This window comes from Megachile rotundata, unplaced genomic scaffold, assembly GCF_050947335.1.
Source record: "Megachile rotundata isolate GNS110a unplaced genomic scaffold, iyMegRotu1 scaffold0057, whole genome shotgun sequence".
NCBI lineage: Eukaryota > Metazoa > Arthropoda > Insecta > Hymenoptera > Megachilidae > Megachile > Megachile rotundata.
Genome location: NW_027473354.1, coordinates 768,506 through 833,609, shown reverse-complemented (window position 1 = coordinate 833,609; position 65,104 = coordinate 768,506). Strand labels below are relative to the sequence as shown.

General features: G+C 43.3%; 3 protein-coding genes, 1 non-coding gene and 1 pseudogene across 4 annotated transcripts; 1 reads left to right on the top strand and 4 right to left on the bottom strand.

The window, feature by feature from the left end:
- Positions 1-15,798: 15,798 nt before the first annotated feature.
- LOC143266174 (U2 spliceosomal RNA) lies at positions 15,799-15,973 on the bottom strand (annotated as a pseudogene).
- Positions 15,974-22,803: 6,830 nt separating this feature from the next.
- LOC143266172 (U2 spliceosomal RNA) lies at positions 22,804-22,995 on the bottom strand. The gene has a single exon (XR_013041251.1). It is a non-coding gene; the product is annotated as a U2 spliceosomal RNA (small nuclear RNA).
- Positions 22,996-29,261: 6,266 nt separating this feature from the next.
- Positions 29,262-41,154, bottom strand: LOC143266144 (uncharacterized). The gene is made up of 2 exons (XM_076541773.1): positions 32,896-41,154; positions 29,262-29,371 (listed from the first exon to the last, which is right to left on the bottom strand). Exon 1 carries the CDS (start codon positions 41,152-41,154, stop codon positions 34,909-34,911), a length of 6,246 nt encoding a protein of 2,081 aa, XP_076397888.1. The 3' UTR covers positions 29,262-29,371; positions 32,896-34,908.
- LOC143266153 (uncharacterized) lies at positions 30,685-31,619 on the bottom strand. The gene has a single exon (XM_076541779.1). The coding sequence runs from the start codon at positions 31,505-31,507 to the stop codon at positions 30,800-30,802; it is 708 nt and encodes a 235-aa protein (XP_076397894.1). The 5' UTR covers positions 31,508-31,619; the 3' UTR covers positions 30,685-30,799.
- Positions 41,155-42,264: 1,110 nt separating the features above from the next.
- On the top strand, positions 42,265-44,908 carry LOC143266145 (uncharacterized). The gene is made up of 4 exons (XM_076541774.1): positions 42,265-43,204; positions 43,314-43,339; positions 43,542-43,760; positions 44,086-44,908. The coding sequence occupies exons 1-4, from the start codon at positions 43,086-43,088 to the stop codon at positions 44,226-44,228; spliced, it is 507 nt and encodes a 168-aa protein (XP_076397889.1). The 5' UTR covers positions 42,265-43,085; the 3' UTR covers positions 44,229-44,908.
- Positions 44,909-65,104: the final 20,196 nt, after the last annotated feature.

Below are 65,104 nucleotides of genomic sequence, written 5' to 3'. Positions count from 1 at the left end.
ATTGTATTGTTACTATTTAGGTATGCTTGATAGCTACTTTATCGTCGTTATTTGGTAATTATGGGTTTTGTGATGTGTTTTTTGTCATGGGTGGTGCCCTGATCATTAAGTTTGAAGTTTTGGATTCTCACTGACACCTAAATATTATTGACGTAGACATATATAGCAAAGATTGTAAGGAGGCAAGGACGGTGGCTCCAACGAGCCTCATAGTACTGAACGCGGATAAAATTTATACAATGCAGGACGTTAGTTTAATACTGTGTGGCAAGTGCATATGTGAATATGATTCTAGGATATTAAATTATTCTCTACGTTACTAATGTAACGGATTTAGAGAGCTTTAGTCGATATATAGATATAAATCTAGACTTAAGAAATTTTAATATCTACGCACAGGATTTATTTATATTTTTTTTCCATTACAGAGAGAGAGATATTGACAGTATAGGGCCGTGTTATAAATATTAAGACAGCAATTTTCTTGTAACACAGCGGACCCCTAGGTGGTGGGTTTACTGCGGTTGCAGGTGCAACCGGTTAGATGAAATTTTAGCCTATACGTATACTGTCAATTTTGGAGTATGGAAAGGACGTTAAACTTGGGATAATCTAGAAGGAACATTAATGTGAAAAGGAATGTTATACCCGAATTAAGGGTTTCAATGGATCAAGGTTTCCCCTTTAGTTTATTTATTTAGTTCTATATAGTAGACTCTGTGTTATAAATGTATATTATTGTAAGTAATTGTTTTGAAGGTTACCACATGGATTTTTTAAACAGGGATGAGACTAGCATAAATCTGGGATTGGAGATAAATAAGAGGACGACTCCTGACCTAAGGGAATAACAACCCTAGGAGTGGGGGAATATTTAATGGTATAGTATTGTTAGTATATAAGGATTATATTATTCGTGATGTGTAAATAAGTGAACCTGTGTTAAGTGGAGTCTACTTTGTGTAAGTCTTTTTTAAAAGTTGACAAAATAGGATAATCAGTAGTTAGTTAAGTATTAATTTATTAACTTATTAACTTACTTGACCTAAGTCCTCCTAGATACCGGGGCCGCCTGCGTACCCACAGGCGTGCGTACACTTCCTAGGGGCAACTGCCGTAGCCCGTCCCAAACCGGGTTGAGGAAAGTAGAGGGGCCTAAGCTAACCTAACCGATATCCCCATTTACCGGCCACTCTACGCCGGGGCTGGAAGAGATGCCGAAAGGCGATTGCTCCAACCCCGGGCTGAGGGATCCCAACTTGGCGGTGGTTTCGGTCCCAAGTAAGTAAGCTAAGTAGTCTACATTGACTTCTCCGGGGTCAGGGTTATTTCGCGCTTCAATGCAATCACGGTAATATTTATCTCCTACTAAAAGTACATAATCAACATCACTAGTACACCACGTACTAGGATCGAATAAATTAAATGCAACACAAGCAACTGCAGCTATGCCTGTGCATTGCTTACCGCGAGATTCGATGCTGAAGCGATCGCTAGCTTGATGGCACGTGCCTCGTAAAATAGCTACATTATGGCCTACATGCACAAATTTACTGTTTGATTCAGTACTTCTTTGTGCAACTTCAATTTCTTTTGTTACAACAGGAAGCTCCTCAATGACATGAGCTATTTCCGAAATGTTATTGACAATATTAGAAAAACATGGTGGCACATCTTTATACAAAGCATTATTTTGTAGCAGCCATCCTAAAGCTCTTCGAAGTTTACCGATGTCTATTTCAAATTGTCGCTGTCGTTCCAAATTTTCTAGGCTTTCTACGACAATTATTATACCGGTCTGGTTTAACCCAACTGGTAGTTGTTCGGCAACTTCGAATACATCACGGGCAAATAGGACTACCTGACCTTTGCACCAATTCTGACTGAAGCGATTTTGAGTTTTCATGATTTTAAGGAACGGAACTATTCTCCACAACATGTGTTTTTCGATTTCCGATAAATCTGATATCTCCTGAGGTACGTGCATTACTTTCATTTTATTCCAGAATGCCTGCGATGGAACTTTGTGCTTTTTAAGATGATGTAGGCAGCGAGAACATGTTGTTATCCTCTCTAATTCTATCAGATTTGCAGGAATTAGATGAGACAGAGGCTGTATGTGCAAAGCGTAACGTTGCTGCGGATATAAAGTTTTGCAGCACACCGCACACGGTACATCAGCGAAAATATTAATAGCCGATTTAAAACTGTCTGCCTGAAGAAGAAGTTCTTTTCTTCGGTTTCTAACACGTTCACGCATATCCTTTAAACGTGCATTTCTTGATTCGGTACGTTCTGCTAGTAACACTTCCCGCGTACAATTTTTTGTGACCATTAGACGTTGTGAACGTTGTTTCGTAGATTCGTTCTCTAATTGCCGGCGGATTAATCCGATCCGACGTGATCGTTTCTCGGCCGATTCGTTTGCTAATCGTCGGTGGATTAATCCGATCCGACGTGATCGTTCCTCGGCCGATTCGTTCTTTAAACGGTTAGAAATTCTACTTAGCCGCCTTTTTTTTCATCTGTTGTTTCGCGTGACATTTTCGAACGTTCGTATTTCCGCGCTGCGGATAATCTCGAACGGCGTTCATTAATAGTTTCTTGACGCCGTGCCTCTGCATTTCTATCACGATTCCTTGACAGACGTAATTGTTTAATTTCGTACGATTCTTTCGCTCGATTCTTTTTCATTAGGGATGCATTTTTTGTCGGTCTGCCCATAGTTGTATATATGAGACTTCTAAAGAGTGATTACTTCAAACCACAATTGCCCCGTCTTTTTTGATTCGCCGAAAGCAGAATTGGCCCGTTTTTTTTTATTCGCTCAAAACAGTATCAGTCTGTTTATTTCTTATATTTGCTGAAACAAAAATTGGTCCGTCTTTTTTCATAAACAGTATTTTTATAAACAGTAATTCTCTGTAACCTGAATGGGACCCTTTTTTATCTTACTTTAGCTTCTTAAAATAAAAAAAAAATAAAAAAAAATAGAAAAAAGGAAAAGCTATAGTTGTAATACCTATTACGCAGTCTTCAATTTTGCCTATATCGCGTTGAGCTGAAGAAAGCGTGGCGCGATACTCGTTACAACTGACTGCTGTTTGCCTTTCCTAAACGTCGGAAGAGATGCTGGTCTGCTTGGTCGTGCCCCACCATACCGCGCACGGACTTGTAGCCGTAATCTGTTACTGGACGAAGCAGTTACATCTGTTGAGGTGTGCGTAAAATAAATGAATCAATTTTTTCAAGCCTAGCGGTGTCTCGGATCAGTAACCGAAGAAAAAGAATATGTGTTACAAAAGAGAGCGAGATAGATACATTTCAAAGGCATGCCGCGAGTAAAACAAATCAGCATCTAGTATAGAACATTTCGTTTGCACTAATTTTCGTCTTACCTTGGAAAAGATAGCACCAATGGATTGTTGAGATTCTATCGATTAAAATGAGTCCAAACACGACATAAATCGGTTTAATTTTACTTTAATTGGCGATGAATGATTGACTTCATCAATTTAAATTGATTAATAACAAAACTAACCCGATTTACGTCGTGTTTGGACTTAGTTTAATCAGAAGAATCTCAGCAACCCATTGGTGCCACTTTCATTAGGGTCCATTTTCTTCCTATGGTTACATCTAAACGACCTAACTTTGTTATTTGTCATTTTCTTTAAAAAAAAATTTTACCACGATATTACTGATATTTTTCTGTTTAAAATGATAACAAACACGATGTCATTCGGAATATATTTATTTGCAAGAACTTATATCGTGGCAGTAACTGAATAAAAAACGTACACGGTACATATGGTTCGAATTATATCGTGTTTAGGCTTATTTTAATAAGAAAAGTATCACTAATTTGTCGATGAACGTTTCATCACAAAAAAAATAAAAATACAAAAGTTTCATTATTGCATTGGTATTGTTTCGCCAACGCATACCGATTTGTTTATGCTATGTCTTCTTCTTCACTCCGTCCATCTTTACGTTCAAAGCGGTCGGCAAACTTGAACGAATGTAGGAGCTGATGAAGAGTGGAACGGCTTGTCCCAAAGCGTATCGCACTCTTGTTGTGCGATATATAATTAAATTATAATTAAAATTTCAATGGAAAATTAATATAACGCATGATTCAAAAAAATGTACGTAAGATATACAGGGTGTTCAGCGATTTACTTGCCAGCGTTTTTCTCGTAAATGACTGGTACTAGAAAAAAATGAAAGAGGAAAAAGTGATAGTGTTTTTTATAATCAACATAATGAAGTATGTATTTTTTTCGTGTTTATATTATTTTTTATGATATGAAGATAATCTTCAGTTTTTTAACCGACTTCGAAAAAGGAGGAGGTTAGTCAATTCGATCTATATATTTTTCTTTTTTTAATGGAATGGTACATATTTTTTTATATCATATGAAAAAGCGTGTCGAAACGAATTCAACAATGTATTATATCATGACCTTGAAATACATTCCGAATTAAAAGTAAACGAAATATTTCAAATATTTCGTATTACCATACTTACCGGTATTTCTTACTGATATGTTTACATTTCGTGTTCAATGTGGCTTCCATTATCATAACACTATTATCATGACCTAATCGTAACATGAAATCACCAAAAGTGCTTTCTAGCTAATGGAAACCACATTGAACGCGAAATGTAAACATATCAGTAAGAAATACTGGTAAGTATAGTAATACGAAATATTTGAAATATTTCGTTTGCTTTTTACTCAGAATGGAATTCAAGGTTATGATATAATACATTGTTGAATTCGTTTCGATACGCTCTTTCATATGATATAAAAAAATATATACGATTCCATTAAAAAAGTGAAGGTTACCTTCATATCTTAAAAGACAGTATAAACACGAAAAAAATACATACTTCATTATGTTGATTATAAAAAACGCTATCACTTTTTCCTTTTTCATTTTTTTCTAGTACCAGTCATTTACGAGAAAAACGCTGGCTAGTAAATCGCTGAACACCCTGTATATTTCCCTTTTCTCTCTTTCAGAACAAGCCCTCATGACTGTGCTGCAAGAAATGCAGCTGCAACAACAGCAGCTGCAGCAGCAAATGCAAACTATGGAGGAACGAATCCGCCAGCAGCAACAAAAGGGGGAAGGCGCTAAGCCGTCGCGTGGTAAGCAACAGAGATTCTATCACACAAATGATTAACACTACAACTACCGAAGGCATCAAAATTAATTGTTTAAAGTTTCTTATTTTTAAATTATAAAACTTGTAAAATTGTTTCTTCTTCGAATATACGTTGATCCTAGTGTTGAGATAAAGAACTACGGTATGTGCAACGGTACGTTTATATTTCATCCTTTGTTTTGTTATTTTATTTCCGATTTAAAAGTCATGTACATCGAACGCTGGTAGTTTTAGTGTTAACCAATCCGTGTCGTACATAATAAAGAATTAAGTCCAAAAATGTATAACCTATGTAACAGTTCAAATTTTACATTGCAGTGAGGGGGACAGCGGTAGATACACAGCGCAAGCCGTATCGCGGCGGACGGCGCGGCGGAAGGAGAGGCGGTGGAAGGTGAGGGGGGGGGGGGGGGGGGCTAGGCGGCCCTAATTGTATTTATCAATTTTTTAATAAATAATACTAAGTTTTATAAAAATTAATAAAAAAAAATTTGAAAAACGAATATCCATGTTGTCTTTTACTTAATTATGCTCATGGCATTTACGCAGACAAAGAAAAAGCCCCGAAGAACTGTCTCACAGTATCCTATACAATTCTCCCCATTCCACTAAAAAGCGTGAAATAAAATAATTTTCAGAAAAGAAATACGCCGACTTCGAAATGCACTAAAAAGTATAAAATAATTTCTATTTTCTAATGAAGTAATTTCTATTTCATTCAATCATACAATTACGTAACAGATATGAATGAAACCTATTTACTCCTTAGGTAGTATATTAAATACATTTCAACCTTTTCGAAGGCGGCGCCAAATTAAAAGATTTTCTTGAACATGTCAACCTTTGGACATCCGAAGATAGGCAAAGCTTCTATAGCTATTTTTTTCTATATACATGTAGGATGGGAGCAAGAAGATGAGAAAAGGATTAAAGTAATAATAAAAATTTTAATAAATTGGAAGGAATACAAAATTGAAGTAATCGGTTATAGTTCACGTTTCCACGGTTCGGTCAAGACAAGACTGTCCCCTCCGACGCTGTCGCGCTTTTTTATGTATTTTCGCATTCACACTCTTTTGTTTCACACTCGTATATCACACACACTCATACCACGCAAAACTTAATTAGAAGTAGGTGTTAGTGCGTATAGAATGTAACTATGGTCTATCTAGATTCATAGAGTATGGGACGGAAAGACTCGATCGCCGCATATACTATAAAGATAGAGTCCGTCTGCCGCAAATTTGGTAATTCCCGCATCGTGGGCTCCGTTTATAGGTTCTTAGATCCATGGCTTCCACATGCGAACGAAGTCGAATCAATTTCATTTATATCAGAAACATTGCGAAATGAAAATGCAGTCGCTACATTTACGTATATTACCAGATATATCTATAATGATTCGTATTCTTTCTCAAGATTTATTAATTTCCAATACACCATACCACAATCATAGTATTGGTTATTTGCAGCAACGTATACTGAGGTATTTTTAATTTTGCGCCGCCTCCGAAAAAGTTGAAATGTATTTAATATACTACCTAACGAGTAAATAGGTTTCATTCATATCTGTTACGTAATTGCACGATTGAATGAAATAGAAATTACTTAATTAGGAAATAGAAATTATTTTATACTTTTTAGTGCATTTCGAAGTCGGCGTATTTTTTTCTTAAAATTATTTTATTTCATGCTTTTTAGTGGAATGGGGAGAATTGTATAGGATACTGTGAGACAGTTCTTCCTGGCTTTTTTTTTGTCTGCGTAAATGCATGAACATAATTAAGTAAAAGACAACATGGATATTCGTTTTCCAATTTTTTTTGCAACAGTATCCCTTTGCAACTAAAAAATGAAAAAATTTTTGGTAATGGTACCAATGGGGAGATAGACTCTACAAGATGCGAAAGGCTTTGTTCCGATCGGACCACCCGCCTAGGAAAAAACCGGCGAATATGCATAGAAAAAAAAATAAGGGACACTCTTTCAGGGACAAGTACAAACTAATTACATCATGATTGAGGGTGCTTGATGCATTTGTTTTTTGTTAACTTTCTTTGCAAAAATTTACTGCGCATGTGTATCTCTTACGGTTTAGAACTGCGCAAGGGTCAAAGTATGCGTAAAATAATAACAGATCCTGCGCAACAAATTTTCTAACAAATCAAATTGATGCATTTTTAGAACGATACGGAGACTGTGTAACGTCCCTGGGGAAACCCTTTTTCTTTCTACCGGCATTATCGCGACAATCTTCTATCCATCGATTAGAATAGTCAATTATCGACCGTAGTTGCCAATTATCGACAGTACATTAGGTATATATTACCATATCTATCAAATTCGACAGTCGGTAATCAATATATATATATATATATTTTCATTTATATTAATTAACTTATGATTTTGATTTAGAGTAGGTAATATCTTCCATAAAAGTAATTGAATATTGAGTTAGAATAATTAAAACAAGATAATATATTATTTTATTTTATTTTTCCAATAAATAGTTTTGTATACGAAATTTCCGTTACGCTATGATGTGCCTACGTGTCGCGACAATCGCCCGAAATCCTCGAGATCAGCGCTAATCCTTGTGACGGATCGGTGGGGGATAGCCCGAAGGGGGTTCCCTAGAGTGGGGGCAGTTAGGGAAAACGGCCCTCCACGCACCGATGCTCACACCCACGGCCGATTTATTTAACAGGGCGCCAGTGCTAATGCACTCGTCCGTAGTAATCGCCATTCCGGCTGCTCTGGCGGGAGCGGGAATCAGAGAGGGGATCAGAAAATACTAGTAAAAGACCCGCGAGTTCGTATCCAATAGAAAATGTTTTTATTCGGGCCTCCAAGTAGGCCACGTAAGCAGAACAGAAAAATGAATTCGCGTGGGCCCCACGCGTTACAGGCAACGGTCAAGGAAAAAGGGGTCGACTCGCCAGTTGCGAGGGAGGCTTTCGCGGCGCCGGGGCCAACGGTACGCGCGAGTATAAAGATAGAGAAAATACAAAAAGGTACAAAGACGCTGAGGTATTCGTCCGCGAAGGAACACGCCCTCTTAGGGGTCGTGGACAGTAAGGGGACATTGGTCCTAAATACCAAATACAGCGGAACAAAAGAAAAAACTTGATTAGAGGGGACGGTGTCGTGTAGACCGTCCGCGGCCTCTAGGGTCCTCGTCACTGGGGCCAGGGGTCCTATCGCCCTCGCCCACGCGCAAATGAATAACAAAAAGAAAGATAAGGAGATGACTCCTACCTTTTTGCGCTGGTGTACTCCAAAATACTCCCCACTAGGGCGGCGGCGACAAACACTCCACGCAGGCACACAGGCACACAGTACAAAGAACAAAAGAAAACTCAATAAAGAAACGGAACGCACTACTGAATTACAAAAAAGAGAGAACGGAACAGAGCCGGACGCAACGTGCAAAAGAACACAAGAAAAAAAAGAAACACTTCGGACTCAAAAACGGGGCTTTAGCGAAAAACGGCAATACAGCGCGGCTGCTCGCTAGCTTCTCGCTTCCATCCTCTTCTTTCCCGGTTCGCGGTATTCCCCCACCCCGAGGATTTCGGCGTCGGGGATGGGCCATTCCACTGCGACGTCTGGTGGCCAGGTCCTGGGGCCCTCTCGAGGTGGCAGTCGGGGGTGGCTCGTTCCCAGGCCTGGCGTTTCCCGGTGGTCGGCTGCCGGTCGCCCCCGCGGAGGGTGACGGGGTGGCACCGCGACCGGACAGCCGGGGTCTTCTTTGGTGAGCCCATCCCACGCCTCCGTCGCGACGGTACGCGACGCGACTAATCTAACGGAAACGCAACGCAAATACTTAACAAAACGCGACGCAATTATTTTAACGGAACGCAAGGCGACGAAACGCGACGAAACGCGACGAGACGCGACGAGACGCGACGAGACGCAACGGAACGCAATTATACTAAATGCAACGGAATCTAACGCACTTAAACTTATACGAGACGCGATTTAATTCTACACGCGGAACGATTCTGTATCGGCGACCGTCTAGAGAGAGAAAGCGAGAAGTTACGCGACAAACACGAAATGTCCGGTACGACAAACATGCACTGTACGTTCTAATCCCGTACCAAGAGTTCGCGAAATCGAGACGTGGGAGGGTACAGTATTGGCAAAGGCCTACTCGAGACAGTACTTTGATTGTAGCTTACGCTGCACCATTCCCCGGTACAGGTTCGGTGATCCAGCCGAGTGGCAATTCGAGAGATCGAGAAGCGATCTCTCGACGACACGAAAAAGTCCGGACGTCGGGATCCGCGACCGTCCCGGACAGGGGCCCCCGGGTTTTTACCCTTCTAACTTAAACTAATTTCCCTACGAGACAAAGCCACTTCGGTCACACTTTGCAGAACCTGCCCGTGAATGGCAAGCCAGGTGGTCTACAACCCACGATATGACGATCTCGATTTCGCGCTCTTTACAAATATATAGCGGTAATTGAGGGGGCTTACCAAGGTGTCCAGACACTGGGCGCGGAAACTCGGGATGGTCCTTTTTCTATCCTCACGGAACGATACTACACGAGCTACTTTTCTATGCTAAACCAAGCAATTGCCAGATACAGAATAGGGGTCCGCGAGCCCTTGCGCCGGTATTAGGACACCTCGTAGCCTACCCCCCACCCTCTGCCGGAGTTTCCGAATTCTGTCGAAGTCTTCTTCGGCAGGGCTTCTTCCGTCTCCGCAGCCTCTCTTCTTCTATCGTAGGGCCGGAGCGGGGAAGCGGCAGGGAATCGGCACTTCCCTTCGGCGTACGTCGGTATCTCGCTGGGTTCTCTCCTCTTACTCCGCTGCCTCTCTTCGTCTATCGGAGGATCCGAGCGGGGTAGCGGCAGAGCAGCGGCGTTTTCCCTCGACGTACGTCGCTCCTTCGTTGACAGTGACGTCATTCTCCGGCGGTACATATAAAATAGTATAGCGGCAGAATTTGTTCTTACGATATTATACGCGCTTCGTTCTCTCTCTAGACGGTATCTGACGGCGACCTATGACCCGTCCGGTCTCCCGAGGAGGCTCCTTGTGACGGGTATAAAATACCACGTCACACCCTATAGTTCTTGTCTTTCTATCTGCTAGGTCCCTACCCATTCTCCCCTGGTCATTTCCAATCCCACTTCCCTTCCTATCCCCCCTCGCACTCTGTTGTATCTGCATCCCTTCATTCATTATTAAAATTTCTTGCGTAATTGGGGTAATATCCTGCTCTTCATTACCGACGATCCCCTTATTACACCTTTGACCTGGCGTAGATGTGGCCTTAATCATTCCTACACATTCCCTCCTAATGTTATCTATTCCTCCACAATTATAGCAGACTCCATTTCGGAGCCTGCACGCCCAGGAGAGATGCGTGTTCGCACCACATTTGAAACATTTCCTACGATTGACATATTCCTTAATCCTGCATGCTGTCCATCCTATCCTTATCTTTTGTCTATTCAATAGGTCCGCAGCCACCTCCTCCTGAAGTTCCACGCAAGTATTATTGTTACCTCCCCGCGACTCCCTGAAAATAATTATCCTTAAATCCTTTATTTCATGGTCTCTCTTTAAAATCTGAACCAGCTCTTCCTTATTTATATCCGCCTCTATTGCCGTAATTAAAATCTTTTTCCTTCTTCCAATCACTGTCTCCGTTTCAAAACCTAACCTCTCTAGACTATCATTTAAATCAAAAAGCTCCCTTTCTTTCTGCATATACAGTAGCATCTCCTTGCCACCCTTCGTTTGTTTGATCCAGTTAATTACTCTGTCCCCCAAACGGATCTTGCTTTTTATTTCTTTCAGTGTTTCATTTGTGCCTGTGTCGTTTTTACATTTTATCTTAATGAAGCCTACCTGTGGTTGGTCTATTTTTTTCGTCTGAGCCCCGCCCCTGGTTTTATCTTGGATGCTATTATAATTGTCATTGTTATTACGATTAGTAGAATTACTATTAAATTCTCTTACCTCTTTGATATGATTCCTGTCCGTGTAACCTGTCACTTTTACCATTACATGTTTCATGTCCGCCTCTGCCTGTCTTCTCTTGATCGGTTGTTTAGTTTTGTCTGTAGGGGAGCTGTCACTATCTGATAACCTGTTCTCTTCCTTGCTTCCCCTCTTCCTCTTTCTCACCACCTGCAAGAAACCTCCATCCTGCTCCTCCTCCTCATCAGCTTTCCTCTCACTCTGTAGTTGTCTGTCCCCTTCTTTTTCTACTTGTTCTTCCTCTGTAATTGTCGTGTACTCACCTCCCTCCGCAATTTCTAAAACAAGGTCAGAACCCGTTTTGATAAGATCAATAACATTTTTAAGTTTGGCCATACTAAAACGTGGAGCAGCCTCTAAGATCTTAACAATCTTATTCACACTTGTCATCCATTCTTTCAAACCTTTACACAATTGTGTCTCATCTTTTTCTGCTTCCGCTGTTACTATTAGCATCATACACCACTTCATTATTTCCAGGATTTCTTGCCTCACTTCTCTTCTAAGATTCCCACTTCAACTGATAATAGTGCATATCTCCTTGCTAATCTCGCAGATATCACCTGCCGTTGTGGAAATTATCAATAGTTTGTCCTCCCCTTGTTTGCCTTCGTGGTCTGCTTGTCCCGCCTCATTACTACAACACCCCAAATTGGTTAGATCTCCCCCCATATTCATCACTGTCTTACCCTTTGGGTTCGGTTCCCCTTGCGCTTTGTACACCGTCTTAGTTACGTCCCTATTAGCAGCCTTCTCCTTTATATCAATCTGTGTTTTATTCAACCGTACCTTTTCCTCTTCACCTTTTCCTCTCCTCTCCCTTCCGTTATTTGCTCTTTTCAATATAGATGTCTCATCATCCCAGTCCGTACCTGTCCCAATTATTGGCTAATCCTCTTCTACACCCTTTTTAGCCTCCTCCGGAGCTCTCTGTGTGATCCCCTTATCTCTTTCCTCATTCCTCCCTCCTTTGTGCAATAGACTCCTAATCTCCTCCATTTCCTCCTTGCTTATCTCCTCCTTTTTAGTTATTTTTGGTTTTTTTGATAGATTTTTGTTATTAGTACTTGTAATTGTAATTGGATTTATGTTTGTGTTTGTTGTTTCTTTTTCCATGCTCGATCGCATGAGAATGGTCGGTAATAATACTACACTTCACAGAGCCGCCATGTGTAGTGAGGCCTTTATACTGCCGAGGGGCGGCAGGTACCCGGAGTTTGGCATGCTAGCTGTTGATGTTCCCATCAAGCACACATCCGCGCAAAGTCAGTCAGAGCCTGAGCTATGGGGGATGTGCACCCTCTTCGTCGCAGCCAAAACTTGGGGTTAGGGATTTTTTAGAGAGGTTATCATCCTCGCAGTCCAACCAACTAAGGTAAGACCCCCGTTCCTGCAAAACATGACCACAGGTTTACAGTATACAGGGAGCTCAGATACCTCGGGATCGGTACTTCCCATACTATAGTGTTTTTCAAGCAACTTATAGCTCTTAAGGTTTTCGCCGTTCCTCCTTAGCAAGAGTGATTTCATTGAGAGAAATCCCTGTCCCCAGCACCACCACGAGGAGGTGGAGGAATCCGACTTGCGACACTTGGAGTGCGACATTCGGTGTCGGCTTGTCTTAACCTAAGACAATCACAATTACACGAACAATTATTATTAAAACCGATAGGGCTAGTTCCCCTATCGGTTACGTCCCTGATTATTTTCGGGAGGCCCCGTCCCTTTGTCCTGACCCCACTAGCTCGTGGTGCCCGGATCAGATCCTCTTCTCCTGGTCCTCTTGCTTCAATGCGTGCTGCCTCTCCGGCGTCCTCGGTAACGGGGTCGTCGTTGGTCCCTCCACGGTGGCTTCCTGCCGTCCAGCCATTCGCCTCGTGGTCAGTGGCGTGAAGCCCCGTAATTCCTCCTCTTCTTCCTTCTTCTCCTCCTTTTCCTCCTGCTCCTGTGCCGGCGCCGCGATTACCACTGGCGACGACTCAGCTATCGCAGGAAATACCACTGCCCTTCTTCCTGAGCGCCCCAGTCCAGGGGACGCTTGGATGGAATTTGCGTTCCCTTCTTCATCTCCCCGGGTGGTCGTTGGGGGGCTCTTCCTCTCATTTTCCAGCCCGGGCAGCAATGTTCTCGCCCGGGCACTTTTCCTTGTTACGGGGCGCTCTTGTTCCTCTCTTGGGGTGGCCTCTTCTTTTGCCGTCTCTCCTGTGGAGGGCGTGCCGCCTCTCGCCCCGCGCCTAGTCCTGGGGGAGGTCCGAGGGGGCTCCGTGGCGGCTCTGGCAGCCCGCGATCTTGTGACCGGTGCGGACTCCAGGAACGTTACTTCAACTTTCTCCTTCGGTCCCCTCGGAGATGTTTTCCCTCTCCCTCCGCGCTTCGTGGTGACGGCAATTGCGGCCACCGGCCTGCTGCATACCGATGTCGTCGTCAGTGTGAGGGTCGCGGCTGTCGCAAAGGTGCACGTGGCCGCCATCGACTGAGTGGGGGGCGCTGATGGTGTTGGTGCACCCCGTTTCTCCTTATCTTCTGACACGGGCAGAAGAGACGTCGCCCGTGTCACTCTCCTCGTCGCTGTTGTTGTGGTGGCGGCCACTTGTCCTTTGGTAACTTCCGCGTACGTGACAGCCGGGGTTACCCTCCCCGCTGTTGTGATCCGTTGGGGCGGGTCGGGTTGAGGTGGCTCGGTGGAGGCCCGGGTACTCCACCGTAGCTTTACTGGGCTTTTCTTCTTGCTGGCTATTGTGGGGGAGTATTAGATGTTGTTATACCCCCCCTTGAGCCACCAATTGACGCCGACACGCCACTTGCAGCGCCGGTCTCCGTCGACTTGCCCCCGGTCCTGCCAGCTGGTTGCTCCGGTGTCGGTACGGTCGACGGTGTTACGGGGCTCGCCGCTGCCGAGGGTCGTCCATCTATCGGGCTGGACGGCGTACCGCTGCGTCTCTGTATCGCTGCCGTCGTTGTCTTGCCCGTGTTACCGACGGCCCAGCTCGTCAGTAAATTAGTTTTCCCCGTTACCGACTTCGCCGTTGTCAACTTCCCAGCAGCGCTCTTCTTTGCCGGCGCCTTCTTCCCGGCAGCCACGGTGCTCCGGGCGCCCGTCGCTGTCAATGACGTGGTACGGCGTGACGTGGTTGCTCGTGTGGCCGTCGTTGTCTGTCCTGCGGTAAGCGGGGAGGGGCCTTCCTCGTCGTTTCGGCACTTGCCTCGTCTAATCTAGAAGATCGCGTCTCGGTAGAATCCCCCCCGGCTGGGTTTCTATTTTCCATTACGCTACTATTATTATTATTGTTATTATTACTACTCTCGTCCAAATCTTTCTCATTTTCTTTTTCTTTTTCCGTTTCTTTATTTTTGCTACTGCTCGCAATCGGTGACGGGCGCGTCCCAGAGGCACGAGGAGATGTACTGCACGGGTGCGCGGCAGCGAAATGCGCCTTCACCTTCTTTATCGCATAAGCGCTATCGTCAGTGAAGGCGCATCTGCTGCACACGAATCGCCGGGCCACGCCCTGGTGTCGGAGGCGGAGGTGCTTCCCAAGATCCTCGTGCCTCTGATACGCGCCCGCCCCTTTTTGCAATGCGGCCCCTTCCCTGTAGCAAAACGGACATTTAAATAATTCTGGGAAGGGGTAAGGAACTAATACTTCATTGTTTTCTAGAACACATTCCAGCCGGGGGTTCGTCATCCTGATGTTAACAATAATAATAAATAAATAAAACAAACAAATAAATAAATAAACTCCCCTGGAAAACTAAATAAATAAATAAATTAATAAATATACAAATTTTAAATAACGCTTTCGCGAGTCAAGTGTTACTTTAATCTACTAGTTTATTAATCAGGTATCCCACAATTAGTGACGAGATTTTAAATAACTTACAAACTAATGACTAGAAAGTAACATAATTAATAAACTAGAGTCAAAAACTAAAATAAAAAACGCAACGGACGGTGTACGTACGACCGTGCGAATCGTTCCGTGCGAATCGTTCCGTGCGGCAATTTCGCGATGAAAACCACGAAATTACCACAGAGAGACCGGATACAACTGCTATCGAACTGCACGAGTTGTAAAGGGACTCGTGCACCTCGATAATTAACGGCGATATCAAAAAGTTAATTAATAAACTACTGCAGATGAGAACAATAGAATTCTCGAATTGTCTACCTGTAACGATCGAATTCGACCGGTACAGGAACTCAAAAACTACAGCAAAAACAGCGACTGGGGGACAGGGGAAGGTGAACTGCTATCGATTTGAACTAACGTTCGCACCGATAGCAGCGGACAGACAAAGAGGTAAACACCTACTCCGCGAGCAATACCGCGACCGCTGAAGGCGGTTCGCGGCGCGTGTTTCGAAAATCGAAACGTCCACCTGTAAACTCTAAGTACTACTTAGCGCCTCCAGGGGCACCACTCTACAGTACGCTACACTACTGCCCTCCACCGTCAGAACCAGTCACTCACCGTCAGTCTGTCGCAGTCCCTCCGCCAAGGCACTTCGCGAGTCGCACAGCCGTGCCGCACGTGGATGAACCAACGCGAACGCGGACGCGATAAAACTTTGAACGCAACACTATGACTAAAGAGGAGCCAGAATATTTTTGCAAGATGAATTATGTGGGCCGTGTCCTGCGGCACTGCAAGGCAGGTACGACCCGCGTCGGAGTCGGAGCAAGCCCCGGAGTCCGACCGATTGCAAAAATAAGATTAATATTCTGACTCCCCGATGGGGAGTGTATCAGATATTAAGCTGATAAGAACAGATAAATTGAGGTTTATTTAACAATTAATGTTCCCCCTGCCGAAGCTAGAGGGTGTTACATTTTCTTACAATATTCAGTTTTAATTTTAACAAGATTTTAGTATTTTTATGGTCCAGCAGCTTTACTGAAAGCCCATAGATTTAAGAAAATTATAGTATATATTAACTCTTGCCTGTATTTTTAAACTTGACTATTCCAGGCGTGTCACTGATAGTCAAGGACTTGGTTCTCTTGAGCCAGACCTTCCGCAGCTTCGGTATGCACAATAATATGGATAAATAAAAATACAAAAAATCCTAGGGAGAACACAATATACATTAATTACCTAGTTTCCATCGTGTTTTGGTATTTTCACAGTCAATATATATACTTATATTCATCTCACTATTCCTTTGAAGAGGAGATGCAGGGAGTTGTTTGCTATTCTATTATTTTTATTATTTTTAGGGCCTTGCACTCCGATTGGAGCATCTACTAGCTTTCCATCTTGCAATATTTACTCTTAACTAGTCGTTATCTATACTATGCATTCACGCATCCCTGTTCATTGCTGTTATTATTGGTGTTATTATTTGCGTTGCTGTTGTCACTATCTCTACTGTTTCGGTTATTGGACACCGAGTATTGCCGCACTCCAGTAACATGCTCTACATAAATGTCGCGCGACCATGCAATAGTTTCAGCAACCATCAATTTTCTCATCAGAGATGCGTATTTTGGTGAGACGCGGAGGAGATCGAGGACGAACTCGTTCCCCGGGTCCCAAGCGCCCAGTGCGCCCACGACGAACGCGTCGACAACGACTTTGTAGCCGCGCCGCTGCAAGCTATCGGCCAAAGGCCGATACTTGGCGATCTTGAGCACTCTCGCCTCCTCTACACCCGCGAGAGTGTTCTCGAAGGGCACGGCCACATCGACGATGACGACGGACCTCGACGGCTCATGCCTGACCACAATATCGGGTCGCAGCGTCGAGACCTCGTCGGTGACACCCTGGACGCGCTGGTTGACCCGGAGCTCCCCTGGGAGCCGGATCGCCCGTACGAGCCTCTGGACGAGGTTGTCATGCCTCCGCTGCCTGGCGGCAGAATGGGGGCCGCAGTGTCCGAGTACGTGGGGAAGGGTTTCGGCGTCATATCCGCATCGCCGGCAACGCTTATCATCGTTCCCCCATCGACGCGCCCCATTTAAGGGGAGCACGTCGAGGCGGGCCCGATGGATAAAGCGCCAATCAGCGAAACGGATAAACTCACCCGTACGCATGAAGCGATTGCTCGCTGCATGGCGGGAAGTTGCGTCGAACACCTTCCCCTGGTCCGGCTTCCTCAGAAGCGAGGACATCCAATACTCGGAAACGGCGGCCCTCATCCTGCTGATGACAGTTGCCTTGGCAGACGGAGGGATCACAACCCGGCATCCGTTCGGTGCTCTACACGCCACTGAGAGTTCAGCTCGATCAGCGCAATACTCCCATCGAAAGCCGAGACGTACGCTCGACCTGAGCGCGGCAGATCGCACCCTCGACCAGAACGACGAGCGCCCCGTCGTCGGCCTCGCCCAATCTCCCTCGAGCGAACCCGAGAGGTATTGTGCGAGATCCTCGTCCGTCGGATCCCGACGCAGCTTCTCGCGGGCAGCGATTTTCAACGCATACCTTGCAATTTCGGAGACCGTCGTGTCCTCCGCATTCAGCATTTTGAATGCGTGGGCCACGAGGGTAACCTCAGCAAGGTCTGCTACCGGGGGTACTCCACATCCTCCCCGAGAGGGGGGGATATAGAGTACCTCCGGGCTCGCGCGTTGGGGCAGGTTGAGCCACCCTTTCGCCACCCGTTTGATAGCTGCATCGAGATCCGACAAAAACGCTCGACGCATACTGGCCCCCCTCAACAGAAAATCAAGACGCGGCAGTATAAATACCGCCAACGTCTCAAGCTTCTGCCAAGGGGCTAGGAGGGAGCGGTCCACCGCGTCCAGGTCGCCCAGCACGCCACGGATCGTGGTGTACGGCGTCTGATCCAGCTGGACCCCAGTGGGGACACCTAGATGCTCGTAGGGTTCTCCTTTTCCCAGAGCTGGAACGAGTTCGCCTCCGATCTCGAACCCGGTGTCCAATACCTCGTCTCTTCCTCGTATATGTAACGTCGCGCATTTCTTCGGATTAAATGCAAGGCCCAGTCTTCGTGCGACGTCTTCAATAATTTTAAGGAGCTCCCGCATCTCCTCTTCATTTGCCGCCAGCAGCGCGACATCGTCCGCGTAGGCTAGTGCCGCAATTTTCTTCCCGGCAATTTCGTATCCGCCTCCTGATAATACGGCGGCGCGGATCATGGGCTCGATCGCAATATTGAACAGGATAGGGCTGAGGGGGCACCCCTGCTTTACCCCCGATCTTATGGGGATTCTCTCCGTAAACCCCTCAGCCGTCCTGACCCTCGTCGAGCAGTCTGTATATAGACTGCTGACGATATTCACGACCGTCGATGGAACGCCAGCGTTGGCCAGCAAACCAGTGATGGTGGAGTGGGGGACCGATCCGAACGCGTTCGAAAGGTCCAGCCACGCCACCACCAACTCCTGTTTCCTCCGCTGAGCGTCTTCAAGGCTAGCCTGCAGCACGAAGTTGTGCTCAAGACAACCTTCGTGCGGCAGGAAGCCCTTCTGGGATTCGGAAAGCCGTTTATTAGCAACGGCCCAGGAGGTTAGGCGGTCGGCCATTACAGCAGCGAAAAGCTTCGGCGTGGTGTCACCCATCGCGAGCGGGCGCCAGTTCGCCAGGTCATTCCGGTCACCTTTCTTGTATACAAGAACGGTGTTTGACTCCTTCCAACAGTCAGGAATACGCTCCATTTTGAGGCAGGTGTTGAAAAGCGCCGTGAGTAACTGCGCATCCGGGTCAACCCTCTTGAGGTCACCGTAGGTAACGCCGTCAGGCCCAGGGGATGAGTTCTTCATCCTCCCAAGTCGACGACGTACCTCGGTGATCTCAAAGGGCGAGACCAAGGAGGCAGTTCCTCGCGCTTCCTCAAAATGGATAGTCGGGAGGGGCCCCGGACAATCCCGAAGAGCATACATACCTGCAAAGTATTGCTGAACAGTGCTCAACAATACTTCGCAGTGTGGAGAGGAACCCTTGAGAACCTCTCGCACCGCACGCTTCCGGTTTGTCCGAAACAAGCGCTGTATGCGCGTCGCCTCCCGGACGTATTCCTGGCGGTTGGAAGGAGCTCCGGTCGCCGACGAACTGTCCGCGCGATGGTCACTCGCCTCCGCCCTCGCTCTGTTTGTTGGCCGGCCCTCTCGCCTCCTGGTGGCTGGATTTGCAGCCCGACCGGTTGACACGGCTCCATGCTTTTTGAAGAATTCCGCCACTTTCGTAGCGAAAGACTCCAGCCCCTGAGCATCGGAAACCCCTTCAGACAGCTCGACGAGAACTGACCGCTCGGCGCCTATCGCTTCCCGACTGCTTCGCTGAAGCAAGCCGGGTCGTTCGGCACCAGGCGCGCGCTCGACGCTCTGCCTGTCGGGGCACTCGACCTCGGGGAGCCGTGCTCGCCGGACCGGACTGCGCCCCATCCTCCTCCCGCGGCGCTCATCAGAGGACGCAGGGGTAACTGACCCCCACCCGCGCGCCCCCGACGGTCTCCGGGCCTGGACGTTGAGGGGTTGTCTCCTGTAGCCTTGTAGGGCTGGGTCGACTGCCCTTCTAGGGAATTCAAAATCGTCTACCCTCGACGCAGTTCTTCTCGTGCCGTTATTGGCACCCCCTCGGCCCCTCCTGTTCTGCCCGTTCTCATTGGATCTAAAAACAGAGCCCCGGTTTGACCCGGGGGAATTAGTCGCACTGTTGGCGGCATTGCTTATCCTAGGACAAACACAACAACAATCACAACAATTATTAAAACTGATCGGGCTAGTTCCCCGATCAGTTACGTCCCTAATGATTCTTGGGAGGCCCCGTCCCTTTGTCCTGGTCCCTGTAGCCTTCGGCGCCCGGACTAGGTCCTCTTCTCCTCCTCGTTCGCCTATTTCTTCAACCCGTGGCTGCCCTATCGGCGTCCTCGGTAACGGGGTCGTCGAGATTCCCTCCTCGGTGGCTTCCAGCCGTCCAGCCCTTCGCCTCGGAGCCAGCGGCATGAAACCCCGCATTTCCTCCTCTTCTCTCATCTCCTCCTTGTCCTCCTTCTCCTCCGGCGCCGCGATGACCGCTGGCGACGCCTCGGTTATCGCAGGCAGCAATACTCTCATTCTGGAGCGCCCGACTCCTGGGGACGCCTCGATGGTGTTGGCGTCCCCTCCTTCGCCCCCTTGGTTGGTCATTGGGGGGCTATCCTTCTTGCTATCTAGCCCGGGCGGCAAAGTCCTCGCCCGGGCACTTCTCCTTGTCTCTGGGCGCTCCTCTTCAGCCTGCTCGGTGGCCTCTTCTCTCGCCGTCTTTTCTCCTTTTGGGGGTGTGCCGCCTCCCACCCCGCGCCTGGTCCTGGGGGAGGTCCGAGGGGGTTCGGTGGCGGCTCTGGCAGCCCGCGACCTTGTTACGGGTGCGGACTCCAGGAATGCAACGTCTACTTTCTTCCTCGAACCCCTCGGAGATGTTCGCCCTCCCCCTACGCGCTCCGTCGTGACGGCGATTGCAGCCACCGGTCTGCTCCTTACCGAGGTCGTCGTCAGGGTGAGTGTCCCCGCCGTCGCGAAGGTGCAGGTGGCTGCCACTGTCGCGGTGGGGGGCGCTGTGGATGTTTTAGCGCCCCCTTTCTTCTCTTTCTCCTTCTCTTTTCCTTCTTCCGACACGGGTGGGAGGGAAAGAGCCCGTGTCATCCTCCGCGTGGTGATTGTTGTGGTGGCAGCCGTCTGACCTTTCGTCACCTCCGCATACGTGACGGCGGGGGTGGTCCTCCTCGATGAAAACGTTCGTTGGGGCGGGTCGGGTTGAGGTGGTTCCGTTGCAGCCCGGGCTCTTCTCCGTGTTATTATGCCCGGGCTTTTCCTTGTCGTAGGCGTTGTTTTTGTGGGGGGAGTACCAGATGTTGGTGTACTCCCCCGTGAACCACCCATTGACACCGACCCGCCACTTGCGGCGCCGGTCCCCGCCGGTGTAGTACTGGTCCGGCCAGTGCTGGTCCTGCCAGCCGTCAGTGCACCTGGTGTTGTGGTTACCGGCGGGGTTGCGGGGCTGGCCGCTACTGAGGGTCGTCCTTCTGTAGCTGGGCTGGACGGCGTTCCACTGCGCCTCGCTGTCGTCGACGTCGTATGTCCTGCCTTACCGACTGCCCAGCTCGTCAATAATGTAGTTCTCCCCGTTACCGACTTCGCCGCCGTCTTCGTGGTAGTGCTCTTCTTTGCCGACGCTTTCTTACCGGCAGCCACGGTAGTCCGGGCGCCCGTCGACGTTGTCGTGGAGCGGCGCGACGTTGTACTTTGTACGGTCGGTTGTCCTGCGGTAAGCGGAGACGGGACCCCCCGCGTCGTTTCGGCCGTAGCCTCGTCTACCCTATGTCGCGACTCGGCAGAATCCCCCCCGGCTGGGTTTCGATTCTCATGTATACTATTATTATTACTTTCGTCTAGTTCCTTCTCATTTTCCTTTTCTCTTTCTTTCTCCTTTTCTGTGTTCTTGCTACTACCCGCGATCGGAGACGGACGCGCCCCAGAGGCACGAGGAGATGCACTTCCCGGGTGCGCGGCAGCGAAATGCGCCTTCACCTTCTTTATCGCATATGCGCTATCGTCGGTGAAGGCGCATCTGCTGCACACGAATCGCCGGGTCACGCCTTGATGTCGGAGGCGGAGGTGCTTCCCAAGATCCTCGTGCCTCTGGTACGCGCCCGCCCCCTTTTGTAATGCGGCCCCTTCCCTGTAGCAAAACGGGCATTTAAATAATTCAGGGAAGGGGAAAGGAACTAGGACTTCGTTATTTTCTAAAACACAGTCCAGCCGGGGGTTCGTCATCCTGATGTATAAAACAATGATAAATAAATAAACAAATAAATAAATAAATAAACTCCCCTAAAAGACTAAACAAATAAATAAATTAATAAGTATACAAATATTCTTTAACGCTTTCGCGAGTCAAGTGCTACTCTAATCTACTAATTTAATAATTAGGTGTCTTACAGTTAATTGACTAGAACAAAGACTTACAAACTAATGACTAGAAACAACCCAATTATTAAATTAGAGTCAATAACTAAAATAAAAACGGACGAACGATGTACGTACGACCGTGCGAATCGCTCCGTGCGGCAATTTCGCGATGAAAACCACGAAATTACCACAGAGAGACTGGATATGACTGCTATCGAGCTGCACGAGTTGTGAAGGGACTCGTGCACCTCGATAATTAACGGCGAAAACAATTAATTAATTGATCTACTGCAAAGAGAACAATAGAGTTCTCGAATTGTCTACCTGTAACGATCGAATTCGACCGGTACAGGAGCTCAAAAACTACGAGCAAAAACAGTGACTGGGGGACAGGGGAAGGTGAGCTGCTATCGATTTGAACTAACGTTCGCACCGATAGCAGGGACAAACAATAGGTAAACACCTACTCCGCGAGCAATACCGCGACCGCTGAAGGCGGTTCGCGGCGCTTGTTTCGAAAATCGAAACGTCCACCTGTAAACTCTAAGTTCTACTTAGCGCCTCCAGGGGCACCACTCTACAGACGCTACACTACTGCCCTCCACCGCCAGAACCAGTCACTCACCGCCAGTCTGTCGCAGTCCCTCCGCCAAGGCACTTCGCGAGTCGCACAGCCGTGCCGCACGTGGACGAACCAACGCGAACGCGGACGCGATAAAACTTTTTAAAACGCAACACTATGACTAGAGGAGCCAGAATATTTTTGCAAGTAGATTATGTGGGCCGCGTCCTGCGGCACTGCAAGGCAGGTACGACCCGCGTCGGAGTCGGAGCAAGCCCCGGAGTCCGACCGATTGCAAAAATAAGATTAATATTCTGACTCCCCGATGGGGAGTGTATCAGATATTAAGCTGATAAGAACAGATACTATACTTTGATCTTAGCCATCATGGGGTAGGGGTTTTACGAGTGACTAAAGTTTATTGGTAGCATTATAACGCCTACTTCTTATAGAAAATATTATGTGTGACGTATTGTTGTAAAGCTATAATTCATCAAATTTTAATGTAATTATCCCAGTTTTGCATGTGCAAAAGTTAATAGTGCTCATAAGGTAAAGAGCGGATAATTCCTGTTCAGCGATTTGTTTCGGCTACAACTAAATCTAAAGGAATGTAAGGTTTGTGTAATATGCGGTTGAGGAGTGAAATCTACTGGTCGATACTTCTTATAATTCGGTGTTAGATGATGGGGTTGAGCAGGAGCTGATCAACTTTTTTAAAATTGGATTTTCGAGGGTGTTTCTTGACCACGGTATCCAACGAGTTTTCTCATGTTGGCTGAGTGATCAGTGGATCGCTAGTTCTCTCCTAGCAAGGAGACGGAGCACAGGCGGGTTTAGGACAAAATCACGAAAAGTTGGTAAAATAAAGAACACTCAGTTGACACGTTCACACAGTTATATAATAAATGCTTGACACTCTCGACGGACACTGGAGGACGATAACGATAATAATAAATTTGGTTAACAAAAGTCGGTTGAAACATCTGGAGGAAAAACGGCTAACGTTGTGACTTCGCAAGGTTCACACGGATAATGAAATTATAAAGTTAAACGGTTAGGGCCGCCTCCGAAAAGGTTGAAATGTATTTAATATACTTCCTAACGAGTAAATAGGTTTCATTCATATCTGTGACGTAATTGTGTGATTCAATGAAATAGAAATTACTTCATTAGGAAATAGAAATTATTTTATACTTTTTAGTGCATTTCGAAGTCGGCGTATTTTTTTTTTCTTAAAATTATTTTATTTCACACTTTTTAGTGGAATGGGGAGAATTGTATAGGGTACTGTGAGACACTTCTTCCGGGCTGTTGTTTGTCTGCGTAAATTCCATGAGCATAATTAAGTAAAAGACAACATGGATATTCGTTTTTTAATTTTTGTTTTATTAATTATTATAAAAACTGATTATTATTAATTATTAAAAAATTGATATATGTGCTTGGGGCCGCCTATCCCCCCCCCCCCCCCCCCCCCCCTCGGCCGCCACCCCTCGGCCGCCCCCCCCCCTCCACCGCCACTCCTTCCGCCGCGCCGTCTTCCGCGATACGAGTTCCGCCGCGACCCTGCGGCTACTCCTCTCGCTGCAATGTAAAATTTGAACTGTTACATAGGTTATACATTTTTGGAATTAATTCTTTATTATGTACGACACGGATTTGTTAACACTAAAACTACCAGCGTACAATGTACATATAAGAAACTTTAAACAATTAATTTTGACCCCTTCGGTAGTTGTAGTGTTAATCATTTGTGTGATAGAATCTGTTATGCTTACCACGCGACGCACAGAGGTCCCAAATCGCCAAAACGTGGCCAAAACCCCAAAAATTAATTTCTCATTTCTAAGGTTTTAACCATCGAATGGTGTAAGTAAAAGGCATGAGAATGCAAGGAAAAAACGGAAAAAGGCCATGTGTTCATACCTGGGTTTATGACTGTTCGGGACACCGGTTAACCGCTATTTCAGGTCGTCCGCGCGTTTGAAAAAACTTTCTGTTTTCATCCCTGTTTGATTACTTGACGACAAATTTAAACGACTGTGTCTCCCGAGCATATTGTTCGTCCTCTACCTCTCTGTTTCGAATACAACGTACACCGTTCTTTCGTTATACCGCGAATTCGTTACACTTCGAATACCAGCGAGCTCAGAGAGGTTATAACCACCAAACCCAACAGACGTAAAATTGATTAGTTAAGCCTACTCAGCGGGCAATTAGATTTCAAAGTATTATTAAACAATTTGGTGCGTATTTCATTGTTCTTTTGTGTTCATCTTTGGTTTTTTTTCCTTTTTTGTCTCTGTGTGAATAAACGTTCGGTGAACTTTAAACTTTGTGCAATCCGTGATATTATTCTGCGCGAGTATCCTCCTTCACCAGCGTACGAAACAATGACTCTGTACGAAATTTGCCTTTCGACGAGTCATTTGTCGCTAACGTTTCAGTACGAAATCTAACGCCAACTTGTACAGTTCATAATTCGTAGAAAAGTGAGTGAATTTTAATTTTGAAATATGGACGCTATTCCTGGAAGTAAGTAGATCATTTCTTATTACCTACATAATCATACATAATAACTTGGTATTAAATAATTTGTAGACATTGATTACTTAAACAAGAAGTAAAAATTAACATACGAACTTGAGAAAGGTTAGTAGGAAGTTACATATCACGCAATATCACGCCAAAATTTTTTTCAGGTTTGTAGTTAATACTTCTATCTATCAAATTTTGCAAAAATTGGCTGCCAAAAAGTGCCTATCGACTTGTAATGACTCTTCATGTATTGACATTTTCGCAACTTGATCGCGAACGGTGAAGTTTCTCATGCAAGTTCAAAATATGGGAGAGTTGTATATACATAAAAGTTATTTGATATTGAGGAGCATATAGTGTAACAGACAAAATTTTTGTATAGAAATTGTGAAAGAGATTTGAAGGTCAAGATAATACTTTTTCATGAGATCATTTAACTTTTAATGCATTAATCTTTCGGTATTGGCATTCTCTATAAAAAGGTATTAAATCATTTCTGTCGAAACATCAATAACGTAAACGATAATTTAATTTCAATATTAACTTTCGTGTGCTGATAGTCACTTTGGACATTCATGGTCATAAAAATTTCAGTCGCAGCCCTCCACGATTAAATAGTCGAGAGCTAAATTTTGCATTTTGTATATTATTCAATACTTTAATTGTATTAATTTGTAAAATGTATTTGTTTATGTATTATAATTGTACTTTTTCTTTTAAATCTAGGATCTTGTGATGACGAATTCCGAGTTACAAGAAAAGAAGTTTTTCTTATTATAAAGGAACATTTACACAAAGAATTCAATGTGATAATTGATATCTTGGAAAAAGAATTGTCCGAGAGGAGTGGATGTTCTATTCGGATTATTAATTCGGATATGAAAAGTGCGTTATCGAAATTATTTTACGCACTGAGGAGCAAGTGGCAGTCCGTTAAAAGAACGGAATCAATTTTTTTCACAAAATTTGAAAAGTGGCTCAATGTATCGATAGGTTTTCGTAAACCATCAACAGCACTGAGTACTTCAACAAGTAAAGGAGGTCGTCCACCGTTACAATTTGCAACTTCCAGAGAGAGATCTAAAAGAAGGAAAACCGAGAACATTCGCTCCAAATTTTCTGTCGAAACGTTAACGTATGCGACACAAATGAGTTTACGCTCATCGGGGGAATTAGACGCTGCAAAAGTTCTGGTGGATATAGCTGGCAGTCCATCGAGAGCTCAAGAATATAGGAGCTCAATATCGACAACGGAAACTATGCTATCCGGTGACGCGGCACTTTCGCTGTTAATAGAACAGAAATTATCAAAAAGGCAATATGAAGGTTTGAGAAGAATAGGTAGAGAAAATAATTGTTGCTTGTATCCGCCATACCGGACAATATTAGAATCTAAACGCCGATGTTACCCAGATACAGCAGCTATTATTATTACGGAACATAATGCTGAAGCGAAACTCCAAGAATTGTTAAATCTCACCACGGAACGCATTTTGTTGTCGCAAAGTGAAATGATAAAGGGATTAATGCCAGAGAATGTACATCATGTAAGCCTTACATGTAAATTGGGTTGCGATGGATCTTCAGGGCAAAGTTTGTACAAGCAAAAATTTTCGGATCCAACAGTCAAGTCAGATGCAGATATGTTGTGACCTGGTATTTTATACCCGCCACAAGGAGCCTCCTCGGGAGACCGGACGGGTCATAGGTCGCCGTCAGATACCGTCTAGAGAGAGAGAACGAAGCGCGTATAATATCGTAAGAACAAATTCTGCCGCTATACTATTTTATATGTACCGCCGGAGAATGACGTCACTGTCAACGAAGGAGCGACGTACGTCGATGGAAAACGCCGCTGCTCTGCCGCTACCCCGCTCGGATCCTCCGATAGACGAAGAGAGGCAGCGGAGTAAGAGGAGAGAACCCAGCGAGAAACCGACGTACGCCGAAGGAAAGTGCCGATTCCCTGCCGCTTCCCCGCTCCGGCCCTACGATAGAAGAAGAGAGGCTGCGGAGACGGAAGAAGCCCTGCCGAAGAAGACTTCGACAGAATTCGGAAACTCCTGCAGAGGGTGGGGGTAGTCTACGAGGTGTCCTAATACCGGCGCAAGGGCTCGCGGATCCCTATTCTGTATCTGGCAATTGCCGAGTGCTTTTTGTTACGTTTCTATTATCGATCCGAGAGGAGAAATCCCGAGTTTCCGCGCCCAGTGTCTGGACACCTTGGTAAGCCCCCTCAATTACCGCTATATATTTGTAAAAGAGCGCGAAATCGAGGTCGTCATATCGTGGGTTGTAGACCACCTGGCTTGCCATTCACGGGCAGGTTCTGCAAAGTGTGACCGGAGTGGCTTTGTCTCGTAGGGAAGTTAGTTTAAGTTAGAAGGGTAAAAACCCGGGGGCCCCTGTCCGGGACGGTCGCGGATCCCGACGTCCGGACTGTTTCGTGTCGTCGAGAGATCGCTTCTCGATTTCTCGAATCGCCACTCGGCCGGATCACCGAACCTGCACCGGGGAATGGTACAGCGTAAGCTACAATCAAAGTATCGTCTTGAGTAGGCCTTTGCCAATATTGTACCCTCCCACGTCTCGATTTCGCGAACTCTTGGTACGGGAGTAGAACGTAAAGTGCATGTTTGTCGTACCGGACATTTCGTGTTTGTCGCGCAACTTCTCGCTTTCTCTCTCTAGATGGTCCCCGATACAGAATCGTTCCGCGTGTAGAATTAAATCGCGTCTCGTATAAGTTTAAGTGCGTTAGATTCCGTTGCGTTTAGTATAATTGCGTTCCGTTGCGTCTCGTCGCGTCCCGTCGCGTCTCGTCGCGTCTCGTCGCGTCTCGTCGCGTTTCGTCGCGTTTCGTCGCCTTGCGTTCCGTTAAAATAATTGCGTCGCGTTTTGTTAAGTATTTGCGTTGCGTTTCCGTTAGATTAGTCGCGTCGCGTACCGTTCCGGGAATCGAGGAAATATCAAAGATTGTATTCCGCTTAGGAACTTGCATATTTCGCTTCCGTGGTTAAAATCTCGCGGATCGTATCTCGGCCTTCCGCCGAGAGCGTTACGGTTAAATCAAATTCCGATACTGGAGCACACTGTACGCCTAGGTTACTTAGATTTTTAAATAAAACACCGCTGTTAACAAATACCGCTGAATTGAGGTTTCTCGCGAAATATCCCGAATCACGTACTCTCGTCCGCCTCCGCGTCTAGCTCCTTTACCCTTAAAGAATCCCGCCACTCTACCATTGCGTTCGGATACTGAGCTACCGAGCCGTCCCGCCGCCGATTCGAATCTTCCGCGTTTTTCCGAGACCGGCATAAACGGTTTTCCCATCTTTCCGCTCTAGAGTCTCGTTTCGCGTCTAAGTTCTTTATCGCGACGCTGAGAAGCGTCTGGCGCCCAATTATCAAATAAAATAAAGCGATATCGAACGGGTTCGGATCGGGCGCCGAAGTGCTACGCGCCCGGGAATCCGCGGAGGCGCCGCGGCGGTCATCGTCGCGCGCACAGTCAGGAAGGGCCGATCGAGAATTCGCGAGCGAGGCGGGGTCGCGGGCCGTTACCGAGCTAGCCGCGAAATACCGTGTAGTAACATCAATATTTAAATTCCGAAACATAAGAAATTACTTCAACGGAAGGATTAGCGAAAAGGTTAGGTGCCCTGCCTTGTGATCTATACATCTATTTCTATTTTTTTTTACTTGATTTTTTTCCATCTTTTGATATAATATTAATATATAATTCAAAGGCTTTTCCAATCAAACTATCAAATAATACTTGATGGGATATGTAGAGGTAATAATATTTAAAATGAAACTGAAACACAGTAGCTTTGAAAAGAGTTAAATAAATGTGTTGTTTGAAAGAAACGATTTGGAAGGAATATTTTAATTAAACCTGATTTATGAATATCTTAATAACGCAATATATTTTTGTACGTGTGAAAAATTTTAAACCGGAAAAGCAACGCATTAACATTGTTAACAATTGACCCGAAATGAATATCGCGACCGAAAGGGGATGAGGTCCGCAAAGGAAACAGTACATCATTTAGTAGTATTTATTTCACTTTTTATTTTTAATTATTTATGCTACCATATATATTACATCCGGATATTTGAATTTTACCGCTTCCGCGGTAGCCTCCTCTTCCGCGGAAGCCTTCTCTGCCGCGGTAATCTCTTCGGCCTCTTCCAGATGTCCAATGACGCAGCAACCGCTTAACTATTTTCTGCATCTGAAACAGAAAAATGAAAATGTAAAATACTTTATATATACAGGGTGTTCGGCTACTGGTGGGCATAATTTCAGGGGGTGGTAGCTGGGGTGATTCTGAACAACTTTTTCCTTTACCAAAATGCTGGTTAAAGCTTAGTTTTTGAATTATTAATGAAAAACACTGACCAATCAGAGCGCGAGAATAGCGCGCGCTCAGATGCGAGAGCGACGGATGCAAGCGTGACGGTTGACCCTGGTCGTGAACAAACAAATCGCGCGACATCGGTAACGTAGTTACCACCGTCGATAATACGTCAGCCGGTAAGTAGTTACAAAATTTACTAAGTATACATTTATTAACGGAACTAAGTGTATCGATCAAACGAAAATGAAAATGAATATCAAGAGCAGCTTTTTTTAAATTATTGAAAATAAAAAATGGCTTTTTGTTTAACGATATAAAATTAAAAAATACTCGGACGCTTACCTCAGAAATGAATGTACGATGCGAGAATCCTTCATTAATTCTTAAACACATCGTCGTATGACAAGACACCCGTTTACTCGCTAAAATCCACAAGAGCATATCGATACCCGCTCTATGGGATTGTCAAGTAAAAAGGGTGACTGTCATTGTTTTCCGCAATAAAGATATTTACGGATTAGGAATCTGTACTAAACAAACACACAATCACACACGCACCACGATTGTCCCGTCCGCAGTGTCTATGTGTCACACACACCGCGATTGTCCTGTCCGCAGTGTTCACAAAGTTCGCGCCACGCCAATTTATTTCTTTTAAAAGTAAATTAAATTTTAAATACACACGCACTACACCGAATGATTTTTTAAAAAAACACATGAAATTTTAGAGCACCATAACAAACACATGCACCACGATTGTCCTGTCCGCAGTGTCTATGTGTTACACACACCGCGATTGTCCCGTCCGCAGTGTCCACAAAGTTCGCACCATACCAATTTATTTTTTCAAAAACTAAATGAAATGTTCAACCCCCATAAACATACACACACGCACCACGATTGTCCCGGCCGCAGTGTCCACAGAAAACATAATTCACAAAAAACGTATTTACAACAAATGTTCAAAATGTCCACCATTCTCTTCTAAGCATAATTGCACTTTTAGAAGTAGATTTTGTCGCACTTTTTCAAAGTCCGTCATAACGTTTTTCACTATTCCCGCGGAAAACTCGATTCGCTGTCTTAATTCTTCTATTGAATTTACGGGGGTTGAATATGTAATAGTTTTCATGTGTCCCCAGAAATGAAAATCCATTGGGTTTAAATCTGGGGACCGTGCAGGCCATGGTATAGGTGCTCCTCTTCCTATCCATCTGTTCTGGAAGTATGTTGCTAAATGTTCACGCACACTAATTGTAGAGTGCGGAGGTGCGCCGTCTTGCAGGTACCACATATTATTTCTTATTTCGGTGCATCTTCTAGTAGTGCAGGCAATCTATTTTTTAAAAAGTCCAGGTATCCTTCACCTATTAATCTGTTGGGCAGAACAATGGGACCAATCAGGTCGTTACCCAAAATGCCTGCCCAAATATTAAATGAAAATTGCCGTTGTGTATTAATGGCTAACGTCGCGTGCGGATTCTCCTCATTCCAGACATGGCTATTATGGAAATTAAATATTCCATGTCTGTTAAAGCTCACCTCATCCGTAAATAATATTCGTGAAAGGAAGGATTCATCAGTCCGTATTTTCTCTTCCATCCACGAACAAAGGTTTCTTCTTCTTTCGTAGTTACCCTCTTCTAATGCCTGCACTCGTTGGTAGTGGTATGGGTGCAGCTCATTATCCTTAAAAATTTGCCACACGGTGCTGTTGCTGACACCCTCTTCGGCTGCAATCCGTCGTGTACTTGTTGTCGGTTCATCGGCAATACGGCGCATTACTCTTTCTTCCAAATCGAGATTTTGCTGTACTCGTCCTCTGCTTCGTGTGGGTGTTGTCATGCCAGTCGTTCGTAATCTTTGGTGAACTCGTAAAAATGTTTTCCGATCTGGCAGACGTTTGGTGGGGAAGCGCTCTGCATAAATTTGGCGGGCGCGAACGGTGTTTCTTTTCGCTTCCCCATAGCACAAATGAATTTCTGCTAATTCTTCATTTGTGAATTCCATTTTCTACTTCTTTCTTCTTTCTTCTTTCTTCTTTCTTCTTTCTTCTTTCTTCTTTCTTCTTTCTTCTTTCTTCTTTCTTCTTTCTTCTTTCTTCTTTCTTCTTTCTTCTTTCTTCTTTCTTCTTTCTTCTTTCTTCTTTCTTCTTTCTTCTTTCTTCTTTCTTCTTTCTTCTTTCTTCTTTCTTCTTTCTTCTTTCTTCTTTCTTCTTTCTCTTCCTGCACTAACACACTCACAGACTACACACAAAATCACAAGCACACAAAAAAATCACAAGTACACAAAAAAGAAAAAGAAATTCAATCATACACGCAGTCCAAAAAATTAAAAAAAATTACATTTTACGCGTATGCGATCGCGTAACACGAGAAATGAGAAAAAAGGTAAATAAAATGAAATAAATAAAAAATGAAGAATAAAGAATAAAATAAAATGAGCAAAATATTATATTAAATTATATTGACTGTCTCTTTTGATCGTCAACAATCAACTGACGATTTCTACAGAATTCTAGAAGCAAAACACAGTAACCAACTGACAATCGTTGATCTTTCAATGTCGTTGAAATCGTAGCTTTAACACGTGTTCGCATAATGATGGAATCGTCGGGTGACCGAACGTAAACAATAACATATCGGTAGGGCAATCCGAATGCAAGAGTAAAACTATTTGATTTTTTCATTATATTTGTATGTAACTTTCATTAATATATTTGTAACATTTTCCTGATTAAAATGATACTAAACACGATGTAATTCGGAACATATTAATTTTTATTATTGAGAACCTTACTTGAATAAGTTATTTTAAATATGACTCAAATTACGTCGCGTTTGGTCTTATTTTAATCAGAAAAATGTAAAAGATTTACTAGTTAAATGTTCATTAACGAAAACATCAAAACTAAAAATGTTTTGCATTGGTATTGTCTTGCCGCTATGTGCCGCTATTCTCGCGCTCTGATTGGTCAGTGTTTTTCATTAATAATTCAAAAACTAAACTTTAACCAGCATTTTGGTAAAGGAAAAAGTTGTTCAGAATCACCCCAGCTACCACCCCCTGAAATTATGCCCACCGGTAGCCGAACACCCCGTATATATTTTTTTATAAGAAATGAAGACACCCCTAATAATTAGTAATCGTATGGAGCACCGGGTGTATAGGAGTGTAGTGGGGGACAAGGTTTTGAAGACTGTCGAAGAATTAATTTTATTGATAAAATCCGCGGTTGCTCAAAGCTTTGATGTAAATAATATCCATAATGAATTAAAAGCAGTTCGAAACGATTGAGGAGTTCGGATTCCGGGCTAGTTATAATAATTTTTTTGGAAATACATAATTTACCGTAGGGGAATAAATTGGAATAAATAAATGTGTAACACATTACTTACTTTTCTTCCAGACATTACTGGTGTGTTTTGCGAAGGTGGGGACGGCTCTTCTTTTACACTGTCTGTTTTTGGCTCCTCCACTCTTTCCTCCTGTTTTTAACCGACTTCGAAAAAGGAGGAGGTTACTCAATTCGATCAGTATATTTTTTTTTTTTTTTTTTTTTTTTTTTTTTTTTTTATTATTATTTTTATTTTCTATGTGTGCCCGCCTATTACGCCTAGCTGGATGCACCGATCGGAACGAAACCTTTTGCATCTGGTAGGTTCTGACTCCCCATTGGTACCATTATCAAAAAATTTTTCATTTTTCAATTGCAAAGTGTTGTTATTGCAAAAAAACCGGCAACTTTTGAAATAAACTTTTCTCGATTTTAGTGCGCTTTTAATATCTTATCACGGACATGATTCTGAACAATTTTGTTCATATAAAAATTTCGCGGAAAGCTTTAGTTTTCGAGATATTAGCGAAAAATTGTTGAAAAGTTTTGAAATCAACTTTGGACGATTTTAATGTCCTTTTAATATGTTATCAGGGGCACGATTCTGAACAACTTTTTCCTTATCCGCAATTAAGGGGAAGCTTTAGTTTCCGAGTTATTAGCGAAAAACTATTGTTACTAATACAGTATTCACTCCGTAAATGTTACTTTTGCCGGTCTCGATTGTACATTTACGGTAGAGGTCCTACATTCTTTGTGGTGTGCCGAACGTAGAAAGAGACAGCCATGCAAAAGACAAAGAGGGATAGAGTTTCGAGCGTTCGGCAAACATGAAGGACTCGTGCGTGTTCTGTCTTAAATTTAAAAATTAAAATTCTTTATTTTTGGTTTTTCGTCAATGAAACTTTTACCATCGTATTTGTCTCGTTTTTCTGATTAAAATGACACCAAACACGATACGATTACGATCGTAATTACTTATGTAACAAGCCATAAAAGTTTGGGATGTAACATTTACGGTAGAGGTGCGAATTCCTTCTAAAGGCTTGCTATACAAGTAATTATGATTTTAATTATACCGTGTTTGGTACCATTTTAATCAGAAAAACGAGACGAATACGATAATCAAAGCTTCATTGATGAAACTCCAAAAATAAAGAATTTTGATTTTTGAATTTAAAAGGCAGAAGACGCACGAGTGTTTCATATTTGCCGAACGCGTCAATCTTCTGCTTTTCTTTCTTTTCCATTCGCCGTCCTCTTTTACGTTAAAAACTTTAATCACTCGTTACACACACATATGTTAACGTAATTATATCATGTTTGGTGTCATTTTAATCAGGAAATCTAGACAAATACAACGGTAATAGTTTCATGAAAATAGTAAGAAATAAGAAAGTTACAATCTTTTCCTTTGCTTGCATTAGTATGTGTCTCACCGATATTCGATTCTCGTCGTTTCGGCGACCGATCGTGTTTCATTCTCGACTGATTTCGAGGAGGATCCCTCCAGTAGTGGGGATACAATTTTTAACCGACTTCGAAAAAGGAGGATGTTACTTAATTCGATCAGTATATTTTTTTTTTAACATTTACGGTAGAGATCTTTTTAACATTTACGGAGTGAATACTGTATATTGAATTCTACGTATGCCTCTGTGCCTCTGGTGGTGTATGAATCAACATGCAGTCGCCGATTTTCTTGTCGACAACAAACACGTCTTCTTGTTGACAACAAACACGTCTTGTCGGCCGAAAATCAGTATACATGTATAATAACTATTGTTATTGCAAAATCCTATTCTTTGGTATTTTTATGTAAGAAATGCACCGATCGCGATGAAACTTTTCGAATCTCGAAGATCTTTCCAAGATGATCTCATTTGTAACAGACATTTATGGGACTCGTTAATTGTTAATAACTACTGATATTGCAAAAGATTTATTCTTACCCTGCAAAAAATATGGCGACCGTGATTTTTCAAAGTTGTTCCTGTAAGTAGACTTCGTCAATTTCTTTATCAATTGGCCGCAAATAAAAGAGAAGGAAAAAAAACATACTTGGCTTGTTTCTTTACGTGTCAGTCGCTGGAAGGTGATTTGCAGTGTTTGTTTGCAAAAGCAAGCGTCGTAATCTTTCCATTTCTGCGAGTGCTCGCTCGTCATGAGGTTTAACTAGGATTTTGTTTGGCGCTAAATCAGATAAAACTAGACCATCTAGACTTTTAACACGACTAAGTGCAACGTAAATTTGACCTTTTGCAAAATTCCTTTTGCCAAGATCAATTACAGCTTTGTTTAATGTGGTCCCTTGTAATTTGTGCACCGTTACTGCCCAACTTAAAATAAGTGGTAACATTCTGCGCTCGACGTCCCCATAACCTTTTGTTGCCTGAAACGTTGCTGAAACTGGAGATATTGGAATGTAACCATCAATATCTTTGAACCTATTTCCAACAGATTCGTCGTCAAATTTTATAAGAACTGAATCCGGCAATTCTCCCTCTTCTAGTTGGTCTCTTCTAAGTGCCGGCCATATAAATTTCTTAACTATTCCCATTGCACCGTTTATCAAACCATCAGAAATTGATATATTTCGCCGCAGCATGATTCGCGATCCCTCGGCTAACGTTATTGTATGTAACAGTCCGCCACAGTTATTAACATTTGTAGGAATAACATTTTCTGGTGGCCTTTTTCCATATGTAGCTGCCTCACGGGACTCGTCTACTGCATCAATGATGTACATTCGATGTGATTGTGCTAATTTATCGGTCATTTTTGTATTATATTCATCGACTAATTTTATGGTTGGGAATATTCTTACCGCTTCACCATCCTCAAACTCTCCGGTTAAGGGAACTCTTCTTCGTTCGCATAGTATTTGTAGTTGAAAGGTTGTCACTTCCCCAAACCGTAGGTTATTCAGTAAGTCGATAAACTCGACGTCATCCCTTTGTCGCATGTTAATGGTGAGTTCGCAGAATGAAAATTGGTGCCATAAATTAATTTCTGCGCTACACCAATGGGGCTGTATAAAACACCAGTGTCCTTTTACCGGGGGCAACTGCATGATATCGCCAAACAGAAGTACATTTACGCCACCAAACAGTTTATCATTCATTTTGAATTCTTGCAATCTTAAATGAATTATTCGCAAATTCTCGTAAGATACCATTGATATCTCGTCAATAATCAACCACCTTATGTACCGCCACTTTCGTCTCTCTTGTTCGAGTCTTTGTCCAGTCAGTCGCCGATAGGTCATTGCAGTACCTTTTTCAATAGGCAACGAGAACAAGGAGTGCAGAGTTTTTCCGAATATTTGGCGGGCAGCGACGCCAGTCAAAGAAGCTACTTCAATGAACAATGGTTTTATCATCATATCAACTGTGGGATTATAGCAGCGTTTAATATGTTCAACAAGTAATTTTAAAATAAACGACTTGCCACTACCAGCTCCTCCGGTAATAAAAAGTAACATTTGTTCCGTATCTTCATCATCATTCTTTTTAATATCTTTCTCAATTACTGAGGAAACTGATTTCAATAAACTTTTCTGTTGAACGTTAAGACTTCGAATACTGTTAAGGAACACGTCTTCTGGCATTGCAAGTGTTTCTTGCTGTTGATCCTCATACAAATCAACTTGATCGCAATATACTGTTTCGTCGGCATGAATGCTGACTGGTTCTCTTAACTGTTCATTATTAGTTTCCCCTTCGCGTACAACGTTCAAAGCTACAGCCTGGGCCAGCGCTGCTTCAATAATTTGTTCTGCGTGAGTAAATTGTTCAACGGTTGCGTTTCCCAACATAGGTTTCAATTCGTGTCGCCGTCGAAGAAAACATTGTTCCGAAGATTCGTTTTCGGACATAAGTGTACTTTCATCACGAAATGGAATGTGACACACTATCAAGTTATAGAAATATCCTTCTCTATCACTGTTCAAGGTATAATATCGGTGGCGAAGTACAGCTGCTTTATTTCTTATTCGCATTCGAGTATTGTCCTTCAATTTTATAAACCTCGACCTCGATGTTTCTTCATCGTCATTTCTAAGTTCTGCGTCTCCATCCTCTTCTGTCCACATTCCACTTGAAACTGTTTCATATCGGACAGCAAATTCAGCTAAGCTCAAATTCTCTAGACTGTCCGGTCTCTTTGCGTAACGATCGAATATGTTATTGAAAAATGATGTTTCATATCCTTCGAAACGCAAAATTCTGTATCTCTGCTCAGGCCGACAGCTGTTTATAAATACAGCTTTTCGCGAGCTCATTTTAAGAGGCAGATGGCATAATCGATAAGCACATTCTGCAGCACTGACCATTCGTTGGGACAGAATTGCCATAGATACCGAAAATAATTGATTCCAGACGGTACCGCCGCGGCGTTTCGCACGGGAAACGGCTTCTTTAATAACGTCTCCTGTATCCTGCGGCTCGCACTTACTTGCGTACTTAGCAATATAATATGCAACTGCTGTAACATTTCCGCATGGTTGAATATCCATGTTTGCTTCCCAAAGCTTTAAAAGAGTTGGATTGTAATTATTTACCATAACTTCATTTACGGTTCTCTTAAGTACACAGAAACGTCCATTGTTGGCAAGTGTGTCATCTGGACCCAAGCACATCGTTGTTTCACTTATCGGTCTAGGAAATCCGAAACGACAACAACGATTATTACGATCTTTGTAACATGTATCAGAATGTTTATGAATTTGGACTCTTTGTACTATGTCGCTCATATCTTGGTTTTCTGCTTCCAATGAACAAGATACAACTTTCTCAATAACGTTGCGGCCTTCGTTGGTAAGGAAATCGGGTACATTTTCACACCAAATCAGCATGTGTAAATGTGGACTTCCCCTATTCTGAAATTCAATTCTATACCAAAAATCGATAACAACGCCACCTAAGCAATGAGAGTTTTTTAAATACTGCATCAACGCGTTTACTCGTACCGTAAATTGTCTTGCTATAACTACTGGATATTTCTGAACCAACTTTAGTCGATCCGCAAAAGTTAGGTTTTCAAATTCGGTAATGGGACGACCATCGGATAAGAGTAACGCTTTCAACATATCTGGCCAGTTTAGATCATTGCAAGAGAAGGTAGCAAACCATGTGGGCGGTCCAAGACTTCGAACCATGGCGATTAATTCCGAGCAGCAACGTTTCCAGTATGATACCGATCCTCTTATATTTCTCATCGTGAGGTGCATATTATCTACTAATCGCTGTGGAGTATGTTCTCCTTGGCGCATTCTACATGATACTGAAACGCTAGCTTTTGCGCGATAATATTCAACAACAGATAATGCGAAGAACAAATAATCTGTTCGTTGAAATCGTTTGTCATTGCTCAGAATACGCGCTTGGAAGTAATCCAGTGGTGTTATTGAGATATCTCGGTGCTCTCCGAAACCATTTTTTCCATCTGGAAATAGAAAGAACCAACACAGTTCTTCCATTCTTCTTTCCCTCTCTAGGTTCAAAGGAGGCGCAGTTTTTCTATGTATATTCGCCAATCTTATCGGGTCATTTTCTGTGTTGTTATTATTACCGATAGAGACGATATTATCGATATTGGGAATATCGTCATCAATCGAACGTAACATACTTGTTGCGAAAACAACTTGCGCCTCGCCGGACTCTGTATGAGTAGTCGCAGCAGGTGATTGTTGTATCCTTTCGACTTGTGGGGATCTATTCCTTTCGGGTGCAATTGCTAGAGGTGTTAATGAGTAGATATTTAGCACATTGCTATTGCCTCCTTTAGCATATAAATTACGACGCAAGATCATGTGTAAATCTTCAATATTCGTAAATTTCATACAGCATGAAAGGCCCCGTGACGGTGCTTTATATCCTTTCGGACCTCTTGCGTGGGAATCAAACAACCAATAGCAGGGACTTTCCGACTGGTTGCTGCATGATACAGCGACTGATATAAAATTCGCGGTAAGAATTCCGTATGTATACTGTTGGAAAAACATAATTAAACCGTTCTTTAAATTTGGGAATCCTTCATCACCGTTATCAATGTCAATATGACCATTTACAGCCATTTCATAGCCAATGTCAATACCGACTCTGATATTATTAAACGATAAGTGTGGCAATAATTCTGTTACAGCTAAGTAGTCTACATTGACTTCTCCGGGGTCAGGGTTATTTCGCGCTTCAATGCAATCACGGTAATATTTATCTCCTACTAAAAGTACATAATCAACATCACTAGTACACCACGTACTAGGATCGAGCAAATTAAACGCAACACAAGCAACTGCAGCTATGCCTGTGCATTGCTTACCGCGAGATTCGATGCTGAAGCGATCGCTAGCTTGATGGCACGTGCCTCGTAAAATAGCTACATTATGGCCTACATGCACAAATTTACTGCTTGATTCAGTAATTCTTTGTGCAACTTCAATTTCTTTTCTTACAATAGGAAGCTCTTCAGTGACATGAGCTATTTCCGAAATGTTATTGATAATATTAGAAAAACATGGTCGCACATCTTTGTACAAAGCATTATTTTGTAGCAGCCATTCTAAAGCTCTTCGAAGTTTACCGACGTCTATTTCAAATTGTCGCTGTCGTTCCAAATTTTCTAGGCTTTCTACGACAATCATTATACCGGTCTGGTTTAACCTAACTGGAAGTTGTTCGGCAACTTCGAATACATCACGGGCAAATAGGACTACCTGACCTTTGCACCAATTCTGACTGAAGCGATTTTGAATTTTCATGATTTTAAGGAACGGGACTATTCTGCACAACATGTGTTTTTCGATTTCCGATAAATCTGATATCACCTGAGGTACTTGCATTACTTCCATTTTATTCCACAATGCCTGCGATGGAACTTTGTGCTTTTTAAGATGATGTAGGCAGCGAGAACATGTTGTTATCTTCTCTAATTCTATCAGATTTGCAGGAATTAGATGAGACAGAGGCTGCGTGTGCAAAGCGTAACGTTGCTGCGGATATAAAGTTTTGCAACACACCGCACACGGTACATCAGCAAAAATATTAATAGCCGATTTAAAACTGTCTGCCTGAAGAAGAAGCTCTTTTCTTCGGTTTCTAGCATGTTCGCGCATATCATTTAAGCGTGTATTTCTTGATTCGGTACATTCTGTTAGTACCACTTCCCGCGTACGATTTCTTGCGAGCATTAGACGTTGTGAACGTTGTTTCGTAGATTCGTTCTCTAATCGCCGGTGGATTAATCCGATCCGACGTGATCGTTCCTGGGCCGATTCGTTTGCTAATCGCCGGCGGATTAATCCGATCCGACGTGATCGTTCCTCGGCCGATTCATTCTCTAATCGCCGGTGGATTAATCCGATCCGACGTGATCGTTCCTGGGCCGATTCGTTTGCTAATCGCCGGCGGATTAATCCGATCCGACGTGATCGTTCCTCGGCCGATTCGTTCTCTAATCGCCGTTGGATTAATCCGATCCGACGTGATCGTTCCTGGCCCGATTCGTTTGCTAATCGCCGGCGTATTATTCCGATCCGACGTGATCGTTCCTCGGCCGATTCGATCTCTAATCGCCGGTGGATTAATCTGATCCGACGTGATCGTTCCTGGCCCGATTCGTTTGCTAATCGCCGGCGGATTAATCCGATCCGACGTGATCGTTCCTCGGCCGATTCGTTCTCTAATCGCCGGTGGATTAATCCGATCCGACGTGATCGTTCCTGGCCCGATTCGTTTGCTAATCGCCGGCGCATTAATCCGATCCGACGTGATCGTTCCTGGCCCGATTCGTTTGCTAATCGCCGGCGCATTAATCCGATCCGACGTGATCGTTCCTCGGCCGATTCGTTTGCTAATCGCCGGCGCATTAATCCGATCCGACGTGATCGTTCCTCGGCCGATTCGTTTGCTAATCGCCGGCGCATTAATCCGATCCGACGTGATCGTTCCTCGGCCGATTCGTTTGCTAATCGCCGGCGGATTAATCCGATCCGACGTGATCGTTCCTCGGCCGATTCGTTTGCTAATCGCCGGCGCATTAATCCGATCCGACGTGATCGTTCCACGGCCGATTCGTTCTTTAAACGGTTAGAAATTCTACTTAGCCGCCTTTTTTTTTCACCTGTTGTTTCGCGTGACACTTTCGAACGTGCGTATTTCCGCATTGCGGATAATCTCGAACGGCGTTCATTAATAGTTTCTTGACGCCGTGCCTGTGCATTTATTTCACGATTCCTTGACAGACGTAATTGTTTAACTTCGTGCGATTCTTTCGCTCGATTCTTTTTCCTTCGGGATGCATCTTTTGTCGGTCTGCCCATAGTTGTATATATGAGACTTCTAAAAAAGTGATTACTTCAAACCACAATTGGCTCACTTGTTTTTGATTCGCTCAAAGCAGAATAGGACCCTTTTTTTGATTCGCTCAAAGCAGAATACGACCCTTTTTTTGATTCGCTCAAAGCAGAATTGGACCCTTTTTTTGATTCGCTCAAAGCAGAATAGGACCCTTTTTTTGATTCGCTCAAAGCAGAATAGGACTCTTTTTTTGATTCGCTCAAAGCAGAATACGACCCTTTTTTTGATTCGCTCAAAGCAGAATTGGACCCTTTTTTTGATTCGCTCAAAGCAGAATAGGACCCTTTTTTTGATTCGCTCAAAGCAGAATAGGACTCTTTTTTTGATTCGCTCAAAGCAGAATACGACCCTTTTTTTGATTCGCTCAAAGCAGAATTGGACCCTTTTTTTGATTCGCTCAAAGCAGAATAGGACCCTTTTTTTGATTCGCTCAAAGCAGAATAGGACTCTTTTTTTGATTCGCTCAAAGCAGAATACGACCCTTTTTTTGATTCGCTCAAAGCAGAATTGGACCCTTTTTTTGATTCGCTCAAAGCAGAATAGGACCCTTTTTTTGATTCGCTCAAAGCAGAATAGGACTCTTTTTTTGATTCGCTCAAAGCAGAATACGACCCTTTTTTTGATTCGCTCAAAGCAGAATAGGACTCTTTTTTTGATTCGCTCAAAGCAGAATTGGACCCTTTTTTTTGATTCGCTCAAAGCAGAATCAATTTTTATATCTTACTCTAGTTTCTTAAAATAAAAAAAAAAAATAAAAAATATAAAAAAAGGAAAAGCTGTACTTCGAATACCTATTACGCAGTCTTCAATTTTGCCTGTATCGCGCTGAGCTCAAGAAAGCGTGGCACGATACTCGATACAACTGACTGCTGTTTGCCTTTCCTAAACGTTGGAAGAGATGCTGAACGTAGAAAGAGACAGCCATACAAAAGACAAAGAGGGATAGAGTTTCGAGCGTTCGGCAAATATGAAAGACTCGTGCGTGTTCTGTCTTTTAAATTTAAAAATTAAAATTCTTTATTTTTGGTTTTTCGTCAATGAAACTTTTACCATTGTATTTGTCTCGTTTTTCTGATTAAAATGACACCAAACACGATACGATTACGATCGTAATTACTTATGTAACAAGCCATAAAAGTTTGGGATGTAACATTTACGGTAGAGGTGCGAATTCCTTCTAAAGGCTTGCTATACAAGTAATTATGATTTTAATTATACCGTGTTTGGTACCATTTTAATCAGAAAAACGAGACGAATACGATAATCAAAGCTTCATTGATGAAACTCCAAAAATAAAGAATTTTGATTTTTGAATTTAAAAGGCAGAAGACGCACGAGTGTTTCATGTTTGCCGAACGCGTCAATCTTCTGCTTCTCTTTCTTTTCCATTCGCCGTCCTCTTTTACGTTAAAAACTTTAATCACTCGTTACACACACAATTGTTAACGTAATTATATCATGTTTGGTGTCATTTTAATCAGGAAATCTAGACAAATACAACGGTAATAGTTTCATGAAAAAATAGTAAGAAATAAGAAAGTTACAATCTTTTCCTTTGCTTGCATTAGTATGTGTCTCACCGATATTCGATTCTCGTCGTTTCGGCGACCGATCGTGTTTTAATTCTTGACTGATTTCGTGGGGAATCCCCCCAGTAGTGGGGATACAATTTTAACATTTACAGAGAGAATACTGCATTGCATTGGTATTGTTTCGCCAACATATACCGATTTGTTTATGCTGTGTCTTCTTTTTCACGCGCTGTCCTTCTTTACGTTCGAAGCGGGCGGCAAACTTGAAACAATGTAGGAGCTGATGAAGAGTGGACGGCTTGTCCCAAAGCGTATTGCACTGTTGTTGTGTATTCTATATTTACAATCTAAATGACCTTGCAATGAAACATATGAACAAAGCATGGAATCCTGGAATTTGCCCCACCAATTCTCTTCCTTTGGAAGTCACATACCGCAGATGTTTTATTCAGTTTCAGTTCAACCACCATACTGTTGACAGGTAAGTACTATTTTTCATTTTTAAATAAAAATAGGGGATGAGTGCTTTTCGGAACTTTATTCACAAATGCAAATAGATTATTTTTTAAATAATACAATTTTTTTTGCAGAAATATGGCTGCGAATGAAAATACTCGTAAGTATAATTAAAATTTCAATAGAAAATTAATATAATGCATGATTCAGCGATTTACTTGCCAGCGTTTTTCTCGTAAATGACTGGTAATAGAAAAAAATGAAAGAGGACAAAGTGATAGTGTTTTTTATAAACAACATAATGAAGTATGTATTTTTTTCGTGTTTATACTATTTTTTAAGATAGTTTTTCACTCTTTCAGAACAAGCTCTTATGAATGCACTGCAGCAACTGCAGCTGCAGCAGCAGCAGCTGCAGCAACAGATGCAGCATATGGGCGAGGAAATGCGGGCTCAACAATCGCTGCAGCAGCAGCAGCAGCAGCAGCAGCAGCAGCAACAGCAACAGCAACAGCAACAACAACAAGCGCTGCAAGAGCAGCAGCATCAGCAACAGGAGGAAGGTGCTAAGCCGTCGCGGGGTAAGCATCACAGATTCTATCACACAAATGACTAACACTACAACTACCGAAGGGGTCAAAATTAATTGTTTAAAGTGTCTTATTTTTAAATTATAAAACTTGTAAAATTGTGTCTTCTTCGAATATACGTTGATCCTAGTTTTGAGATAAAGAACTACGGTATGTGCAACGGTATGTTTATATTTCATCTTTTGTTTTATTATCTTATTTCCGATTTAAAAGTCATGTACATTGAACGCTGGTAGTTCTAGTGTTAACCAATCCGTGTCGTACATAATAAAGAATTATTTTCCAAAAATGTAACAGTTCAAATTTTACATTGCAGTGAGAGGAACAGCCGCAGGCACGAGACGGAAGCCGTATCGCGGCAGACGGCGCGGCAGAAGGCGAGGCGGAGGAGGGTGGGGGGGAGTCGGCCGCGGGGTGATAGACGGCCCCAACTGTTTATATCAATTTTTTAATAAATAAATAAAAAGCATATCGAATATCCATGTTGTCTTTTACTTAATTATGTTCATGGCATTTTCGCGGACAAAAAAAAAGCCTAGAAGAATTGCCTCAAAGTATCCTATATAATTCTCCCCATTCCACTAAAAAGCGTGAAATAAAATAATTTTAAGAAAAAAAATACACCGACTTCGAAATGCACTAAAAAGTATAAAATAATTTCTATTTCATTCAATCATACAATTACGTCACAGATATGAATGAAACCTATTTACGCGTTAGGTAGTGTATTAAATACATTTCAACCTTTTCGGAGGCGGCGCAAAATTAAAAGATTTTCTTGAACATGACAACCTTTGGACTGCCGAACATAGGCAAAGCTTGTACAGCTATTTCTTTTCTATATATATAACTCGACAGCACGCCGCGAAATAGGTGTTAGTGCGTATACAAACTATGTGTGGGAATTGGTGATCTTGAAATTAACATTTATCTTTCTTTGAACTAAACTATTTTAATTCATTGTAAAAATACATAAAACCATTTTTCCATTATTCCCACGCTCTCACTCCACTCTCATTTTTTATTACTTCCCCTTTCTTCTGTTTCAGTCCTACCAATCTTCTCACGCATCCCAAACTCCTCACTCATACCAACCTACTCACTCCTACCAACTTACTCACTCATACCAACTCACGCACTTATTAAAAAACCAACTTCACACTATGGTCTATCTAGATTCATAGAGTATGCGACGGAAAGACTCGATCGCCGCATACTCTATAAAGATAGAGCCGATCTGCCGCAAATTTGGTAATTCCCGCGTCGTGGGCTCCGTTTATAGGTTCTTAGATCCATGGCTTCCACACGCGAAAGAAGTAGATTCAATTTCATTTATATCAGAAACGTTACGAAATGAAGATGCAGTCGTTACATTTACGTATAGTCCCAGATATATCTATAATGAATCATATTCTTTCTCAGGATTTATTAATTTCCAATACGCCATACCACAATCAACTGATTATTGGCAGCAACGTTTACTGAGGTATTTTTAATTTTGCGCCGCCTCCGAAAAGGTTGAAATGTATTTAATACACTACCTAACGCGTAAATAGGTTTCATTCATATCTGTGACGTAATTGTATGATTGAATGAAATAGAAATTATTTTATACTTTTTAGTGCATTTCGAAGTCGGTGTATTTTTTTTCTTAAAATTATTTTATTTATCTTCTTGATTTTCTTGATTTGCAACTATGTCCATCTAGAAATAAAAAATTTACATATTGTAAATTTATAATTAACACTGACATTTGTAATTAACACTGACGGGCAAGACACCGTACGCGTGACATTATACGCAAACTACTTACTTTTTCAATTCCTGTCTGCATAGTTGTGATATTGTCCATGGTCATTTTTCAATTGCTGGATCGTCGATCGATGCCGGGGTCCGAAGCTATGCACCCCACCACTGTCCCTTACTTCCACCACAGTTCCTCGTTTCACCCACGTCACTCATTTCCACCACTGTCCCTCATTTCCACCACTATCCCTCCTTTCCACCACCACTCTCAATATGAGTACGAATATTACATCACATTACGTTCTGCAACATCCGAATGCAACGTATCGGAATTCTTTGCAGTACGTCTACGTATTTTTTTAAGTAGAGTGATTTAGTTTTTAAACTATTCAGTTATTTACTTTTTTTTTAGTGTTAATTTTATTTAGTTTATTAGTATTTTTTGTAGTGTTAATTTCATTTAATTTATTAGTATTTTTTTTAGTATTTTTATTATTTTTTTTTTCAAAAGTGAAGCGAGTGAAATGAATGTGAGTGCATCGAAAGTGAGTGCACCGAAAGTGAGTGCACCGAAAGTGAGTGCACCGAAAGTGAGTGCACCGAATGTAAGAAGAAAATTATACGCCTCAACGAGGAGGTACTCCAAGAAAAGAAGACTTCATAAAAGGCGATGTAGTTTAGATGCTTCGACAAGGAATGCAACACTTGCTAAGGAGTACGGAACTCAGGCGTCAACATCCGGCGGAAGGACATCCATGTCACAAATACCACAAAATGAAGAAACTTCAGAAGATACGATATCAGCACAGACCTTAGATGGCGAAAACGGTATCTGGATCGTAGAAGAAATAACTTCACCCCGTCCACAAGAAACGCCATCTTTTTCACACGGATTAAACATCGTAAACATGCAGCACATGTTTGAAGAAATGAAGAAAATAAGCCATCATGCCGACAATAAAGAAGACTGCGGGATAAAATACTTAGAAATAACTGGCATGCAACAGTCGGGCTTGAAGACTACCCTCAACGTAGTATGCACAATGTGCCACTACGAAGGGGAAATTCACAGTCAACCCGACGAAATTGGATAAATGGACGTAAACAGTAGTGCCGTGGATGGAACAATGTTTACTGGGGATAGCTATGCACAAATGGAAGAATTGTTAGTAGCAATGAATATAAAATGCATGTCGAAAAGACAATTTGTAAAACACCATGATGAAATAGCAAATTCATTGATTGCCGCTGCGGAAGAAGAAATGAGAGCAGCGGCCGAAGAAGAAAGACGATTAGCTGTTGAAAGGGGCGATATTGCTCCACAATCTGGAATTCCACACATTCCCGTCGTCGCCGATGGGAGTTGGATAAAGAGATCGTTTCGCACCGGCGCCTATAACTCTGCGTCAGGAGTCGGTATGATAGTTGGATATCACACCCGAAAAGTTTTATTCATTGGTGTGCGGAATAAAAGATGCACAACTTGCGAATGTGCTGCAAGAAGACAGAAAGAACCACGAAAACACGTGTGTTTTAAAAATTGGAGCAAAAGCCGAACATCCACCGCTATGGAAAGCGATGCCATTGTAGAAGGATTTCAAACCAGCGTCGAAAAGCGTGGATTAATATATTCCACGCTAATCGCTGACGGAGATAGCAGCGTGTACAAAAAGATTGTAGACGCAGATCCGTATAAGACAGAGATTCGTGTAAAGAAAATTGAATGCACGAATCACTTATTACAGAATTTTTGTAGAAAAATGAAGGAAATCGTGAAAAAAACGACTGCAGGTACACTGAGGACAGCTGTGGAAAGTAGCATTCGGCGGATGCGAACAGCAATTGTAAAAGCTGCACAATATAGAAGTAGTGAAACTGTATCAACCAGCACCAAAATTAAAAATTTATACTACGATATTTACAATGTTCCAAGCAACGTGTTTAGCGAACACGCAGATTGTAATAAAATAAATTACTTCTGCAATGGACAAAACAAAGAAAATGAAAAAAACATCGTTCCACAGTTGGAGAATATGGGAGTGTACCAACTAATAAAAGAAATACTTCAGCCTTTAGCAGCTCACGCAGAAAGTTTATTATATAACTGTAATAACAATCCTGTGGAGAGCTTCAATAGCGTAATTGCCAAATACGTCGGTGGAAAAAGGTTAAATTTCAGCCAAAGAGGTTCGTACACGGCAAGATGTGGTGTTGCCGTGTTACAATACGAAGGAACCATTGTCAACATTAAATAGAGCGATGAAGAAGAAACCGTCACAAATTTTATCACATATGGAAAGAAGCAGAAGTACGAAAAATGAAGAAAATGTTCGAAAACTAAAGGAAACAGGAACCGCGACACGTGTTCGCAAACAATTTCCCTCCCAAAAAGATAGTGATTATGGAGCAAACGCTACAAGACCAGACATGGATGAAAATATTTATAAGTTGGAGGAAGAAAAACATATGGTAGTGCTCCGTGATTTGCAAAGAAAAAAAGATGCTGTCCAAAAGGAAACAATTGGACAATCAAAAAATTCACAGTGGTACATTTACAAATCAAAACTTCTGACAGCATCCAATTTCGGAAGTGTGTGCCGTCGAAAAAGTAGCACATTATGTGGTGTGACGTGGTATTTTATACCCGTCACAGGGATCCTCCTCGGGAGACCGGACAGTCATTGCATTAGGGGCAAAAACCGTCTAGAGAGAGGACGAAGCGCATATATTATCGTACGATCAGAATCTGTCGCCGCTTTATTTTGTATGTACCATCGGATAACAACGACAACACCAGCGAAGGAGCAACGTATGCCGAGGGAACGCACCGCTACCCCGCTCGGATCCAGTAATAGACCAAAAGAGGCAGCGGAGTAAGGGGAGGAAGGTCTGCGAGAGAACGGCGTACGCTTAAGGAAGGTTCCGCTACCCTGCCGCTTCCCCGCTAAGGACCTGCGATAGAGGAAGAGAGGTCGCGGAGAAAGAGGAGGTCCTGCCGAAGATGCCTTCGCGAGAAGACGGAAACTTCGGCCTAGGGTGGGGGCGATCACGAGGTGTCCGAATACCGGCATAAGGGCACGCGGTTTTAGCATTCTGTATCCGGCATTTGAACAGTGAATAACTTAGCACAGTTCGCTTTTTCGTACCAGATTATATTGCCATATTGACCGCTGCCGCCTGTCGTGAGTTGCCGTATCGGACATCCCGGTAAGCCCCTCACCTTCTATCGTTGTAAAGAATTCGGAATCGAGAATAACGTACCGTGGGTTGTCGATCACCGAGTGTGCCAATCACCGGCCGATTCTGCAAAATGTGGCCGGGGTGTCGGCATTGAGCGTTAGTTAGTAATTAGGTTAAGTAATTGCGGAAAATCCGGAAGTATCGTGAGATAGGAAGATCGCTTCTCGATCTTCCTATAAGCCACGCTCGGCAGGTCACTGAAACGGACCGGGGGATTCGTACCGCGTTAGCCACAATTTAGTTTCTTAGTCTCGCGAAAGCGTTGCAAATTTTGTGCCCTCCCACGTCTCGATTTCGAATTCTCATTTTCGCGGGAGCAGATCGGAAAGTGCATGTTTTGTCGTATCGGACCTTTCGTAGTTTGTCGCGCTAGTTCTCGCCTTCTCTCTCTAGACGGTCGTCGATACAGAATCGATTCGATTGTCGCGTTATATTGCGTTAGGATAATTGCGTCGCGTTTCGTTAGTTATCAGAGTTGCGTATAGATAATTGCGTCGCGTATCATTCCGAAAATCGACGACTGTATCGCGCTTAGGAATTGGCATTATTTCCCGTTTACGGGACTAGAATCACATGAGTTTCGGACACCGGTCATTCGCTAAGCAGTAACGAGCGAACTGGTTGTCGGTACGGGATCATACTGATCATCACCTAGATTAATTAGATTTACAATAAACAGCGCTGCTTTACTAAAAACTGCTGAGTCGAGACCTCTTACGAATTATCCCGCGAGATTTTCTCACATCTGCCTCCCCGTCTAACCTCCTTACCCTGTAAGAATCCCGCCACTCTACCATCGCGTACAGATACTGAGCTACCGAGCCGTTCCGCCGCCGATTCGAGTCTTTCGCGTCTTCCGGGATTGACTTCGCAATATCTCTTTCCCCGTAGAATCGCATCCCGCGTAACGTTCTTTATCGCGACGCGGAAACGCGTCTGGCGCCCAATTAAGAAAGAAATCAAAGCGGTATTGAACAGATTCGAATCGGGCGCCGAAGTGCTATTCGTCCGTGAATCTGCGGAGGCGCCGCGACGCACAGTGGTCCAATTCGAGAAATTCAGTGACATTTTGGTGTAACTTTTAAACCGTACGAGATATCATCACACAATTTGAACCAGATAATGTAGAGATACTAAGCTATCAATAGGTAAAAAAAAAACTGTATCATAATTGTTGTTGTTGTTGTTGTTGTTGTTGTTGTTGTTATTATTATTGTATTGTATTATAATATTCACATATCTTTTTGTATAAAAATTCGTAATCATCCATATCTCTGTTACTATTTCATAATATGAAATATAAATCTCTATTTTTATGAATGTTTGGCATTTTTCCTAAATGAGTGAAAAGAAATCAATTTGAAAAAAATTGAAAAATTATAAAAAAAATTTGTATAATCTCTCTTTAAATATTTTTGTACTTAACAGCAAAAAGTAAAATAAAGTGTAATAGATACAAAAAGAATAAAGTCCAGAACACAATATAATAAAATTGGTAACTTGAAACACACACGCACGCATGTATGTATATATATAATAAAATAAAATTTGACAAACAATATAAAATACACAAAAAACACAATATAAAATGTAGTATTAATAGCCACGGATAATTATTGCTCGGAAATTTCTCTCTGAATATTTCGCTGATGCAGCTCGAATGGTACTGTTTTAACTGACTGCAGTCAGAAAATTGTAGCCTTAGTCGAAGTCTTCTCAGAGTCATAGTATAAACATCTTAAGTGTGTTCATCTAAACAGTTCGTTCGAGGAACGAACTTACTGCGATGCAGGGATTCCATAGCGGATGCAAACGCATACGCGTAAAATGACATGCTACGCTCAACTTCAAATAGTGATAATTTCAACAGTGGTACGAGGGGGGAAACAGTTTTTATATGATTATAAAGAACAAGATCTACTGAAAACATTCCAATTTGTTACATCGTGATCAAAAATAGCGACACGGTTCACCACAGTACGCGAACAGCGCGATCGAGCTACGTGGCACTAAAACGGTTAATATTTGGACTCAAATAGTTACGTGAACGGAATGGTTCTTTACGTCTATGGTTAGAATCGAGTTTGAGTGAAGATAGAAATTTAGAAGTCATGCGTGATAAGCGGCAGGGAATATTGATAAAAATACAAGCAAATGAAAAATATTATCATAGTGTGGGAATGAAAAGCGGCAAAACAGCCGTCAGTGATCGAACGGCGGTAAAGAATATTATTAAGTCGGTAATGAATGTTATTAAACTATTTGTTATTTTTACAAAAATTGCCGACGTTATAAGTGTGATGACTAAAACAATGGAGCAACGCCCGGCCGAGGTCCAGAAATGACCCTTCCCCAAAAAACATGTGAAAATCGCATCGAAACATAAAAATACCGCCTGGGAATGTAGGAGGCGTCAATCTTCTGGAATTTCCTCGCGTGAACATATTGTTCGTGAATAAAATAACTTTTCTTTGTATTTGCCTTGTAATTATTACGTGACATAAGAGCGAGCGGACGTTTATTCGTTCTTCTCTGAAAAGGTGAGCGAAATAAAAGATAGTTGTTGATAGACGAAACCACGGCGTAATGAGGCATTTAAAAATTAGGTGATAAAAGTTTAATAAAGTCGTTGTAAATGTTTAGTTTTAAATAGTGTTTAAGGAAAGTTTCTTTAAAAGTTATTGTTAGTGTTTCAAGGTTTAAAAAGTGTTAAAGATTTGTGTAAATTAATAAATAAGAACTCGCACAGATCAAATAAAAACAGTGCGTTACCACTCTTGAATAATTATTCCTACAATAGTAAATGTAGAGATATATTAGTATATAATGTTGGGTCTTTATCATGATTAGAAATATTGACACATTAGCGTGTTAAATATTTTTGAGAAAGCAAAACGTTCCCAATTAAGCTGCTGGGGTAAATGCCGAGAAGTTCAACTCAGTCCTCTTACCAAAGGCATTCTTGCCTTCCCATTCCGTGGCCAGATTCTTAATCTACACCGTCCCTATTCGACTAAGCAATGCAATAACAAACTGCCTGCCCTTTTCTATAATCTCGCAAACTGACAAAACACACAGTCCTGCGACACCTAATTACCACGCGACTCCAAGTCAATAGCCATCGTCTGTCGCCTCAGTTGGACTCTCATAAACAACCTATCGCTTAAACCTCACGCAGTCTATTCCCATCATAAATCATTCAAAGGCAAAATAGCACAGGCTAATTGCCCTCGACGACCCTCCAAAATACGTTGACGCTAACAAGCGGGTACGAATAAACAGTTGATACGTAAATTCAAGGGACTGAATGCGGTGAAAAAGGTCCTAGATTGTGTTCGATATGTAATTAGTAATACTGAAGAGTTTCAAATGACAAGTACTATAATATGAGACCTTATAAAGCAGTTTAGTTATTTAATTTTTAAAACATTTGTGAAGCGGTAAGTGCGTTAATTTTATATTTATGTATTCGTTAATTGAGTATTATAACTGAATTATGAAGTAAAGAGTTTTTAGTGTGTTAAAAATATGAAAGACAATTTAACTATTAGGGGTACCGAAAAGTAATAAAAATTTCTTCGATAACTTCGAAGGTTTTCAATGAAAAATTGAAAGACTTTTTTAGGTTGGGTTCAAGAAAACGGGGTACCCTCCGATTTAACTGATTTATTTATCAAAAGAAAGCCCTTGACTTGGCGATTTCAACGGTGGTCATCCCACCCGTCTGCTCCCTAGAAGCCAAAAACTGAAACGGTCCAAAAAGTGATTTTTCTACATATTTCAGCGAGTTTATCATTTCCATTCCTTTTTTGTTTGATAATCAGATTTGGTTAGGTTATATTGTATGGGGTGGGGGTGCAGGGGGAGGGGCTTAGCCCCTGCCCCGCCAATACGTTTAGATTTTGAACTGTATTTATATTTCTTACCTGGTGAGTGTACATGCTTGGATTGCGCTCGCGTTGGCCCATATACAAAGTAAGCAGTGTTTATGCTATTACTTTTTTTGAATTCCATTGCGGATTATGCTGTCTGAGAATTTCGTGCGCTTTGGAAAGTAGTTCAGTCGAAACGTTCAGTATATCGAGTACAAACGAAGTGAAATGGCGCCTGTTTCGACGTAGATGTTGTGTAGTCGAATTGCCGGAAAGCTCAGCGCTGAGCTAGATAACGTGGGATTGGTTTTTGGGTGCAAGAAAAGTGCAAATGGACAATTAACAAAGTTTATTTAAAAGTTAGATTCACGTATGACTTTGTACACTCACGATTACACGACGAAAACTTAACTGTACACTTTATTTAACGGCACATAAAAAATATATATATATAAGTTCAAAATGAAATGAATTGTCTTTTATTGGGCGACGCAGTCGCGCTTAGCTAAGTCACTTTGAACGGGATTAAATCTCGCAGAGATGCTGGTTCGTGATTATGTTAATGAGAGTCTTCGTAAATCAGTAGAACGCCCAAGGGTCTCACGCTCTTATATGTACTCGCCGGTATTCCGCGATTGGAGCATTCAATTTTTCTCCGTTGCGGCAGTTCGAGGATCCAAACAAAGCGTGGAGTTCCGCGGGTCGCCTGATTGGCCTAGCTGTTGCCGTGCGTCGGTTTGACGGTTGGAGTCGCGACAACAGCTAGGCTAGAAAAACAAGACACCGCCAACGACTTTTGCTGCTGTTGTGAAACGGTGCCTAGAAAAAGTGTATTTTTCGCGGTTCTAACGGTTTGCGCTATCTCTTCGTTTGGATTCTCGAACAGTATAACATATTGACAGAGTTAAAAAAATATCTTAATGTAACCCAATCCTTTATCAATAAAACAACAACAAAAATTTAACTGTATAGTTTCTGAGACAAAAAATTCGTAAGTTAAGCCTGTTTTCGCCAGAGCAGCCAAAAATTACGAACTTGACTTTGACTTTGATGTGAATGACTCGCACGTACGGTTATAGTGAAACGGACAATAGCGGCAATTAATACGGTTTATGGTCGTTCGATGTTCAGTCACTTTTACATTAAAAATGACATACGGCAATAAATATACAATAGATGAATCACAAATTAATTTATACGATTATTCTGTATCTCAACAAAAATATATACTTTTCTATAAAAGCATCTGAATATAATTTTTATAATTGACAATAAGGAATCTAAAATGTGTCATTTTTGCGGGTTCCGTAAACACAGCACGTATTCATAGCAGAGAGATACTAACTTCAAACATCTTCGAGTACAAAGGGTTAATAAAGAAATAATAAACTACGTAATTTCTGAATCTTTTGAAAAAGATCACACGGCAATTAACGCTTTTTTACAGAATTTAACAGCGGCTTCCATGTATTATAGAATGGCTTCGTTACGTTTGTTCCCTTTTTAAGAGAGTATATTTTTTCCGAAGAGAAAAAAAACGAAAAAATATTTCTGTACATACTTCAACGGTACATGTATGCACATATATTGTATATGTACGTAAATTTTAATTTCAGTTATTACCACAACTAATAAAATTATTATTATTACCGTAAGACGAGTGTATACGATACAGCAGTATTATATAAATCAAGAACGCAATAACTACCTTTTACCAGTAAATGAACAGAGATAAAGATAAAATTTTCATAATTCACTAATTGTAAGTGTTATTGCAACATTCTTATAGCAATAATTCGGAAATTGTGCTTCTTGCGTTAGGTTAATTTTGTTGTAAGCGTGTGATATTATATTTTATAGAAACATAAAGTCGTATCAATGGAAAAATTGACTAACTTATTTACAAAAAAGTTCTATCCTGAAAACTTTGATACAAAAAAAACATACAGATTAAGACTTTAATAGAAGTAATACTTTTTAACATAAAATAGTAATATACAAAATATACGTGAAAAGTACAAGTTAGGGAAATCGCAACAATTTTGATTCTACAAAAATTAATTCAAAGTCCAGATCGGAATCCTACTGAAAATCTACACGCAATGTTGAAAATAACGCAGAACATTATATATTATTAATGATTGTAACAAGGCATATTTTGATTCAGTTGATCACCTTCTTTTTTTTGGTTATGCCTCGTTACGAGGATCCCCCTGAATTGCCGGCCCCACTCCTCCGCCCAAGCGGACCCCCTCGCCGCTGGGGCAAGAATGAGTGAGAGAGTGCCGTGTGTGTGTGTTTTCTTTTTCTATGCGTTCTTTCTATTTTTTTTTTGTGTTTATATTTTTTTCTTTTTTTTTCCCTCTTCGCGAGCCCCGCTTTGTCTCCCCCCCCCCCCTTCTCCAACACCAGGAAGGAGCCACCGCTGTCCCCGGTCACGGAGGAACCTCTCCCTGAGCGACGGAGGCGCGGGATGGGCCCACCAAGGAAGACACCGGCTGTCCGGTCGCGGCGCCACCCGCCACCCTCCGCGGGGGCGACCGGCAGCCCACCACCGGGAAACGCCAGGCCTAGGGACGAGCCACCCCCGACTGCCACCTCGAGAGGGCCGCAGGACCTGGCCACCAGACGTCGCAGTGGAATGGCCCATCCTCGACGCCGAAATCCTCGGGGTGGGGGAATACCGCGAACCGGGGAAGAAGAGGATGGAAGCGAGAGAAGCTAGCGAGCCGCCGCGAGAGATCGTAACGCTTGAAAAGTCCCGCTATAGCCCGTTTCTTTTTCTTTTTTTTGTGTGTATCGCGTCTCCGTTCTTTTTCTCTTGCTTTGTTAGTAGTGCGTTCCGTTCTTTTTTATTGCCGTTTTTTTTTCTTTGTACTGTGTGCCTGTGTGCCTGCGAGGAGTTTTCGTCGCCGCCATCCCAGCTTGGATTTCCTTTTTTTTTGTGGTTGGACACGCCAGCGCAAAAAGGTAGGAGCTATCTCCGTACCCTTTTCTTTAGATATTTATTTGCGCGTGGGCGAGGGCGATAGGACCCCTGGCCCCAGTGACGAGGGCCCTAGAGGCCGCGAACGGTTTACTACGACACCGTTCCCTCTAATCGCTTTCTCTTTTGTTCCGCTGTATTTGGTATTTAGGACCAACGTCCCCTTACTGTCCACGACCCCTAAGAGGGCGTATTCCTTCGCGGACGAATACCTCAGCGTCTGTGTACCTTTCTATTTTCTCTATCTTTGTACTCACGCGTACCGTGTGCCCCCGCGCCGCGAAAGCCTCCCTCGCAATTGGCGAGTCGACCCCCTTATTCCTCGACCGTTGCTTGTAACGCGTGGGGCCCGCGCGAATTCATTTTTCTGTTCTGCTTACGTGGCCCACTTGGAGGCCCGAATAAAAGCATTTTCTATTGGATACGAACTCGCGGGTCTTTTACTAGTTTTTTTTCTGACCCCCTCTGATTTCCGCTCCCGACAGAGCAGCTGGAAGGGCGATTACTACGGACGAGTGCATTAGCACTGGCGCCCCGTTAAATAAATCGGCCGTGGGTGTGAGCATCGGTGCGTGGAGGGCCGTTTTCCCTAACTGCCCCCACTCCAGGGAACCCCCTTCGGGCTTTTCCCCACCGATCCGTCACATGATTAATTATAAGAAAATAGTGGCAGTCTTTTTCTGAAAAACTGCATAAGTTTAGTTGAAATTATGTTTAAACGAATTTTACCAGTTAAAACTATTAAAGGCTATAAATAAATATTAAATTTATATCACATTGTAATTTTTCATTTCTTTCAGTAGCGGTCATTATTCAAGTTACTGAATAATTAAGCATGTTACAACAAAGCTAATATATGTTTGGAACAAAATATGTATGTGGGATTCGGTAAAGGGCAATTAATTTTTGCGTGGTATGAGTGTGTGTGTGATGTACGAGTGTGAAACAAAAGAGTGCGAATGCGAAATATATAAAAGCGCGACGGCGTCGAAAGCGAGTCTTGTCTTGACCGAACCGTGGAAACGTGAACTATAATCGATTACTTCAATTTTGTATTCCTTCCAATTTATTAAAATTTGTATTATTACTTTAATCCGTTTCTCATCTTCTTGCTCCCATCTTACATGTATGTAAATGTTTTTCTCAATTTTCATCAGAATACCTAAAAACAGGATCATTTTCTAGAAAAATATCTCTATTGATTTAATTTTCTATAGAACTATATACACCAAAAATTATTTTAAAAGTAATGTACTAGATTTAGATGTACAAATAAATCAAAATGAGAAACACTGTATAAGTAACTGAATGAAAAATGTTCACGACACCATGAAATCAATGAGCCCCTTCACTGTTTATAGTCCTATACATCCGAATAATAAACATGTTGCATTTTTCGCGCTAGATTTTTTCTGATTACTTGAACGCATTTTACTTTCAGTTCAGTTTAAAAAAAATACAGATGTTCGTTTGAGCCTTTAAACTAGAAATATCAGGTAGTATAACTTTTCTAACCATTTCAAATACGCCTTAAAATTTAATGAATTTCTATTATTTTTCTTGGCTTAGAATTTGACAACGTGCAATATAAGTGTTAGAAATTTAGAGTCTAGTTAGATGCATCGGACGTGAATAGGCCATGTGTGCTTTGTCAGAGAGCTGTCCGGATTGCAAGGGAAAGTTTATAAGGCTAGAGTATAATGAATACTTTTAAGGGCGATGGTGACGTTGGTGTCCTCACGGCCAAAGTTTTTCCTAGGAGGCATTCTTGTGCTGACTGAATGTGGCAACAAGTCACAGGAATAAACAAGGCATTCGTTGGTAAAATTGTGTATAATTCGTTATTTCACCTATTCCGCTCATTTTCCTGATTTTCTTATATAAGAAGGATTAGTAGTTTCATTTTTGTTATTTTCACACTTAATAAAATGTTCGTCAAAAATAAAAAGTTTGACGGAGGAATAAAACAAACATCATAAAAAAAGGAGGACTATTGGGATATGAGAAGCAGGTACTACTGTAATATAACACATAATTGAACTTTAGAATTTAGAAATGAATAAGTATTCTCTTTTCGTTGCGTTTTTAAGAAGCGAGTTCTTAAGACTGGTCCTCGGACCATTTTTCCGAATGCTCGAGGGGTCCTATGCTTCATCGATAGCTTTCTATACCTTAGCATGCTTACATTAGAAGGACTATCCTCGACAACGCAGTTCGTTGAATTTCTGATTAGGCAGGATGTTTACTCCTCGCCTCTAAATAAGATATGAAAGAAATAACAAGGACAAAGAAAAGCACTAAAATAAATGTAATAAAATCAATACAGAAATATCAGTGAATATTAGAACTATCATGACATTCTATAAACGCTGAAATTAAAAATTATGGAATTATATGCAACATCACAAAATAAGAAACATTAGAAAGATATCGCACAATACAACTCGCGTTTGCTTCCTTTAAGAACGCACGTTCGTCCTGTATCGAGAAGTCTTACCTTCTTTATGAAAATTAATAATTAATTAATGTTTTGTCAACATAAATGTAGGATGGGAGCAAGAAGATGAGAAATGGATTAAAGTAATAATAAAAATTTTAATAAATTGGAAGGAATACAAAATTGAAGTAATCGATTATAGTTCACGTTTCCACGGTTCGGTCAAGACAAGACTGTCGCCTCCGACGCTATCGCGCTTTTATATATTTTCGCATTCACTCTCTTTTGTTACACACTCGTACATCACACACACTCATACCACGCAAAAATTAATTGCCTTTTACCGAATCCCACATAAATATATAGATCCTTTTCGTGTATTTTAAATAAAATTAAATATCTCCTTCCACACAACGACTTTTTGCTGCGAACTGCCAGTATTCGTCTACTATTGTTACTCACTGTACATACGCATTTACGCTACATAGGTCAAAGAGACCATCAAGGCGGTTGGAAAAGAATTCAAAACAAAAGAATGCCTAATAATTTAGTTCAAGGAGTAGATATCAGTAGAAAAACAACCAACAATTGTTACATTAACACGTTCCGTGCCACGTGTACCACCGGTGGTACACGGTAAACTTGGTCGTCAGGCCACGTGTACCGCCGGTGGTACACGCAGTCATATTTATTCAATGCGCTGAAAACATATATTTTATTACAAATATAATTCTGTAAACTATATTTCTACCTAAAAAATGAAGCATTATACAAGATACAGTATAGAACAAAACACATAAGTTTATTTAATTGTTATATATACAATAATTAATAATTACATTTAATGGTGCATTTCGTTGAAGCAAGGGAGGCATAAAGACGGCTTTTTCGAGCAATCGCTGCAAAACGTTATTACTCTTATAGTTTTTTGTCTTGCTACTTCAGTTCCGAATTTTTTTACATTTTTTTTATAGCAAGAAATGAAAATAAAATAATAAAAGAAAAAAAATTATAATAATGAAGTAAATAATAGAAACTTGTTTTCCAACAGAAACAAATGAAAAACAAAAAATGTTATCTCCGTATATTTACCTACTCCTTCTTTTGTTAAATAATTTATTTTATTTCTCTCGTTTTTTATTCAACAAATTCGAGTGCAGCAGGTTTTTTTACTAACCGAAAAGTTTCGAACTGACTGACTTTTGCACTCGAACTGATTGCAGCGCCACGTGTACCACCGGTGGTACACGATGTGATAACTGCTCTAAACAAGAGAACTAATTATTTATTGATGATATAATGAAATATTGTGTAATAATATATCGATCTTTAGTTAAAATATCAAATGGCCTGAACGACAAGTCAGGCAAAAATGGCTTGGCACGGAACGTGTTAATATAATAACTCTCAACGACATGAAATGAACTTTTTACTATAACTTCAAAATTATTTATAGATGCTTCTTTCTTTATTACCTTATATAGGGCTGCAAATTTGCGGGTTCGAATATTATTTAGGTCTCAAAAAACTAAACATTTCAAATCAAGACATCGATTAAAATTAAAATAAATGTATCAACGGAAAACTAGAATTAACACTGTTATTTAAAGTTATCACTTAAAAAAATGCCATACTCCTGTTGTTCATTATAATATGTGTTCAATTATCATTTCCATTAATGAGCAAAAATAAGTATATGCATTGAGAGTCACTAAGTCTGCAATAAAGAAAATCCTTAACTCTATCTCCACAATCAATGGGTACTAGGCCGTTTTTATATTTTTTCAAGAAGTGGGACCCAGTTTTACTATTTTAAGAAAACCTTTTCATTTTTAGTTCGACCCTTGAATTACGAATAGGTCCTTCTGAATCGCTTAAATAAATTCATTTGTTTTGAAAATACTCCACTTTTATTGTATTTAAATAAGTAACCACCCAATATTCCAGCAGTATGCAGCGAAAAAATACTATCTAATTAGCGTAAATATTACTCCTATTGTTATTAGAAAAGGAAACATTTATTATAAGGCAAACACGATGTAAGTCGCGCGTCACGATCAAAGGGTCGTAGCCGAACTTAAAAATAAGAAGAAAATAAAAGAGCAAACAATTGAAAGAAACATTGGCGTGCCGATCCCCATTTTGTTGAAATCTTATTCCCTCTATGTGCTACATGTAGCCATTACCGACCAGCAGAAACAAAAGAAGGCGTGGAGACATGAAATATATGTATTAGAAATAGGTTTCTCGAAACGCTAGAACTTCAAAATCTCTCGAAACACAAGGAAGATTAAAGTTTTCAAACTTTACACTTCTTTCATGATTTAAAATAGTCGAAATAAGGAAAACTAATAACAACAATGAATAAAGAATTTTATTCGTAAATTTGCAAAATTTTGTCGACATTAGTTCTTAAAATAAAATAATTTTCAGAAAAAAAATACACCGACTTCGAAATGCACTAAAAAGTATAAAATAATTTCTATTTCTTTGAATCATACAATTACGTGACAGATATGAATGAAACCTATTTACTCGTTAGGTAGTATATTAAATACATTTCAACCTTTTCCGGACTTCCGGACCCGTATGGACCTCCTCCGGATGATCAACCGTTTCGAGAGGTTGGAGCGTGACGCCGCAGCCATCCCGGCGGCCCGGCCAGCGTAGCGACCCAGGAAGCAGGTAGCTGAGATTTCTCCCGGCTACGAACGAGATACCTGCTTTTGGAGATGCGGACAACGAGGGCACTCCCGCCACGAGTGCCGCCGACCAGGACGACTCTTCTGCAGCCATTGTGGGACCGAGGGCCGACAAACCCGGGACTGTCCATGCCGCGGCAGGCCGGGAAACGACGAACTGGTCAACCTGCGAGGCGCCGTCGGACCGGCCACTCCACCGGCGCCACCCACCAGCCACTAGAGGAACACCGGATGTTCCTCCCGTTTGAGGCGCACGGATACGTCGGCCAAGCCTTGGTGGACACCGGAGCCTCCCACTCTTACGTCCGAAGCGATCTCGCCGCCTACTGCCAATGGTTCGGAGCTCGATGGGACCGGGAACCCCACGAGGTCCGGGTCGCCGACGGAAGCCAGGCCACCACTGACAGGGAAGTCACTTTCACCGCTACCATCGACGGCCAGGAGGTCAGCCACCGTTACTCCGTCCTGCCCGCCATGTCTCAGGTGATGCTGCTGGGCGTCGATCTCATGAGGAAGCTGGGAACCTCCATCCAGATCGGGTCGCGCCGGTGGACTTTCGCAGAGGAGGTGATGGAGGTATCCGGACCGGCCAGCTACAACGCCCAGCAAGCTGAGGCCCAGCAAAGACTGCTGGACGAGGAGCTGCCTAAGTTCCAACAGTTACCACCGACCACGACGTGGGTCCAGCACCAGATCCGGCTCAAGGAGGGAGCCGAGCCCGTCAAACACCGGTACACCCCGAGGAACCCAGCCATGCAGGCCATCATCGATGCCGAGGTCGACCGTTTACTAGAAGCCGGGGTAATCCAGCCATCACACAGCCCGTGGAGCTCGCCGGTGGTCCTGGTCCGCAAGAGCAATGGCAAATACCGTTTCTGCATCGACTTCAGGCAGGTCAACCAGCATACGGAGAAAGACGCCTACCCGCTACCTCAGGTCCAAGCTACGCTGGAGAAGCTGCGGGAGGCACGCTACATCTCCACCATCGACCTTGCCGACGGCTACTGGCAGGTCCCGTTGGAACCCGAGAGTCGACCTATCACCGCCATCACCGTGCCGGGACGAGGACTCCTCGAATTCACCGTCATGCCGTTCGGGCTACACTCCGCCCCGGCTACCTTCCAGCGGCAACTCGACCAGGTCATCGGGCCCCGACTGGCCCCGCACAGCTTCGCCTACCTCGACGACATTATCGTCCTAGGCAGGACATTCGAAGAACACATGGAGAACCTGCGAGTAGTCTTCCAGCGGCTGCGAGATGCGGGCCTCCGCCCCAACCCGGAGAAATGCCACTTCGGCAAAACGGAGCTGGTCTACTTGGGCCATGTGGTGACCGGCCAGGGGATACGAACCGATCCAGGAAAGGTGCAAGCCATCAGAGAGATCCCCGCTCCGACCAACGTCAAGGAGCTACGCCGTTTCCTAGGAGCCGTATCAGGGTACCGACGGTTCATCCTGCGGTTCTCGGACCTAACCGCCCCGCTGAATCGCCTCCTCCAGAAGCGGCAACGATGGGCCTGGACTTCGACCGAAGAAGACGCCTTCCGGGAGCTCCGACACCAGCTCGCCACGGCACCCATGTTGGCCTGTCCGGACTTCGACCAACCGTTTGTCCTCCAAACCGACGCCAGCTGCCATGGCCTCGGAGCTGTCTTAACCCAGGAACACGACGGCGAGGAAAGGGTCATCGCCTACGCCAGCCGGAGCCTGAAAGAAGCCGAGCGGAACTATTCGGCCACCGAACGAGAATGCCTCGCCGTGGCATGGGGCATCCGGAAGATGCGGCCGTACCTGGAGGGATATAAATTCACCGTTCTCACCGACCACCAGGCACTAAAGTGGCTCCAGGCCATAGACAACCCATCCGGACGTTTGGCCTGCTGAAGTCTGGAGCTCCAGCACTACGACTTCCAGATCCAGTACCGCCGTGGGGAGAGCAACCTGTTCGCAGACGCCCTAACGCGGCAGCCCGAGGAGCCGGCCGAAGAAGTGGACGCCATAGAAGACCCCTGGTATACGAAGACCATCCGAGCCGTCCAGGATCAACCCGAACAGTTTCCAGAATACCGCCTCCAGAACGGACAGCCGTACCGATACTTCCCGGATCACACGGGCCTCCATCCGGACCATGCCTGGAAACTTTGTGTAGCCACATCCAACCGAGAGGCGGTTCTGCGAGAAAATCATGACGCCCCCACGGCCGGCCATCTAGGCATTAGTAAAACCAGCGCCCGCCTGGCTCAACGATACCACTGGCCAGGAATGTTCCGGGACGCCGCCCGATACGTCCGTCGGTGTTCGAGCTGCCAACAACATAAAGTCCTGCAAAAACCCCCAGCAGGGAAAATGCTCACCCTCCCAGCAGAAGAGCCTTGGAGTGTGGTCTGCGTCGATCTGGTGGGACCCTTACCGCTTTCTCAACGGGCCACACCACCCTACTAGTAATGCAGGACAAGTTTTCAACATGGATCGAGCTACACCCACTCCGTCAAGCCACGGCACCAGCAGTCACCAAGGCCTTCCGAGAGAAGGTCGTCCTCCGCCACGGCTATCCCCGGTGGGTGATCACGGACAATGGGCGACAATTCGAGAGCCGGGAATTCACCAGCCTCCTCCAGGGGTATGGAATCCGACACCGGAAAACGCCGCCGTATACTCCGCAATGCAACCCCGTCGAAAGGACCAATCGGGTCATCAAAACAATGGTCGCCCAGTACACGCAACAGGATCACCGGACGTGGGATCACTGGCTAATGGAGCTAGCCTTCGCATATAACACCGCGCAGCACGACTCCACCAGGTACACGCCAGCCTATCTCAACTACGGCCGAGAACTACGTCCACCGGCAGACCAAGCTCTTGACTCCCCGCCGTCCGGACAATCGCGGCAAGAGGCGCTGGACCACCTTCAGGACGCCATCAAACTGGCGCGTCGGGCACTGGCAGGCGCCTATACCCGCCAGAGCAAGTATTACAACCGGCAAAGGCGAGACTGGACAACAGAAAAAGGGGACTATGTGATGAAGCGCACCCACCCGCTCTCTTCAGCAGAGATGGGATTTAATGCGAAATTGGCCCCTAAGTTCACTGGACCATACCGGGTGACACGCTTCACGGGACCAACGGTAGTCCTCCTGCAGGGGCCGCGAGGCCGGCCACTGCGCGTGCACCTGCAAGACCTCAAGCCGTGCCCCACCACTGAACCGGCGAGTATAAAAGACCAGCAGCCGCGAGCTGCCGGTCATTCACGCCAAGACAACAATGAAGCGAGCCGCGGAAGAAGCAGTGCCACTAGGCAGATCCAAGACGCATCGACCACCCGAGTCCAGACCGAGGATCCGGGAAGTGCAAACGGGCCACTGGCCTATAGTAGTAGCACAGGGACCACCGCCGCCACCCCAATCCACCCGACGACCCGGGGACCACAGCGGAGGCCGACCCATACCAAAGCCAGGTCCCGCCGACATCTGCCACAGAACAGCGAACCGAGCCCGACCGAGGGCGCCAACCGGCGAGCCCCGCCACAAGAGGCCCTCTGCCTCCACGTGCGGGACCATGGCGCACCGAAAATCCTGCTACCAGCCGCGCCACCGCCACCGCCAGTCAAGCAGCAGCAGGAACGGCAACATACACCGCCGCCGCCGACCAAGCAGCAGCTGGAACTGCTGCTTACACGGCCACCGCCACCGCCGTTGTCACCAATGAAGGTGACTCCACCACCACCGCCACGAACTACGATTTCAGTTCCGGCACCGGCCACGGAACCAGCCCCGGCCCCCCGCGGTACAGAAGACAAGGGCGGTTCGGCCACCCGGCCCAAAACAACCAAGTCCCGCCGACGGCGGAGCATGGCCACCACCGCGACGCAGACCGCAGCGAGGATGACCCAGGACCAGGCGATCCAGACAGTAAATGGCAGGACCCAGGACCAGGGAACCCAGACAGCCGGGCCAGAGGACCGACCAGCCCGGACCCAGCCAATGGTCCTCCCAGCACCACGCACCACGGCCGAGGGGGACGATTTTTACTTCGTTCCCACGGACGTCCCGCCACGCCGGATGCTGGAAATGCAACTGCCGGACGGCCGCCGGATCGCCGTAAAGAAAACGCAAGGCGGGGCAATCCGCATCCGGATCAGACCACCCCACGCCGCAGCTCAAGGATCGCAACCCTACGACGAGCCTCTAGACCTGCGCCCTAGAATTTAAGTTAGCTTGTAAGTTTAGTATATAAGCCCGTTCCATTTTCATAGTTCGTAAGATATGTAAATAGCCCGCGACATTGTATAGTTAGTTGTAAGATAAACTGTAATCCAAAGAATAGTTTTTCGTTTGTAACATTTTGAATAAAAT

Excerpts from the sequence above, each read along its gene's own strand:
- LOC143266153 (XM_076541779.1), bottom strand. The coding sequence starts at position 31,507 with ATGGAATTCACAAATGAAGAATTAGCAGAAATTCATTTGTGCTATGGG.
- LOC143266144 (XM_076541773.1), bottom strand. The coding sequence starts at position 41,154 with ATGGGCAGACCGACAAAAGATGCATCCCGAAGGAAAAAGAATCGAGCG.
- LOC143266145 (XM_076541774.1), top strand. The coding sequence starts at position 43,086 with ATGAAACATATGAACAAAGCATGGAATCCTGGAATTTGCCCCACCAAT. Across the intron at positions 43,205-43,313 it reads AACCACCATACTGTTGACAG|AAATATGGCTGCGAATGAAA; the intron begins GTAAGTACTATT and ends TTTTTTTTGCAG. Across the intron at positions 43,340-43,541 it reads GGCTGCGAATGAAAATACTC|AACAAGCTCTTATGAATGCA; the intron begins GTAAGTATAATT and ends TCACTCTTTCAG.